The following is a 72,089-nucleotide window of genomic DNA, read 5'->3' on the forward strand; positions in this document are numbered from 1 at the left end:
ATTAAACCGTCACACTTTGAAGAGGTCACTTTCATAATAAGAAACGGCAGCATTTTAAGGAGGACACCATCTCGGCACAGTCATATGACTTGGCATTTCAAAATAGCAAATCGACCTATCGGACCAACCACGCGCCAAGTTTGAGTGTCTTCCATATTTAGAAAACAGATTCTGAGCTGAGGCCTCCAGGCAGGCCTCTCTGTGACCATCACCACCGTCAAGGTGCAGAAATATATATCTCCAGATTCAATAGGGACACGTTGCAGCAATGTGACATGGGTGCACGAGCACTAGGGATGCATCTGTACTTGCAACCCCCAATGCTGATCCGGGTGGGGGTTTGGGGATAGCACATGGGCTCTCATCTAAACTCTTATTGGTCCTGAAAGGTGTGCAGTTGACCCAGCCAACCAGCCCTGGATGCTGCTAACAGGGGCCTCCTCATCATCCTCCTCATCCTCCTCCTCCTCATTCTCATCCTCTTCCACCTCTTCTTCCTCATTTTCATCCTCTTCCTCCTTCTCATCCTCCTCCTCCTCTTCCTCCTTCTCATCCTCCTCCTCCTCCTCTTCTTCCTTCTCATCCTCCTCCTCCTCTTCATCTTCCTCCTTCTCATCCTCCTCCTCTTCCACCTTCTCATCCTCTTCCTCCTCCTCCTCCTCTTCCACCTCCTCCTCTTCCTCCTTCTCATCCTCCTCCTCTTCCTCCTCCTCTTCCTCCTTCTCATCCTCCTCTTCCTCCTCCTCCACCTCCTCTTCCTCCTTCTCATCCTCCTCCTCCTCCTCCTCCACCAATCCCCCATCTCCTTGCCGTTAATTAACCTTTACTGCAGCGCTGCTCGCTCCTCCCCTCTCCCTGTTTTGAGGTTTATTTAAGTGCTGTCATACCCGGGTCCCTGATACCAACAGCTGCTCTTAAAATGGCCACTGTAAATATTTATTCATGTGACCCTTGTGGGAAACAGCTGGGTAATTGTCCTGAAGGAGGAATAGACTGCCAGTCCGTTTTATTAAGGGCGTAGGAGCTCAATGGAGGATAATGCATGTGTGAGTGGGTGTCTCTACAATAGTAATAGAATGAAAAATAACTAATTCTAGTTCTGTGAGTTTAACACCCCTAGATACTTAAAGCTGGAATCCTTAATAGTGAAACAGCCCCCTCCCTCGGACATCATCGCACATGCGATAGAACAGCAGAATATATACTGCAATTTGTTTACCATGTTGGACGAAGCTCCTCACATCCGCTTCGTCAACATAAACAGTAACAACAGCCTTGAGGTGGACAGTGGCACTATTTCCTCTACCGCAGATTCCATCTATTAATTTAGCCAGTCAGTTCACCTGTTGTGTGTGTGCACCCATCACCCTTGTACCTTCTAAGGATGTTTACTGATCTCGGTCTCTCTCTCTCTCCTGTTGATTGCATGTGACCCTTGAGTCTAACCGGCACAAACACACATCACAGCAACACACAGTTAAGCTCCACCATAGTTCCTGCTGTACTGCACTGACTTCTGGGAACTGGGCCCTACTCGGGGACCTCAGCCTGTAATTGTGTGCTTCTGTTTGTTTAATTTTGCCTGTTCTGCTCATCTACCCACCTAGAATCCCAGTTTGTCACTTCACTTTAAGATTATAGGGCTGGTACTTCACTGTTTTCTCAAGCATCAAGCATGATTGTCAGGGTGGTATAGAATAGTTTAGCTATTTACTTGTGGTTCAGCTGCCTGGGCATGCAAGACGGGTAGAGGCCAGGCCTTAGAACTGTATGGCAAATGTTTAGACAGGGAGCTCAGGGGAAAAAGAGAGAGCTGCTGGACAGACGAAGCATCGAAAATCACAGATGGGAAAGTTAGATCACTTTACTCTCATTGTTTATTTGGAGTGCAAATGACCAGCCAAACATGTAATGGATTTTTTTGGTGGAGGACCTGACCCCTTTATTGGCTGTTTTACTGCTCACTCCCAGTGCTCTTTTTAAGGACTCAGGGTGTTTTCCCCTGGGTCCTCATGAAATGTCGGGTCAGCATCTTTCTTCAAGCAACCCAAGTCCTTATTTTTCTTAATCTAGCATAGGCTGTCATATCTCCCTTCTTGAAATTTACTTTACTGGATGTTTATTCATTTATTGGGTCCAAAGAGGCACTTGTAATGTTTCAATAATCTTTCAATAATATCTAATTCACAAAATGTCTGGAATTGATGTGACATTGCCACAGATATTAACCATGCTTGGGAATGTAGAGTCATTCTCCATTCAAAACTTCACTCTCTCATAGGGTTGAAAAGGGTCGTAAACTTTCTGGTGAATTTACGGAATTTTGCCGGATATTTTCCATGGGAAGTTAAACCCTGGAATTTGGGGTATTTTGCTTAAATTCATCAAAAAAGTTAGCTTATAACAGTGAACTTTTTTTGTTGGATACACATAAGGCAATTCTAGGTCTTGTGGCATACTTTGGTTAAACTATCCCCAATTCAATGGAATTGCAACCCTCTGCATGGACAGTGCATTCTTCCATCACATGTACAGCTGATTCTCAAGATCTTGCACACTAATGAGATGCTATTGAGCCCACACTACTGCACTGTCTGAGCCAAGGACTACATGCTTTCTGGTACGTTTTGATTACAATACCGGGTGGGGTGAATATATGTTATATGACATACATGATTTTATGTTAACTAGCAAATGGTAGCTTACGGCAAAGTGTGTTTAAATCATTTCTAACTTGTTAACAATTTCTGCTAGTTAGTTTTTGCTACCATGTGGGTTTTAGCTTGCTTGAGCCTGCTAACTGAGAAGTGTTAATTCACCTGTTTCCATTCATGTTTCGTTTTAAAACATTTATCTTACAAATGAGTTGTTTAATCTAACTGCTTAACAATTTATCTGTACATGGAATTGTATTTGGGGCTTAAAAAAAAAAAAAAATCTAATCTTTACAGGAAAATGCCAAGGGCACTATGTGATGTATGGAGACATTTCACTGCAGCTAATGTAGAAGGAAACGCTGTGTACATTTACAAATACCGTGCCAAATCATATGTGAAGAATGCAACAAAGATGCAGAATCATCTGGCCAAGTGCATAAAGTTCCCTCAGCGCTCACAACAAGCAACCTCTGACAAAAGTCCCTCTAATTCTATTTGAGGTGAAAATTATCAATTGGACACCTTATCGATAGAAACAGCTCATGGTCCTCCTGGAATCAGATGTTTTTTTGACTGAATGGAGGAACGTCATCAGAGAAATGCTGATGAATGTCTTGCTCGAGCTGTGTATTGGAAGAGATTTCTGAATTTTCTTTGCCCAGCATACACGCCTCCAACCAAACATGCTTTATCTACTAATTTGCTGGATGCAGAGTTCAACAGAGTTCAAGTGAAGGTCAAGCAAATCATAGAGAAAGCAGACTGTATTGCAATCATCTCTGATGGGTGGTCCAATGTTTGTGGGCAAGGAATAATTAACTACATCATCTCCACCCCATAACCAGTATTCTACAAGAGCACAGACACAAGGGACAACAGACACACCGTTCTCCACATTGCAGATGAGCTGAAGGCAGTCGTCAATGACCTTGGACCACAGAAGGTATTTGCACTGGTGACAGACAATGCTGCGAACATAAAGGCTGATTGGTCTAAAGTGGAGGAGTCCTACCCTCACATCACACCCATTGGCTGTGCTGCTCATGCATTGAATCTGCTCCTCAAGGACATCATGGCACTGAAAACAATGGATGCACTCTACAAGAGAGTCAAGGAAATGGTTAGGTATGTGAAGGGTCATCAAGTTATAGCAGCAATCTACCTCATCAAGCAAAGTGAGAAGAATAAGAGCACCACATTGAAGCTGCCCAGCAAAACTCGTTGGGGTGGTGTTGTCATCATGTTTGACAGTCTCCTGGAGGGAAAGGAGTCTCTCCAAGAAATGGCCATATCACAGTCTGCCGATATGGACAACCCCATCAAGAGGATCCTCCTGGATTATGCCTAAAACTCCTGAAACCTATAGCAGTAGCCATTGCATGAATTGAGGGAGACAATGCCATCCTGTCTGATGTTTAGACTCTGCTTGCAGAAATCCGTACTGCCCTGCCCACTTAACTGTTGCTCCAAGCAGAGGAAACTGCAGTTCTGAAATACATCAAAAAGCGTGAAGACGTCTGCCATCTCCAAGATGGCGTAGCAGTTGGACGTCTGTTTTGTCTTGTCCCGTCCCATGTATATATCGTTTTCTTCGTATATATTTCGTATATATACAAAATATATACATTTTTAATCTCAATTTCCATCTACGGACTGAACATGCTCTCCTGCAACCCGCCTCACCCAATGTGGTATGGATCTGCTATTTTTATACTTTAGAACCAGAACCCCCATCAGCAGCTAGCCAGCTAACTAGCTAGTGGTCAGTTAGCCACTGCTAGCGGTCATCACCGTTAACTCGGACATCAGCCAGCCTCAGCCCGGTCAATTCCTACCAGTCTGCACAGCGCGATATCAACCCAGAGCATATCAGACTGCTTTTTCTCTACCACATCTCCAGATTCCTACCGCAAGCTCTGAACCTTTACACCGGATCATCACTGCTAGCTAGCTGCTATCAGAGTGGCTACTCTTGGCTAACGTCTCTGTCCCAAAGCAAGCACCAGTTAGCCTGGAGCTAGCCTGGAGCTAGGCCCATCTCCCGGCTAGCCGAAGAGGTCCATCAGCCAATTCTTGGGTTACAATACCTATTTTGCCAATTGGCCTGGACCCCTTTACTGCCGACACAGAGCCCCGCCGATCCATCACGACTGGTCTGCCGACGTACCCGTCCGAGGGGGTTTCAACAGGCTCTTCCGTTCCGATGTCCCCCTGGAGGCCCATCCGCTAGCCTGCTAGCCCCAGCCCGCTAGCTGTCTGAATCGCCGTGTCTCTAGCTCGCCTAGCTAGTCACAGGACCCTATGATCACTCGGCTAAACGTGCCTCTCCCTAATGTCAATATGCCTTGTCTATTGCTGTTTTGGTTAGTGATTATTGTCTTATTTCACTGTAGAGCCTCCAGCCTTGCTCAATATGCCTTTGCTAGCCCTTTTGTTCCACCCCCCACACATGCGGGGACCTCACCTGGCTTAAATGGTGCCTCTAGAGACAAAACCTCTCTCATCGTCACTCAATGCCTAGGTTTACCTCCACTGTACTCACATCCATCCATACCCTTGTCTGTACATTATGCCTTGAATCTATTCTTCTGCGCCCAGAAATCTGCTACTTTTACTCTCTGTTCCGAACGCACTAGACGACCAGCTTTATAGCCTTTAGCCGTACCCTTATCCTACTCCTCCTCTGTTCCTCTGGTGATGTGGAGGTTAATCCAGGTCCTGCAGTGCTTAGCTCCACTCCCATTCCCCAGGTGCTCTCATTTGTTGACTTCTGTAACCGTAAAAGCCTTGGTTTCATGCATGTTAACATTAGAAGCCTCCTCCCTAAGTTTGGTTTATTCACTGCTTTAGCACACTCCGCCAACCCGGATGTCCTAGCCGTGTCTGAATCCTGGCTTAGGAAGGCCACCAAAAATCCTGAAATTTCCATCCCTAACTATAACATTTTCTGACAAGATAGAACTGCCAGAGGGGGCGGAGTTAGCCTGCAGAGTTCTGTCATGCTATCCAAGTCTGTGCCCAAACAATTCGAGCTTCTACTTATAAAAATCCACCTTTCCAGAAACAAGTCTCTAAACGTTGTCACTTGTTATAGACCCCCTTTAGCCGCCAGCTGTGCCCTGGACACCATATGTGAATTGATTGCCCCCCCATCTATCTTCAGAGTACATACAGTGGGGAGAACAAGTATTTGATACACTGCCGATTTTGCAGGTTTTCCTACTTACAAAGCATGTAGAGGTCTGTAATTTTCATCATAGGTACACTTCAACTGTGAGAGACGGAATCTAAAACAAAAATCCAGAAAATCACATTGTATGATTTTTAAGTAATTCATTTGCATTTTATTGCATGACATAAGGTTAAATAAAGGTGAAATAAAAATGAAATAAAAGCCCATACACGCTGCAGCGTACATGTTGGACCCCAAGTATGCTGGCAAGAGCATCCTGTCTGGTGCAGAGTTCAACAAGGCCTATGGTGTCATCACTGCCGTGTCTCGCCACCTTGGCCTGGATGAGGGCAAGGTTCTTGGCAGTCTGGCTAAGTACACTTCCAAGCAAGGGCTTTGGGATGGAGATGCAATATGGCAGTCGTGCCAACATATCTCATCAGCCACCTGGTGGAAGGGACTTTGTGAATCTGAGGCTCTTCCCCCTGTTGCCTCCATCATCCTCCAAATCCCACCAACATCAGCCACCTCAGAGCGCAACTGGTCCTTGTTTGGGAACACACACCAAAGCACACAATAGGCTGACCAATACAAGGGTTGAAAAATTGGTGGCCATCCAGGCAAATTTGAGGCTTTTTGAGCCTGACAACGAGCCATCCTAAACAAGGTTGGAAAGTGACAGTGAAGATGAGGCCTCAGAGTCTGATGTTCAAGAGGTGGTCATTGAGGAGGTCCAGGGAGAAGACATGGAAGCCTGAGATGAAGACAACCAAAGCTTTAGTTTCTAGACTATAATTTTACAGATGTATGTTGAAAACGTTTTTGGGAGATGTGATGGATCATTCAATATTCCCTTTCTTTTGTTGTTCAGTGAAATCATCCCATGTGAAGAGTGAACACATTTAATTCATGTTCAATTCATAACTAAACATTTTTTTTCTTCAATTGGAACGATTTAATCATTTGCAGTTATGTATACTTAAGGTTAATGTTTCTGTCTCCATATGATATGGTAAATATATCCAATGCAAAAAAATCTACATTTAAATTGTATTAATATTAATTTGCATATATTTCCGTTAATTCCCATATATTCCCACGGAGAGTTTCCACCTCTGAATATTCCCCAAAATGTGCAACCCTACTCTCTCATAACCTCTACGAACTCGGGCGACATGAATGCGTCAAGTAGAATAATAAATACAAGATTTAGTAGTGACAGAAAGTTTAAGACATTCTTCACAATGTTGATTTCGTGCTGCAAGTGAGCAACTTTTAGCGGTTTCAGGGAAATACTGAGATGAGAACTGAATAATAAAAATGGGGTGGAATATATAGTTGGGGGTGGCTCTCCCTCCCTCTCGTATGAGGGGTGGCTCTCCCTCCCTCTCGTATGAGTAGAGGAGGCTGTGTCTGATTTGCTGTGATAGGAGTTGCAGACCGACAGAGTGTAGCGGAGTAGGCTACAATGTGCTACGTGCCATAAATCAAGTCTGAACTGTCTCAACCGAGTCTGAGAAAAAGGCATTTTGGTTTCGGCTGTATTCTATTGGGAACAACAGGCTGAATTCCGATCAGGGAGCTGCGTAAGGTAAGCGGCACCGGGAGGGGATAGAGCAACGAGAGAGAGGTAGAGACGGGCGCATAAACTCGTTTGGCCACATAGGTCTCTTCTCTCATTATAATCAGCGTGCGCTTGTTATTCGAGGGTTATGTAGGGTTTATTATCGACCCTGTACAAACTGAACGCTGTTCCGCAAGATAACTGTTTGGTCTGTCTGTGTCGTATTCATTATTCGAGGAGCAGTTGGAAAATTTTGTGGATGTGGACCAGAGACATATTCTAAATATATGGCTATGATGTGGACTAGTATTATGTTTTGTTCACACCGGGAGTTTTAACTCGCAGGAGTGAACAAAGGTGCGCCTTTTTTTGGGGGGGGGGGTGGGGTGTTTGTCGTCTCTTTTTGATTGCACAGATTAACTTTATATCCTCAAAATATAGTTCAATCTGTATAAGTGTGTGTGTCATCAATGCAATGTTCCACAATGCATAGCTGTAGGCTAATAATGTTATTATTGAATCAGGATGGATGTGGGCAATTGTAAAGAATTTTTTTCAAATGTTTTTTTTTTGCACAGAAGAAGTATTGTAGTTGGTAGAGCAGATGATAAAGTCAGTTTTATGTGATATTTTTTAAATAATTGGCATGCTTGTTATTATGTTGATTTCCAGCATATCTAATGTAGCAAATTAGTTAAGGAAATGAAAACAGTGACTGGAGGTGAAATGAATGCCCTTGTTGCTCATTGAAACATTAGACCATTATTTGATGTTGCACATCATCAATCAGTTTATTTACATAGTGCTAGTTGGGGAATGAGAGAAAGCGAGGGAAACATCATTGTGTAATCAGTTCTACAGTCAGGAGGCAGCCAATATCTTGTTTGTCTCAGATTTATCAGGGATAACTCTCTTCTGTCTTTCTTTGCCCCTTCCCCTTTGGCTCCACACAGTTGTACACCCTTGGCGCTGTGCTTTTGATGGCGTTCTTGCAGAAGACTGGAGACTACTGTCACGCTCAACATCCCAGGGCATAGGCTGATCCAGGGGAGGATGCCCACTGCTCTGCCTTCTCCGCCTACTACCCTGCACTGAAGGGCTCCCTGCCTCCCAGGACTCTCCACCCCCTTAGATCTCTCACCATAAGACCCTCTCTCAGGAACTCTAATGGGGTGATTGGACTAACTATTCCACTACTCTTCAGTGAAAGCCCCAAGACCGTGGCTACGCTCTTCCTCATCTAAACCAACCATAGTGACAACCAGAGAATCGACCAACCCGAGGACGGATCTTTTCAAAGGAGGGAAAGGACTGAGAAGAGGATTGAAGAGGAGTTTTCGGAGGAGTTTAGCCCACCAGCTACCGTGGCGTCCGTGGTCCACCAGTTTGTGTCCCCTGTGCGTCCCTGTCCGTGTTGCATTCGCTCCCCCAGCTGGGTAACGGTTGTCAACATGGCCCGTATGAACCGGCCGGCGCCGGCCGAGGTGTGCTACAAGAACATGCGGCTACTCATCACGCACAACCCCACCAACTCCACCCTGAACAGCTTCATCGAGGTGAGGACTGCTCTATCCAGCCCTCTCTTTCTCCATTGTTCTTTTCTCTCCTTTATCTCTCCTTTATCTCTCTCATCCTCCCTCTTTATTCTCTCTCTGTTCTCTCTCTCTCTCTGTTCTCTCTCTCTCTGTTCTCTCTCTCTCCCTGTTCTCTCTCTCTGTCTCTCTCTCTGTTCTCTCTCTCTGTCTCTCTCTCTCTCTGTCTCTCTCTCTCTCTGTCTCTCTCTCTCTCTGTGTGTTCACGCGCGCTTTGGTTGCACTACTACATTATTTCGATCCTGCTCCAAGCCCCTCCTCCCCACACTGTTTCTACACTGATAAAACAGTACAGAGGGATGATAACAACAGTGCGCTCGCAGGCTCCTGATTTCACAAAGCCTCCGTTTCTATGGCGACTTGTCCTGGTGCCACCTTCGGACAACCAGGCGGTGAGAGGAGGCAGACAGACAGAACCCTTCAAAATAACTCGATCAGACTCCTGTTTGTTTGTTTACTCCTGTTCTACCATATGAACATGTGCATGCAGACATATAGGCTATATTTGTAAACATACGCGTACCCCCCCCCCCCCCCCCCTCACACACACACACAGTGTGAGTTACTTTTAACCTAACTTGCCCCCTCCCTCCCCACACACACACACAGTGTGAGTTACTTTTAACCTAACTTGTCCCCTCCCTCCCCCCACACACAGTGTGAGTTACTTTTAACCTAACTTGCCCCCCCCCCTGTAGGACCTTAAGAAGTACGGAGCCACGACGGTGGTGAGAGTGTGTGAGGTCACCTATGACAAGGCTCCGCTGGAGAAGGACGGCATCACCGTGGTGGTGAGTACAGACCACAGGGTCACATGTCCCTCACATTTCCCTGTGAAGAGTAGAGGGGAGTGTCTCAGACAAGACTTCCCTTACTGATTCCCCCGAAAGACACGACGAGGGAGGGAAGGAGGGGGCAGAGTGTTACCAAACAAACTGCGCTGTGTTCAGTGGGGGCTGAGGTAGATGGGGGGGCAAATTCCTGGAGCACACCCGGTCCTTATATGCACGTAAACACAGGCACACATGCATGCATAAATACTGATATACACCCAACATCCTGATAACAGCCAATACCCCTTCGAAGACTCATCTGGGTCACCCCTAAACACACAACTCGGACCAGTATCTGAACTCGAAGACACACTGTTTCTGATTACCCATACGTCAACGTTCCATCGTTGCCATGGCAGCTGCAGAGCCTGGTTACTCCGCACGGCCTCCACATCTCCATTTTTTTCTCTCTCATTACGTAAGCACTAATCTTGTCGCCAGACACTTCCACCCAAATGGGAGAAGAGTCTGGTGTACCAATGTGTCAAACTTGGCCTTTGTTAGTCCAATACAGAAAGATATTGGCTTTATCTCCCACAAAACACAATGATGACAAATACTTTACTCAGTAGGTCACACCCATTGAATTCTATGGTCAATCCCACTAAGGCCAACTTTTAATCGTTGATATCCCAGTCTTATATGCGCCGTGCGCAATAGCCTGGGGACGAGGTTAAGTAAACACAAGACCCTGGATTTTTGTTTATGTGAAGGACATACTTAGCTTTCTGCCTGAGCCCTGGAAAACATTGAGGATCATGGCAATTGGCAATAGCTCTCCAGCATCCAGAAAAACAGAAGTGAATGCCTGGGAGGGGGTAGCCTTTGTCTGGGGGGCGTCATGCACCCGAAAAATCTGAGGGGGCACAAAGTACGTGAGGACGGCTGAGGGGATGTCTGGAGTGGCCCCCAGGCCCTCTGTCCTGAAGTTGGAGAATTTAGAATTTTTCAAACACTCTGCAGCTCTGCAGAGTGGTCACTAGCTGGCACAGCCACAATCTGATTCTAACCTTAACCACACTGCTAACCCTAATGCCTAACCCTAACCTTAAATTAAGATTTTTTTAAATGCACAATTTTGTTGTCATTCATTTTTGTGATAGAGCCAATATTGACTTTGCCGTTGGCCCATCTAACGCCCAGTTCTGCCTCCAGGGCAAGATTCAAATCAAATGTTATTTGTCACATGTGCCGAATACAACAGTGAAATGCTTACTTAGAAGCCCTTAACCAACAATGCTTTAAGAAGTTAAGAAAAAAAATACAAATAAGTGTACTTTTTTTTGTTGGTAAAAGTAACAAATTAATTAAACTGCAGCAGTAAAATAACAAGTGAGGCTATATACAGGCGGTTACCAGTGTGGGGGCACTGGTTAGTCGAGGTAATATGTACATGTAGAGTTAAAGTGACTATGCATAGATGATAGCAGCAGCGTAAAAGAGGGGTCTGGGTAGCCCTTTGATTATCTATTCAGGAGTCTTATGGCTTGGGGGTAGAAGCTGTTAAGAAGCCTTTTGGACCTCGACTTGGTGCTCCGGTACCGCTTGCCGTGCGGTAGCAGAGAGAACAGTCTATGACTAGGGTGGCTGGAGTCTTTGACAATTTTTAGGCCTTCCTCTGACACCGCCTGATATAGAGGTCCTGGTTGACAGGAAGCTTGACCCCAGTGATGTACTGGGCCGTATGTTCTACCCTCTGTAGTGTCTTGCGGTCAAAGGCCGAGCAGTTGCCATACCAGGCAGTGCTGGAACCAGTCAGGATGCTCTCGATGGTGCAGCTGTAGAACTTTTTTGAGGATCTGAGGAACCATGCCAAATCTTTTCAATCTCCTGAGGGGGAATAGGCTTTGTCGTGCCCTCTTCACAACTGTCTTAGTGTGTTTGGACCATGGTAGTTTGTTGGTGATGTGGACACCAAGGAACTTGAAGCTCTCAACCTGTTCCACTACATCCCTGTCGATGAGAATGGGGGTGTGCTCGGTCCTCCTTTTCCTGTAGTCTACAATCATCTCCTTTGTCTTGATCACGTTGAGGGAGAGGTTGTTGTCCTGGCACCACACGACCAGGTCTCTGAACCCCTCCCTATAGGCTGTCTCATCGGTGATCAGGCCTACCACTGTTGTGTCATCGGCAAACTTGTTGTTGGTGTTGGTGGGTCGTGCCTGGCCATGCAGTCATGAGTGAACAGGGAGTACAGGAGGGGACTGAGCACGCACCCCTGAGGGGCCCCCGTGTTGAGGATCAGCGTTGCGGATGTGTTGTTCCCTACCCTGCTAGAAAAACAGTCCTGTAGCTTAACATCTGCTTCATCTGGCCACTTTCTCATTGACCGAGTCACTGGTGCTTCCTGCTTTAGTTTTTTCTTGTAAGGAGGAATCAGGAGGATAGAATTATATTCAGATTTACCAAATGGAGGGCGAGGGAGAGCTTTGTACGCGTCTGTGTGGAGGAAAGGTGGTCTAGTTTTTTCTCCCTCTGGTTGCATATTTAACATGCTGATAGAAATTAGGTAAAACTTATTTGAGTTTCCCTGCATTAAAGTCCCCAGCCACTAGGAGTGCCGCCTCTGGATGAGCATTCTCCTGTTTGCTTATGGCCATATACAGCTCATTGAGTGCGGTCTTAGTGCCAGCATCGGTCTGCGGTGGTATATAGACAGCTATGAAAAATATAGATGTAAATAGATCGCTCCTGCTGTCTCTAGAGAGTTGAAAACAGCAGGTCTGGTACAGGTAGCACGTCCGGTGAACAGGTCAGGGTTCCATAGCCGCAGGCAGAACAGTTGAAACTGGAGCAGCAGCACGGCCAGGTGGACTGGGGACAGCAAGGAGTCATCAGGCCAGGTAGTCCTGAGGCATGGTCCTAGGGCTCAGGTCCTCCGAGAGAGAGAAAGAAAGAAAGAGAGAATTAGAGAGAGCATACATAAATTAACACAGGACACCGGATAAGACAGGAGAAATACTCCAGATATAACAGACTGACCCTAGCTCCCCGAGACACAAACTACTGCAGCATAAATACTGGAGGCTGAGACAGGAGGGGTCGGGAGACACTGTGGCCCCATCCGACGATACCCCGGACAGGGCCAAACAGGAAGGATATAACCCCACCCACTTTGCCAAAGCACAGCCCCCGCACCACTAGAGGGATATCTTCAACCACCAACTTACCATCCTGAGACAAGGCCGAGTATAGCCCACAAAGATCTCCGCCACGGCACAACCCAAGGGGGTGCGCCAACCCAGACAGGAAGATCACGTCAGTGACTTAACCCACTCAAGTGACGCACCCCTCCTAGGGACGGCATGGAAGAGCACCAGTAAGCCAGTGACTCAGCCCCTGTAATAGTGTTAGAGGCAGAGAATCCCAGTGGAGAGAGGGGAACCGGCCAGGCAGAGACAGCAAGGGCGGTTCGTTGCTTTCCATTCACCTTCACACTCCTGGGCCAGACTACACTCAATCATAGGACCTACTGAAGAGATGAGTCTTCAATAAAGATTTAAAGGTTGAGACATAGTCTGCGTCTTTCACATGGGTAGGCAGATCATTCCATAAAAATGGAGTTCTATAGGAGAAAGCCCTGCCACCAGCAGGGTTTGCTTTGAAATTCTAGGGACAGTTAGGAGGCCTGCGTCTTGTGACCGTAGCGTACGTGTAGGTATGTACGGCCGGACCAAATCGGAAAAAGATAGGTAGGAACAAGCCCATGTAATGCTTTGTAGGTTAGCAGTAAAACCTTGAAATCAGCCCTTGCCTTAACAGGAAGCCAGTGTAGAGAGGCTAGCACTGGAGTAATATGATCAAATTGTTTGGTTCTATTCAAGATTTTAGCAGCCGTGTTTAGCACTAACTGAAGTTTATTTAGTGCTTTATCTGGGTAGCCGGAAAGTAGAGCATTGCAGTAGTCTAACCTAGAAGTGACAAAAGCATGGATACATTTTTCTGCATCATTTTTGGACAGAAAGTTTCAGATTTTTGCAATGTTACTTAGATGGAAAAAAGCTGTCCTTGAAACAATCTTGATATGTTCGTCAAAAGAAAGATCAGGGTCCAGAGTAACGCCGAGATCCTTCAGTTTTTTTGAGACGACTGTACAACTATCAAGATTAATTAACAGATAATCTCTTTGTTTCTTGGGACCTACAATAAGCATCTCTGTTTTGTCCGAGTTTAAAAGTAGAACATTCCTTATGTCTGAAACACAGGCTTCCAGCGAGGGCAATTTTGGGGCTTCACCATGTTTCATCGAAATGTACAGCTGTGTGTCATCCGCATAGCAGTGAAAGTTAACATTATGTTTCCGAAGGTAAAATATATAGTGAAATTAATAGTGGTCCTAAAACGGAACCTTGAGGAACACCGAAATTTACAGTTGATTTGTCAGAGGACAAACCATTCACAGAGACAAACTGATATCATTCCGACAGATAAGATCTAAACCAGGCCAGAACTTTTCCGTGTAGACCAATTTGGGTTTCCAATCTCTCCAAAAGAATGTGGTGATCGACGGTATCAAAAGCAGCACCAAGGTCTAGGAGCATGAGGACAGATGCAGAGCATGAGGACAGTGGCAGAGCACAAGGGCAGATGCAGAGCCTCGGTCTGACGCAATTAAAAGGTCATTTGCCATCTTCACAAGTGCAGTCTCAGTGCTTTGATGGGGTCTAAAACCAGACTGAAGCGTTTCGTATACATTGTTTATCTTCAGGAAGGCAGTGAGTTGCTGTGCAACAGCTTTTTAAATTTTTTTTTGAGAGGAATGGGAGATTCGATATAGGCCGATAGTTCTTTATATTTTCTGGGTCAAGGTTTGGCTTTTTCAAGAGAGGCTTTATTACTGCCACTTTTAGTGAGTTTGGTACAAATCTGGTGGATAGAGAGCCGTTTATAATGTTCAACATAGGAGGGCCAAGCACAGGAAGCAGCTCTTTCAGTAGTTTAGTTGGAATAGGGTCCAGTATGCAGCTTGAAGGTTTAGAGGCCATGATTATTTTCATCATTGTGTCAAGAGATATAGTACTAAAACACTAGCCTGTGTTTTAGTAGCCTGAAATGGCTTCTTGGTAGCTAGTTGGCTGGGCTAGCTAAAGCCAACTTCATACAATTGCTAGGTGGCTAGTAGTATTACAGATGCATTTATTTTAAACAGGACAAATCTGAAGATGCACGTGTCCCTGTGCCCCCTATGGGAATGACACCTCTGCTACCTCCCACCCTCTCCTTTATCTCTGTAGGGATATTGGGGAAATCTGGAGAGATCTAGTCAAAGGGCTCGTACTCTATTAACCTCTCTGGGGTAGGTGGGACGCAATTGTCCCACCTGGCCAATAGCCAGGGAAAATACAGAGCGCCATATTCAAATAAAATTATATAAAAATCAAACTTTCATTAAATCACACATGTAAGATACCAAATTAAAGCTACACTCGTTGTGAATCCAGCCAACATGTCAGATTTCAAAAAGGCTTTTCGGCGAAAGCATAAGATGCTATTATCTGATGATAGCACAACAGTAAACAAAGAGTAGCATATTTCAACACTGCAGGCACGACACAAAACGCAGAAATAAAAAATATAATTCATGCCTTACCTTTGACGAACTTCTTTTGTTGGCACTCCAATATGTCCCATAAACATAAATGGTCCTTTTGTTCGATTAATTCCGTCGATATATATCCAAAATGTCAATTTATTTGGCGCGTTTCATCCAGAAAAAACACAGCTTCCAACTTGCGCAACATCACTACAAAATATATCAAAAGTTACATGTAAACTTTACCAAAACATTTCAAACTACTTTTGTAGTACAACGTTAGGTATTTTTAAACGTTAATAATCGATCAAATTGAAGACGGGATGATCTGTGTTCAATACAAAAAGAAAACAAACTGACGCAACTTTTCTGGTAATGTGCCTCTCAAACAATTTACTTCAAGTGACCCTCATTTTAAGATGGCCGTACTTCTTCATTACACAAAGAAAAAACCTCAACCAATTTCCAAAGACTGGTGACATCCAGTGGAAGCGGTAGGAACTGCAAACAAGTCCCTTAGAAATCTGGTGTCCCAATGAAAACCATTGAAAAGACAGTGACCTAAAAAAGAATCTGAATGGTTTGTCCTCTGGGTTTTGCCTGCTACATAAGTTCTGTTATACTCACAGACATGATTCAAACAGTTTTAGAAACTTCAGAGTGTTTTCTATCCAAATCTACTAATAATATGCATATTTTATATTCTGGGGATGAGTAGCATGCAGTTGAATTTGGGCATGCTATTTATCCAAAAGTGAAAATGCTGCCCCCTACCCCGAAGAAGTTTTAAGCAATCAGCTGTCCAGTGCCCCAAAATATTGACAACAACAATGAAGCTAGGGCCAGACAGATGGATAGAGCTGTACTCTGTTATCATAGCTCTATCTGTCTGGCCTGCAGGGTGTTTTGCCTAGAACTCCACTCACATGGACGGAGACCTGGGAGGATGGCTGTTCTTCTTAAAGGCTGCTTCAACTGTTGAATAACTGTTGTAATAGGGAAGAAACAGGTGATGTGAAGTTTTTCAGTTGAAGTGTGAACTCAATTGGGATATCACTGTTAACTAGGAATTGATTATAGTGAATTGTATGTTTATTCAATGTCTCCACTGCGATTTGATGCTCTGGAGGCAGTGAGTTGCCTTGGCTACAGGATTTCACAGCTAGGGTCTCATAATTGGATAGTTAATGTGAACAGTATGTTCTGTGTGTTGAGAGCATGGTATTGCAGGTCATCTTGTATCTATGACATTCTAAAAAGCATTCCGAGGTCACGTTGACCGGAACGGAACCCTGTGTGTGTGTGCGCCAGTATGCGAGGTGCGCATGCGCGTGATCATACCTCGTTTCTGAAGTAGGCCAATGCTGCTGTTGTTCCTGCCCTGTTGAGCCCATATTACCTCAGCCAACATCATGCAGCAGCTTACAACATGTACTACACTGCAAATATTTAGCCTTCAGGAGCTGATGCTAGAAAGCCTAGGAAAACAGTAAGACACGGCCCAAGGCAAATAAATAGCCTAACCTCCAAATGAGAGATGGTCTGTTTTGGTGGTGGCTGCCGCCCCAGCTGCCTGGTAGGATTATGTGTGTGTGCGTGCGTGCGTACACGTGTGTGGGCTTTGTGGGGGTAAGAGACTCTTGGTCTCTGCTTCCTCATCAAAGGCCTACTCCCTCCTCTCTTAGGTGCTACCATGGTAATTCCACACTGTTTAATATAAATGACACACCTACAGTACCAGTCAAAAGTTTGGGCACACCTACTCATTCCAGGGTTTTTCTTTATTTTTACTATTTTTTACATTGTAAAATAATAGTGAAGGAATTTTTTTTATGACATAACACATGGAATCATGTAGTAACCAAAAAAGTTTAAAAAAAATCTAAATAGATTTTGTATTTGAGATTCTTCAAAGTAGCCACCCTTTGCCTAGATGACAGCTTTGCACACTCTTGGCATTCTCTCAACCAGCTTCATGAGGTATTCACCTGGAATGCATTTCAATTAACAGGTGTGCCTTAACCTGTCTAGGATGAGAGTGCCGCTAGCGGCACTCCCCCCCCACCCCCACTGAAAAACCAGTGCCGCGAAATTCAAAAAAAAAATTTTTTTTAAATATTTAACTTTCACACATTAAAGTCCAATACAGCTAATGAAAGACACAGATCTTGTGAATCCAGTCAACATGTCCGATTTTTAAAATGTTTTACAGGGAAGACACAATATGTAAAGATGTACATCTATTACCTAAAAACACATTAGCATAATCCACCATCTTTTATTTGTCCACCAACACCAGTAGCTATCACCAATTCGGCTAAACTAAGATATTTATAGCCCCTAACCAAGAAAAAAACTAATCAGATGACAGTCTGATAACATATTTATGGTATGGGATAGGTTTTGTTAGAAAAAAGTGCATATTTCAGGTAGATGGCATAGGTTACAATTGCACCCACCGTCACAAATGGAATAGAAAAACTACTTAGAGCAACGTGTTTACCTACTTACTAATCATCAAACATTTCGTAAAAATACACAGCATACACGAATCGAAAGACACAGATCCTGTGAATACAGACAATATTTCAGATTTTCTAAGTGTCTTACAGCGAAAACACAATAAATCGTTATATTAGCATAGCACATAGCACATAGCAGCCCAGCATTGATTCTAGCCAAAGTGAGCGATAAAAGTAAACATCGCCAAAATATATTAATTTTTTCACTAACCTTCTCAGAATTCTTCAGATGACACTCCTGTAACATCATATTACACAATCCATATAGAGTTTGATCGAAAATGTTTATATTTAGCCACCAAAATCATGGTTAGACAATGTGAAATGTAGCTCAGCTGGTCAGAAAAAGTCTGTGCGCCACTTAGACAGTGATCTACTCTTATACATAAATACTCATAAACGTGACTAAAAAATATAGGGTGGACAGGGATTGATAGACAATTTAATTCTTAATACAATCGCGGAATTACATTTTTTAAATTATCCTTACTTTTCAATACAGCTTGCGCCAAGCGAAGCTACGTCAAAAAACATGGCGTCCGAAGCCACTAACATTTTTCGACAGAAACACGATTTATCATAATAAAAATGTCCTACTTTGAGCTGTTCTTCCATCGGTATCTTGGGCAAAGGATCCTTTCTTGGGTCCAATCGTCTTTTGGTGGAAAGCTGTCCTCTTGCCATGTGGAAATGCCAACTGCGTTCGGGATGAACTGGAAGCGTGCCCAGCAATTCACAGCGTTTCAGAAATAAATGTCCCAAAATCGCACTAAACGGATATAAATTGCTATAAAACGCTTTAAATTAACTACCTTATGATGTTTTTAACTCCCATAACGAGTAGAAACATGACCAGAGTAATATTACTCCCTCCACTAATGCTTGGAACAGGTGCGGGTCGGTGTCCTCTAGGCGCATGACGCAGCTCCAAAAGAGTGACTAGCCTCAGGGTTTTTTAATTTATAGTGCCTGTGAACGCGCAATCGACCCCATTCAAATCGTCATCACGTAAAGACATCCAGGGGAAGACGTAAGCAGTGTCCGTATAGTCATAGCAATAACAGTGCCCTTTTAACTGACTCCAGAACAGTGGCCAAAATTTCTGAATTCTGACTCCATGTCAGGGAAATTGCTGTAGAATGGGCTCTGTTCCACTTAGAGACAAAATTTCAACTCCTATAGAAACTATAGACTGTTTTCTATCCAATAATAATAATAATATGCATATTGTACGATCAAGAACTTTGTGGGAAGCCGTTTCAAAAAATTACACGATTAGCATAAATAGCCACAACAGCGCCCCCATCCTCAACAGGTTTAAGGTAATTTGTGGAATGTCTTTCCTTCTTAATGTGTTTGAGCCAATCAGTTGTGTTGTGACAAGGTAGGGGTGGTATTCCGAAGATTATTCCTATTGGTAAAATACCATGTCCATATTATGGCAAGAACAGCTCAAATAAGCAAAGAGAAACGACAGTCCATCATTACTTGAAGACATGAAGGTCAGTCAATCCAGAAAATTTCAAGAACTTTTAACGTTTCTTCAAGTGCAGTTGCAAAAACCATCAAGCGCTATGATGAAACTGGCTCTCATGAGGACTGCCACAGGAAAGGAAGACCCAGAGTTACCTCTGCTGCAGAGGATAAGTTCATTAGAGCTACCAACCTCAGAAATTGCAGCCCAAATAAATGCTTCACAGAGTTCAAGTGACAGACACATCTCAACATCAACTGTTCATTGAAGACTGAATCAGGCCTTCATGGTCGAATTGCTGCAAAGAAACCACTACTAAAGGACACCACTACTAAAGGACACCACTAAGAAGAATAGACTTGCTTGGGCCAAGAAACAGGAGCAATGACATTAGACCGGTGGAAGTCTGTTCTTTTGTCTGATCCAACATTTTATATTTTTGGTTCCAATCGTCGTGTCTTTGTGAGACGCAAAGTAGGTGAACAGATGATCTCCGCATGTGTGGTTCCCAACCGTGAGGCATGGAGGAGGAGGTGTGATGGTGTGGGGGTGCTTTGCTGGTGACACTGTCAGTGATTTATTTAGAATTCAAGGCACACTTAACCAGCATGGCTACCACAGCATTCTGCAGCGATACGCCATCCCATCTGGTTAGTGGGACTATAATTTGTTTTTCAACAGGACAAAGACCCAAAACACCTCCAGGCTGTGTAAGGGCTATTTGACCATGAAGAAGAGTGATGGAGTGCTGCATCAGATAACCTGGCCTCCACAATCACCCGACCTCAACCCAATTGAGATGGTTTGGGATGAGTTGGACTGCAGAGGGAAGGAAAAGCAGCCAACAAGTGTTCAGCGTATGTGGGAACTCCTTCAAGACTGTTGGAAAAGCATTCCAGGTGAAGCTGGTTGAGAGAATTCCAAGAATGTGCAATGTTGTCAAGGCAAAGGGTGGCTACTTTGAAGAATGTAAAATATATTTTGATTTGTTTAACACTTTTTTGGTTACTACATGATTCCATATGGGTTTTTTCATAGTTTTGATGTCTTCACTATTATTCTACAATGTAGAAAATAGTAAACATAAAGAAAAACCCTGGAATGAGTAGGTGTGTCCACACTTTTGACTGGTACTGTATGTGGGACTATTGTTGAGAGGTATGAGTTAGTGATGCATTTTAAACGCTCCCCAGACAGCCAGCCAGGTTTGTCCCTCCCTCCCTGGAGATTAACAGGCCCTGGGTACAGACCACTGTGGCTGATACTGTGACTACATCAACAGGCCCTGGGTACAGACCACTGTGGCTGATACTGTGACTAGATCAACACGCCCTGGGTACAGACCACTGTGGCTGATACTGTGACTAGATCAACAGGCCCTGGGTCCAGACTACTGTGACTGTAGATCAACAGGCCCTGAGTCCAAACCACTGTGGCTGATACTGTGCTCTTCACTAAGGCTATTCTACTGCCAATTTTTGTCTATTGAGATTTCATGACTGTGTGCTTGATTGTATACACCTGTCAGCAACGGGCGTGACTGAAATAGCCGAATCCACTAATTTGAAGGGGTGTCCACATACTTTTATTCAGTGCCTTTGGAAAGTAGTCAGACCCCTTTACATTTTCCACATTTTGTTACGTTACAGCCTTATTCTAAAATGTATTAAATACTTTCCCCCCTCAAATCTCCATAAAATACCCTAAAATGACAAAACAAAAACAGGTTTTTAGACATTTTTGCTAATTTTGTGTATATATTTTTTTTAAACATACAGTTGAAGTCGGAAGTTTACATACACCTTAGCCAAATAAGTTTAAACTCCGTTTTTCACAATTCCTGACATTTAATCAGAGTAAAAATTCCCTGTCTTAGGTCAGTTAGGATCACCACTTTATTTTGAGAATGTGAAATGTCAGAATAATAGTACAGAGAATTATTTATTTCAGATTTTATTTTCTTTCATCACATTCCCAGTGGGTCAGAAGTTTACATACACTCAATTAGTATTTGGTAGCATTGCCTTTAAAATGTTTAACTTGGGTCAAACGTTTCGGGTAGCCTTCCACAAGCATCCCACAATAATTTGAGTGAATTTTGGCCCATTCTTCCTGACAGAGCTGGTGTAACTGTGTCAGGTTTATAGGCATCCTTGCTCGCACACACTTTTTCAGTTCAACCCACACATTTTCTATAGGATTGAGGTCAGTGCTTTGTGATGGCAACTCCAATACCTTGACTTTGTTGTCCTTAAGCCATTTTGCCACAACTTTGGAAGTATGCTTTGGGTCATTGTCCATTTAGAAGACCCATTTGCGACCAAGCTTTAACTTCCTGACTGATGTCTTGAGATGTTGCTTCAATATATCCACATAATTTTCCTGCCTCATGGTGCCATCTATTTTGTGAAGTGCACCAGTCCCTCCTACAGCAAAGCACCCCCATAACATGATGCTGCCACCCCCATGCTTCACGGTTGGGATGGTGTTCTTCGGCTTGCAAGCCTCCCCCTTTTTCCTCCAAACATAACGATGGTCATTATGGCCAAACAGTTCTATTTTTGTTTCATTAGACCAGAGGACATTTCTCCAAAAAGTACGATCTTTGTCCCCATGTGCAGTTGCAACCCGTAGTCTGGCTTTTTTATGGCGGTTTTGGAGCAGTGGCTTCTTCCTTGCTGAGCGGCCTTTCAAGTTATGTTGATATAGGACTCGTTTTACTGTGGATATAGATACCTTTGTACCTGTTTCCTCTAGCATCTTCACAAGGTCCTTTGCTGTTGTTCTGGGATTGATTTGCACTTTTCGCAGCAAAGTACGTTCATCTCTAGGAGACAGAACGCTTCTCCTTCCTGAGCGGTATGACGGCTGCATGGTTCCATGGTGTTTATACTTGCATACTATTGTTTGTACAGAATAACGTGGTACCTTCAGGCGTTTGGAAATTGCTCCCATGGATGAACCAGACTTGTAGAGATCTACAATTTTTTTCTGAGGTTTTGGCTGATTTCTATTGATTTTTCTCATGATGTCAAGCAAAGAGGCACTGAGTTTGAAGGTAGGCCATGAAATACATCCACAAGTATACCTCCAATTGACTCAAATTATGTAAATTAGCCTATCAGAAGATTATAAAGCCATGACATCATTTTCTGCAATTTCCCAAGCTGTTTAAAGGCACAGTCAACTTAGTGTATGTAAACTTCTGACCCACTGGAATTGTGATACAGTGAAATAATCTGTCTAAACAATTGTTGGAAAAATTACGTGTCATACACAAAGTAGATGTCCTAACCGACTTGCCAAAACTATAGTTTGTTGACAAGAAATTTGTGGAGTGGTTGAAAAAGACTTTTAATGACTCCAACCTATGTAAACTTCCGACTTCAACTGTACCTGATTTACATAAGTATTCAGACCTTCTTTTGCTATGAGATTCGAAATTGAGCTCAGGTGCATCCTGTTTAAATTGATCATCCTTGATGTTTCTACTACTTGATTGGAGTCCACCTGTGATAAATTAAATTGATTGGACATGATTTGGAAAGGCAAACAACTGTCCAAATAAAGTCCCACAGTTGACAGTGCACGTCAGAGCAAAAACCAAGCCATGAGGTCGAAGGAATTGTCCGTAGAGCTCCGAGACAGGATTGTGGCGAGGCACAGATCTGGGGAAAGGTACCAAAACATTTCAGCAGCATTGAATGTCCCCAAGGACACAGTGGCTTCCATCATTCTTAAATGGAAGAAGTTTGGAACCACCAAGACTCTCTTCCTAGAGCTGGCCGCCTGGCCAAACTCAGCAATCGGGGGAGAAGGGTCAGGGAGGTGACCAAGAACCCGATGGTCACTCTGACAGAGCTCCAGAGTTCCTCCGTGGAGATGGGAGAACCTTCCAGAAGGACAAACAATCTCTGCAGCATTCCACCAATCAGGCCTTTATGGTAGAGTGGTCAAACGGAAGCCACTACTCCGTAAAAAGCACATGACAGCCCGTCTGGAGTTTGCCAAAAGGCAACTAAAGACTTCCAGACCATGAGAAACAAGATTGAACTCTTGGGCCTGAATGCCAGCATCACGTCTGGAGGAAACATGGCACCATCCCTGCGGTGAAGCATGGTGGTGGCAGCATCATGCTGTGGGTATGTTTTTCAGCAGGGGTGTTGTGTTTTAAAAAATTCATCCATTTTAGAATAAGGCTGTAACGTAACAATGTGGAAAATGTGAAGTGGTCTGAATACTTTCCGATTGCACTGTGTGTATATAGTGTATATATAGTGTATCTTGCTGCGATTTGTAAGCACAGATCTAAAATGCTTCTTATTGTAATTTCTGCTCGGCATCAGACTAATTCTGTTCAGATGAGCAGACAGCGCTCTAACTGATTTGTACTGTAGCTACTGTTCTCCGGTGCTTTTCTCTTTGTAGCCAGCCTATTTCTCAGGTAAAATGCAAGATTAACTTTAAGCAAAAAAATTGAAATATAGCTGGCTACATTATTTTTATGATAGGCCTACACATTAGAAATATGATGGACATGCATAGTGTTAGCTTTTTCATTGTAAGCTCATTTACTTGTGGCTGCCAGCCAAATAGCATTGCACTTCTGTTGTCATCTGATGAAAATGAATCTATTTTCTGCTGAATGTGTTGCATTAATGTATTTTCTGTGAAGGAAAACTATAGTTGCACGTCCCTGATCACTCTGTTGAAGCAAAAAAACACGACACCTGTCAATACACAGCCGGACTTACCTGCTCCCGCTTTCACCCGTTGTGCTATTTACAAACAAACACGTGACTGGATAACCTGTTCTGGGGAACTAAGTAAGCTTCATACTGTAAAATAATGTGACAGGTGAAATGAAGAACACAATCTGCTTTATCTCCTAATCTATTACACAAGTTAAATGCAGATATTTACTTTAAAGAATTGCTACAAATATTAAAATGTATTGAAAAACTTCAAATAAATAGTTTCAATGGTATTGAAAAACCATCCCAAATACCCTGGTATACGGTATACTGCCCAATCCTAGTGTGCTTGGCATTGCAGTGGCATGCAAACCAATGTTTTCACCACTGTGGTCAGCTGAACTTTCATTTTAAACAACTTTGTGAAGCTTAGAAAATGACAATAGAGAACACTTCCAGTACAGTCAACACAACATTCCAAAGTGCTATGCATGAGATTCCAAACCATACTATTTCCCAGGAGCATCGTGTCATTAATGCTCGAACACATCGCACCAAAAGTAGATCTAGCGTTAATCTGCCGATCGTTTTCACAAGATTCTACATGTAAAATCGGTGCGCTAATTATGTTCAGAGGTGCTAAGTACTCTCAGCCAGCAAATGCGATTGGTGTGTCTGAGCCCTAAGGCCTCAGTCTCTCTCTCTCTCCCCAGGACTGGCAGTTTGACGACGGCGCGCCCCCTCCCTCTAAGGTGGTGGAGGACTGGCTGAGTCTGCTAAGGTCCCGTTTCCTAGAGGATCCAGGCTGCTGCGTAGCCGTGCACTGTGTGGCTGGACTGGGCAGGTGAGGGGACCAGCTCAGTTGGTAGAGCATGGTGCTCATAACACCATGATAGTGGGTTTGATTCCCGGGACCACCTATATTTAAAATGTATGCACACATGACTGTAAGTCACTTTGGGTATATGCATCTGCTAAATGGCTATTATTATTATTATTGATACTCTGTATTCGGGGACCAGTAGGATGCTCTGTAGTGAATGGACAACAGTGTTTGAGTATTCATACATATCATTGCCTATAATCAGATCAAGGGGACATTTTTGATTTAAGGTTAACAAGGTATCACAGGGAACCGGATCCAAAGAGGTTGTGTTGACTGTCACTGAGCTTTGCACAGTGCTTACCAAGTTTATCTGCCAGTCAGTTGGTTAAACCTGGGTCAAGGGAGGCTCATTCTCACTGTGCCCACACCTCTCCAGGTTCAAGGATAGGATAGGCACCTCTGGTTGCGTCCCAAGTGGCACCATTCCCTGTACACTATATATGGTGCCGTTTGGGACATAACCATTGTTAATCTCTAGGGAAAGGAACAGGGGCCTTCTGAGTAAGACAGATCATGGCGGCGAGTATCCTTCTAGCTCAGCGCTTCAGCGTGAGTTTTCCCAGTACCCACTCTTCCTGTACACAGCCACAATGAGGTAGCCTGGTCCCAGATCTGTGTGTGCTGGTGTGACAATAACCAAAGGAGTTGGCAAGAAATCACAAAAAGATATGGGACCAGGCTAATGCATAGCTGCCCACCCCATCAAACTGAACAACCTCTTCTAGACCTGTCTGTAGACTCAGACCCCCTCCCTGTCTCCCCTTCTCTCTGAGGGCTAGCTAGCTAGCCTAGCACTGGGCCAAAGTCAACACAAACAGTCCCCTTGGTGCTCCCGTGCTGCAGCAATTCAGTAATCCCACAGTATTATTAGAGGCACCGGGGGGTGAAGTCTGAAGACGAAACAGGAAGGAGGCATTTGTTTTTGCGCTCCCCTCTTCACTGTACGTACGCTGGGCTCTTTCCATGACCTTTTAGCTGGGATCAGGCCCGGCCCCAGTCGGAGCAGAGCGGGGGCCAATACCCTATAATTGAATCTGCTGTTCCATCCCATTCCATCGAGTGTTTATATCAGGCCCCAGCCCAGCAACCCAGTAACTAGAGATGACCCTGGATCCACCCCTCTGTCTGCAGCAGGGATAGGCTAACTTTCCCTCCTGTCGTTTTGAAGCTGTGAAGGGAGAAAGTGAGCCATTCTAGCTAGCAATCGCCCCACTGGGACAGTTGGTGTCCCGCCCCACTGGGACAGTTGGTGTCCCGCCCCACTGGGACAGTTGGTGTCCCTCCCCACTGGGACATGTTTTTGAACAATAGGACAGTATTATACTGATCAGACTTTGTAACACAGTGTGGCTGCTGCTCTTCTTCTTATTAGAGAGTGTGGTGCGCACACACACACACAAACAAACAGTCCAACAGAACGTAGTAGGGGTAGAGTCATAAACCGAGTGACATGGTGGGAGGGGGCCCCCGCCCCTGGCAGTCTAGTTTGGGGGCAGTGAAACCCTGGCAGTCTGGGTTTGGGGGCAGTATAACCCTGGCAGTCTGGGTTTGGGGGCAGTATAACCCTGGCTGTCTGGGTTTGGGGGCAGTATAACTCTGGTTGTCTGGGTTTGGGGGCAGTATAACCCTGGCTGTCTGGGTTTGGGGGCAGTATAACCCTGGCAGTCTGGTTTGGGGGCAGTGAAACCCTGGCTGTCTGGGTTTGGGGGCAGTGAAACCCTGGCTGTCTGGGTTTGGGGGCAGTATAACCCTGGCAGTCTGGTTTGGGGGCAGTATAACCCTGGCAGTCTGGTTTGGTGGCAGTATAACCCTGGTTGTCTGGGTTTGGGGGCAGTATAACCCTGGCAGTCTGGTTTGGTGGCAGTATAACCCCATCTCTGACGCACGTCTCCCTTCTCCCCAAGGAGCTAGCCTAAGCTTTTGAAAGGGTGCCAATGTTTTCTTGGCCCAACTTATTTATTTTCATACGTTTCAAATGGGAAAGACTGTTTCAGCACCCTTTTTCTCTGAGCGAAGGCTCACTGAGGGGTTTGCAGGCTTAAGTTTAGGTTAAGTGTTTTGGATTTGTGTGTCTAACAGTTAAAAACCTTAATGGCCCATGATTGATTTGTTTTGACACGTTCACAGAATATTGTATTCCTGGTTATTCTGAGAATTGCCATGTTTTTTTTGGCGACTTACACATCTTTATCCCCGCTCCTCATTAAAAAGACCCAAAACTCTGAGGTTATGGCGGAACGAGCCCCCTTCCCTTAACCCTATTAGTAAGCAGTGTTGAGCTAAAGCTTTTGTGGATTAAACAGGTTAGTGTAAGTTTGTCTGGCTGAAAGCACATAGCTCTGTCTGTGCCTTGTAAGGGATGCTCTGTTTGAGAAGGTTGTGTATGGGAGTGCACACACACACAGCCATTGTCTCACACTTTGCCTTTCTATGTCCCACACACTCTGGGGCGAAGTTTTTATCTGGGTACAGATCTAGCTTCTCCTTCCCCAATGCTAACCATAACCATTAGTGATGGAAATGCTGAACTGATCCCAGATCAGCATCTAGGAGCAACTTCACCCTCCATGTCCCAAGCTTTCACTGTTTCAGTAAAGGGCACCACTCACCAGCTGTACTCTGGCCCTCGTATTCTGAAGGAGTCACTGTCCTATCCAGCCACAGGTTATTCTGTTCTGTACAGTAAGGTATAGCAGTGTGTCCCCTACCATTTGTTGGCCTTGGCCCCCTATCTATCCCCTTCTCTATTGTACCCTGCCTAAAATCATATTGGTTTCAATAGATCATTTTGGTGCCGGAGGGCCTGAATGAAGCTTTGGGACCATTTGCATCCCATCTGGAAAGGAATCTAAGAAAGTCATCTTTCTATATCAGTTAGTGAAGTGATTGTTTCTGACTGGCCTGCTGTGGATGTTCTGTCTTGGCAGAGCCCCGGTGCTGGTGGCGTTGGCTCTGATCGAGAGTGGTATGAAGTATGAGGACGCCATCCAGTTCATCAGACAGTGAGTATCCCTCCTCTCTTTCCGTTCTTCTGTTCTGGATTCTGCCAAACTCTCTTGATCTACTGCGGTCATGTTATGAAACTTGTTGCTCTTGCGTTCATTGTCATGGCTGTCAGACACACCTTTTTTGACTGATTTAAATGCATCTGTCTGTTTTGAACAAGTGGCCCTATTATTAGAGAGGATATGAACCTCTTCAGATGAGGTCTGTTGAGCTCAGTTCTCTTACTGTAGTTCGTTCTTCAATATCCATGTTTTTTTGTTTTCCAGGAAGCGCCGAGGGGCGATCAACAGCAAGCAGCTGACCTACCTGGAGAAGTACCGACCCAAACAGAGACTGCGCTACAAAGACCCACACATCTTCAAGAACAAGTGCTGCATCATGTGACCCCCCCCACCCCTCTCCTGCTCAGCCAATCAACTGCCTGCCACCGACTGATCTGACCCGAATGGATACCGACGACGACGGACGAGTCCACAGCCAATGCACTTTGTGACTGAACTTTTGAGAACTATTGGATTTATAAATCATTAACTGAGCAGCTCCACCAAAGGAAGGGTGTGATGTCTCCCTGGTGCCTAATGACAGTGCTTACTGGGGGGGGGGGTCGATGGATCCAGCCAAGACCTCCTTGAATCTGACTTTTTATCCAAGAGCCAGGTGAAGGTAGCTTGGAATGGATGGTGGACGTCGCCACATTGAACTCCATCATAACCATTGGGTGGTGCCTCGCCGCAAATGACTTGACTTGGTAATTGTACCTCCAACACCCCTTACTACCAAACGGTGGTAGCGCCTCAACTCATGGTCTGAAAGACAGACAGCTTTAGCTGTATGAATATAAAACCAATGTGAATCATGGGGGGGAAAAAAGAAAAAAAAATTGTGCCTGGTTGCCCTTTTTCGCCCTGCCTAGAGTAGGTACTGGGCTGTTCTGTTCACTCCTTGTTCCAATGACCTGATGTTTACTGTAATATATTTTTGTCATGATGCCCCTTTTCTAGCTTGAATATTCAGTGGGCTTGCAGATGAGAACAGAGGGGTTGGGATGGTTACAGGAAAAGGGTGGGGTGCACTTGGATGATAACCAACAGGTTTATTTGTACTGTACCTCAATTTTGTAACTGATGTTAGCCTAGGTAGGACGGTTATTCACTTACACTGGCTCACGTGTGTATGGGAGGAAGTAGGGTTAAATTGCCCCTAGACTCTGATCTTGGGTCAGTTTTGCAGTTTCCCCACTAATGTTTAAGGTTAGGATTTGGGGAGGGTAAGCTGATCCTAGATCTGTACCTAAGGGACATAGTAGAGCACTTTGTGGCGCTAAGTCTATGGTCATATCCTGTACTGAATACGTGTTCCTCTCTCTACCATACTTTGTTACACGGCAGCTGTGCGTTGAGTCTACTCGCAGGGAGTTAAAAGCTGTTGCTGAATTCAAGGGTCACGTCGAAGCACTTTGATTTGGTTTACCCCACCCGCCCCCATTGGCATAGTTGGTTAGGCCAACCAGAATGAATGCACGTTCTGTGTTGTTTTCTTGCCCAGTTTCTCTATCAGGTCAACTCTTGTACAGGTGTAGTCAGTTTACACCTCACCAGACACACAGCCTTGTCTCTGTTCTCCGCATTGTAGTCGCCTTCTGTCTGCCTTTTGAAGAAACCACCTTCAGCTGTATAGAAATAAAGTGTTTCAGTCATGGAACTGCTCATTCCTGGTGCTGTCTGGTGTGATGAGCTGAGTGGGAGTAGTGTGAGACATTGGATTATGTAAGAGGAGCGTGAAAATTTGACACAGCAGTAGCAGTCATCCACTTTGTTTTGATTGACTCACTACTTTAATTACTCCAAGAAATGCTTCCACCTGCTGGACGTAATGAGTAACTACAGGGTGTGGATTTAACTTCGATGGACTCGATCCAAAATATGGTATAATTAGCTGTATTAATAATAAACAATTTTGTTAGAGTATGACAAAGTAAAAATACCTGTTTTGCCAAGTAGATGGTGCCTTTGAGTTATGGGTTGACCTCAAGACTTAAAGGGGGATTGACCTGAGGAAAGGGCTTTCAAGAGCCCTGTTTATACCTGGTGTTAACATGTCCCCTGAAGGTTGGCCACATGTTTAGGTGTAGACGAGTAAAATAACTGATTGGATGAAAGAATCCCTTTCTCAAATTTGGTAGTCTCTACTGTGTGTAGGGGCCCATGCTCATATTCCATTCTTCCACTTCAGCAGGACCAGGGCCCTGTTTCCCTTCCCCAGATGGGAGAGAATCCAAACGGTTTGGTTTCGATTCCCAGGCTGTATCCCAAATGGCACCCTGTCGAAAGTAGGACACTATATAGGGAATAGGGTGCTATTTAGAACAGACCCAGTGAGATCTGTGAGTGTTCTCATCCAGTAAAGGAGATCTGTATCAGAAGACTTACTTACAATATCCTCCTTGTGACTCCCATCACTGCATGGAAATCCCTGCTGAACGCCCCCCCAACTAACGCCATGTCTAGACTTGACAGTTTATGCAGCTTATGGAAATCCGAACACGTCATGCTTCTACACCTATATTTAAATGCATCCAGTGTCTAGATGCCCTTTTCCCACGCTGTAAGCTAAATCTGACAACTCAACACTAACCGCTAAACAAAAACAGTTTTTCTAAATAAGCTTGCTGGCTAGCATTTATGAAGCCACAAAACACATTCCTCAAAAGCTAGGCATGAAAAAAGGTCCCTCTTGCTCCGACAACACACCTTTACTGCAGACTTGTGGGCGGAGTATTGATGTTGCCACTGTATGTGGTTTCAGTAACCTGATCGCAGACTGAGGAGAAATCAGCAATGTGTCCCTGACCACCACCTGGTGTTCAGCCAGCTCTGAACACAATCCAACTTTTGTGCATCTAGACATGTCTTTTCAATGTGATTATTCTTATTCAAGTGTGCCAGGGCTTTTCCACTTAAAGCTGCAATATGTCACTTTTTGGGCTACCCGACCAAATTCATATAGAAATGTGAATTATAGATCTGTTTCTATGCTTCCTGTTAAGTGGCATTTTTGCTTTGTACACCAGGTTCAAAACAGCTGAAAATATTTCACAGCGGTTGAGATGGGACAATTATTCTCTACACTATACTTGTTTTATCGCAACCGGTTAATGGCTGAGCGATTTCTGCATAGTGCATAACCACATCTACTGGGCCTGCTGGGTAATGATTCAGTAGGGTACACCAAAGCACAAGGTTTTGCTAAAAAAAACTAAAATCGTATTGGATAAGTTCAGGTTGTAGCTCCCAGTAAAAAATAAATCCCTTAATTTCCCCGACAGATACTCAACCCTAGTCCTACATTTGAGTCATTTAGCAGACACTTATCCAGAGAGACTTACAGTAGTGAGTGCAAACTCTTCTTCACCCACTGTTTGAGCTGCAGCCTCTCACAACATCACTTACATGAATCCATTTAATCTCAGAATTGGAACTCGTGATAACCCTTTACCTACGGAGTGAAAGATTCCATTCCTGGGCTCATTGATATATACTTACATGGTTGTTTAATTATGCAAATTGTACCAAAAAAAAAGGAGATTCAATAATTAATCTTGGTGCTTTTCCAGAAGGTAAGAAACTAGCAGACTAAGGTTATGATCATTTATCCAACTGGCCTGTCTCCATTTTCCATCTCAGCTTCAAAAAACTAATTTAGTAAAACTGGGAGAGTGAGGCCTCGTAAAACTACACATCGCATGTAGTAAAAAAATGAGCCAGTGAAGTCTCAACTAGCCAGTAAACTACACTGGATAGTAAAAAACAACAACATGGGCTTATTGAATACATTTTATAAACACAATGTCATATGTCACCTTAACTCTTGTACAAAATGGTTGTTCAATGAGCCTTGAATAGCCACAACTAAATAACAAGCATAATCATTGTGAAAATGCCTCGTGATAAAAACATGACATAACATTGAAAATAACTACCGGGGGGTGTCGTTCTATAGAGAGAAATTCAATGTTGAAACTATATGACCAACAGAAGAAATGTATTTAACAAACAAAAAGTGTTACATGCATCCCATGAGTCATTTCATGTGACCACTAACGGTTGATTAGAAAATGATAACCTCTGGCCCATAGAAAACCACCTCAAACAAAAGTACTTTAGGGACATATAAAATACATTTTATTATCCATTTTGCTTCATTTCTACATTGTAGTTGCATTTCTAGACACTCATTATGAAAGAACGCAGCTACTGTTTTTATCCGGACACAGGCGCAAGTAATGTTTGTTTTATCTTCTTTTTTCTGTCTCTCGTTGTGCGCCCGGATCTCAATATATAATTATTGTATGGAAAAAGAAAAGGGGAACCTAATATCTTTTTTTTCTCTCTCTCTTTGTTATACTCAACATAAAAATGATTGTTGCCTGGACCTTCTGAGGGCTTGGTAGGCCGTCCCAGACAGGGGCAGTGGGTCCATCCCGGGCCCCAGGCTGAGAGCACCGTTCAGGGCTGGGCCCCAGCGGCTGGGACCTGCGTGGCTAGAGCACTGGGGGAAGAGATCACAGGAGAGCCCGCCACGTTAGCCAGGGGCTGCGACGAGGACATGGAAGTGATGCCTGGAGAAGAGGAGGAAAACAGAGTCAGAGGAAGAAGAAAATGATCACATAAGAACTGATACTATTTCCTATAACTAACAGTCCTCCTTGGCCAGCTGTAGAATCATCTCCTCAGAACAGCAACATACTGACCCCTGCAGACACCTCATATCATCAGACCCCGTGTTTGTTACCTGTCATCATACTGGAGGAGCTGACTGGGGTAGAACCAGTCGACAGCCCTGATATAGAGCCCATCCTTGCCTGGTCTTTCACAATGGGGTCTGACAGACAGAGAATGATAGAAAAGCCCATGAATGATAAGCAAAACAAGGCCACAGAGATGCAGCAGATATTTCAGACACAAAAAGTTCAATACATTCCTGTGAACAATGGGAAGAAATGTATATATAGTAAGGTAGGAATGCCTCGCAGCTCACAGAAGTAGGAGGAATCAATGGCCTCCACTCTGACCATGCATGTTAAGTATGTATGTTATTTAAGAGGTGGAGCTCACAGAAGTAGGGGTGTTCCATGGCCTCCCGGGCGGTGAGGCGGGCGTGGTGGTCGTAACGCAGCAGCTTGTCCAGGAAGTCCAGTGCCTCAGTGCTGACCAGGTGCTGGTTCTCACTGTGGACAAACCTCTCCCACCGCTTACGGGAATGCCTGGGAAACATACTAAACGTCATAGACAGAACACAACATGGACACAGCCTCTCCTCACGGTCAGACAGAATGCGCAGAATCTCTGAACTAGATTGACTATCGCAGTCGGAATACGCAGAGTCTCTGAACTAGATTGACTATCGCAGTCGGAATGCGCAGAGTCTCTGAACTAGATTGACTATCGCAGTCGGAATGTGCAGAATCTCTGAACTAGATTGACTATCGCAGTCGGAATGCACAGAATCTCTGAACTAGATTGACTATCGCAGTCGGAATGCACAGAATCTCTGAACTAGATTGACTATCGCAGTCGGAATGCGCAGAATCGCTGATCTACAAATCACACTGCATCCAAAATAACTAGTCATTGTGATTCTACGCCTTCTCATGCTCAAACTGACAGACAGACGCAACACTAACAACTTCTGCGATTTGAGACCAACCTACCTGCCCAGAATGTCATTGAACCTTGGGTCTAGCTCGATGTTGTATTTGTCGATGTAGTCATACAGATCTTCTGTGCCCAGGACTTTTGCGATCCGTACAAGCTGCAAAACAAACGGGACATGACATGCATTAAACAATGGAGGGCAGCCCCAGCTGTCTGAACATCACTAGAACCACTACTACTAGTTGTCTATCAGAGGGGATAAAGCAGCAGACATGCCATTGGACAATAAAGTAACGTTATAATCAAATCAAATTTTGTTACATGCGCTGAATACAACAGGTGTACCTTACCGTGAAATACTTACAAGCCCTTAACAACAATGAAGAGTTAAGAAAATATTTACTAAATAAACTAAAGTATCTATAAACAAATACAATTGATTGATGTATAGTTTGGTTGATTTGATAGGATGGCTGAGCTCTCACCTGGTCGTAGTTGTCGTGTCCGTGGAAGAAAGGCTCCTTCCTGAAGATCATACTGGCCAGCATGCAGCCCAAGCTCCACATGTCTAAACTGTAGTCGTACATCTATACAGGGACAGTCAACAGGGAATGGTATCAAAACATCGGACCACAGAATAAGTCAAGGAAAAGGAGACAGTAGAATTAAATTAGGATGTAGGTTATTGAGGTGAATTTTTAATAGAACAAAAAAAAAGTATCCCTTTTATATTTTGAGTGGGGTTTTTTCAGGACGGTGTTCTGGGCAGATGTGAAATGACATCTGCTCTGACTGCATGATTTATTTCCTGGATAAAATGTGGCATAAACCTACATTGTACAGAACAGATGCATCTAATTCAATCTTCTGAGGACAAAAGTAAACCAAGAAGAACCATAGCTATACGACTGAGTCGATTGTTTCCCAGATCATGCAGTAGGAATACAGTATATCGTCTTTAGAAGAAAGCTGAGAAAACAGGGCCCTGTTCAATGGGGCACGACGCCTGACTGACCTGGTAGTCGACCAGCAGCTCTGGACCCTTGAAGTATCGGGAAGCCACTCGTACGTTGTACTCCTGAGCAGGGTGGTAGAACTCTGCCAAACCCCAGTCTATAAGGCGAAGCTAGGAGACAGAAGATGAAATCCAGTTAGTTTGAAAACATTACTAGAATCCAACGGCCAGGACTAATATTCATATAGAATGGATTAAATCAACACACTCAGGACTTTGCCAAAACATTCTGCAGATGTGTGTGTGTGGGGAGTGCATGAATTGTCATTTGTGTATACAGAATCAGATATATTAGCAATTCATTTATGAGATTTCTATGTTTACTAGTCACAATGGGGGACCGAACCTTAGTAAAAGAATATGATTAATGTTTCATATCATATTAGAAAAATAAACCAAAGACTATCTCTGAAATTTGTCTTACCTCAGGAGGCAACATGAATTATCCTACCAAGTGAATGAAAAGGTCCCATTAGACCCCTCAGAGGGGTTGTGCTGAGTAGTTCTCTATTGGGGAAAGATTAATGTTGAGCTTTCTACTGTGGTGGTTAAACACTCACACGCTAGTCAACGATTGGCTAAATTTCTTGTATGCCACAATTGGACCAATCACAGATGAGAGAGTGCTTTGTGAACCAACTAAACCCAACAGCAGCAAACTGTCAGGCAATACTCCGCCCATAAGTTGGTCTCTGTGACCACACGTACATTAGCCAATCAGAGCAGAGAAAGGAGGGAGGGAAAAGGGAGAGATAGGCCAGTACCTTTCTGTGTTCGTGGTCGATCATGACGTTGTGTGGCTTGACGTCTCTGTGCATGATTCCCATACTGTGACAGTAGTCCAGAGCCTGAGGGTGGGAACAGAGAGGAGAAACAGCTGACAACTGGCTCACGTTCACTACGGCACACTGTGGAGAAACGTTTTGCAACGGAAAACAAAAAAACAAGCATTTCTCAACGGCCAAGTTCAGATAGTACCTCCCCGTTTGTGAGCGTTTCCTTCCGTTTTGTGCGTACTGAACACAGCCCAGAACATAGCCACGGTGCTCACTGGTGGATAACAGGTCCCTCTAACGTATTCCAGCCAATTAAGTGGGGAGAAAGACCTTGCCAGTCATCTTTATGGCTGCTTTAAGTCCTAGTGACCAAAACATAATGGAAAACACTTGGGCTAACACACCTATTGGGTATTATCATCAGTGGTGTAATGATTTTCCCACCGGCAGCATGTGACCCTACACACACTATACATCACTAAAACAGACTTTTATTAATAAAGTAATAAAGTATAGTTTTACATAGAATAATCCTACTGAAAGGCAGATGAAACGGGAACATTATAGGCCAGTGATTCTCATCAACCCTGCTCCTGGAGATCTGCAGGTAGCAGTACTACAGCTTTCTGTCCCATGATTGGCAGGAGGAATCAACAAGGCTGCTACCACTATTCTGAGACAGAGCTGTTGTAGAGCAGCAAACCTAAGTGAAAACTGTCCATAGTACTGCCATTTTTTTTTTAACATCAGGTGTCTTCACAAGAAAGATGCTGAGGACAAACAAAAGTCCAGTATATTCCCATTGTCCTCAGGGATCAAGTCAACGGGGAAATGTTTAAAAATGCTATTAAAATAATTATAAAACCCGCAGGTTTTTATCCATCCATACAGGCTACAGTGTAAACTGAATAATAATAAACTCAAAGTCTCAGGCATAGTGGGTTTCCTGTAGCTAGTTGAAAAGCAGCCACGTGAGGAACAGCTGTGGTATAAATACTCCTGGCTGAGCACGGGCTGGAGATGGGTTGTGCTGAGCACGGGCTGGAGATGGGTTGTGCTGAGCACGGGCTGGAGATGGGTTGTGCTGAGCACGGGCTGGAGATGGGTTGTGCTGAGCACGGGCTGGAGATGGGTTGTGCTGAGGACGGGCTGGAGATGGGTTGGGCTGAGGACGGGCTGGAGATGGGTTGGGCTGAGCACGGGCTGGAGATGGGTTGGGCTGAGCACGGGCTGGAGATGGGTTGGGCTGAGCACGGGCTGGAGATGGGTTGGGCTGAGCACGGGCTGGAGATGGGTTGGGCTGAGCACGGGCTGGAGATGGGTTGTGCTGAGCACGGGCTAGGAGATGGGTTGTGCTGAGCACGGGCTAGGAGATGGGTTGTGCTGAGCACGGGCTAGGAGATGGGTTGTGCTGAGCACGGGCTAGGAGATGGGTTGTGCTGAGCACGGGCTAGGAGATGGGTTGTGCTGAGCACGGGCTAGGAGATGGGTTGTGCTGAGCACGGGCTAGGAGATGGGTTGTGCTGAGCACGGGCTAGGAGATGGGTTGTGCTGAGCACGGGCTAGGAGATGGGTTGTGCTGAGCACGGGCTAGGAGATGGGTTGTGCTGAGCACGGGCTAGAGATGGGTTGGGCTGAGCACGTGGTGGAGATGGGTTGGGCTGAGCACGGGCTGGGTTGTGCTGAGCACAGGCTAGGAGATGGGTTGTGCTGAGCATGGGCTAGGAGATGGGTTGTGCTGAGCACGGGCTGGGTTGTGCTGAGCACGGGCTAGGAGATGGGTTGTGCTGAGCACGGGGTGGAGATGGGTTGGGCTGAGCACGTGGTGGAGATGGGTTGGGCTGAGCACGGGCTGGGTTGTGCTGAGCACGGGCTAGGAGATGGGTTGTGCTGAGCACGGGCTAGGAGATGGGTTGTGCTGAGCATGGGCTGGAGATGGGTTGTGCTGAGCACAGGCGTGGAGATGGGTTGTGCTGAGCACGGGCTAGGAGATGGGTTGTGCTGAGCATGGGCTGGAGATGGGTTGTGCTGAGCTGGGGTTGTGGCTGGCAGCACAGAGAGGCGCGACGTGTCAGGCCTGTCCACAGATAAATCCTCGTCTTTAACACGTCTCCTCCATATGAGTCGCCTCTCCCTCGCCTGCCCTGATTGCCACGGTGAAGAGTGAGAGGCCATCAGCAACAGCAGGGGTAGGGAGGGATTAGGCTTTAGACAAAATTCAGCTTTTAAAATAATTAGACACAGGACTGACCGCAAAAAAAAAAAAATCTTAGCTCCGTTTACATCGTTCTCTTGCATTCTGTAAATGGCTAAATATCATCTGTCACATCACGATGACGTCGCCATCGACAATTTCCGCCAATCATCTTCGGTATCTGATACTATCCTAATAAATCGCCCAACTCTATAGTGCTGCGACTTAAAGCTGAAGTCCTGAACAACATAACGCTATTTTAATCAGGGGGGATTGCAGAAGCTCCAGTCTCAATCACCCAGACGGTGTCCCTAATTGCACCATATTCCATTATAGTTCACTATATAGAGAACAGGGTGCCATTTGGGAGGCACAACCTGTTATAGGTTACAACAATGGGGTCTTACCTTCAAGATCTCATACATGTAGAACCGTATGTCGTAGTCGGATAGCGTTTGATACAATTGCTGCAAAAAGAGAAGAAAAACTGAAGACATTTCAGCAGAATGCCACCATGAGGGAAGTCATAGAGGCATGTGGTCAAAGCGTCGGCTTCCATTTTGACTGGATAAAAATTAACTGCGATTCTTCTTACCTTGAAGTCTGTGTTGTTGACGTGTTCAAAGACCAGAGCTGGAGTCCGAGACTGCAATAAAAAAAAATATAATAATCATACAATTTCTTTTGAAAAAGAGACCAAATATGATCAGTATAAACTACCATTAAATAGCGGATTCATACCAGATTCAGCTGGATTTTCAGCGAGAGTGGTAGCCAAAATGTCATATGATATGTACCGAGCAGCATGATGGCATGTATTATTGGTAGGTTGATGAAACTGACCACTGGATCCTTGACGATGTCTAGAAGTGAGATGATGTTGGGTCCGCCTCGCAGGTTTTCTAGAATCTTGATTTCTCGCTTGATTTTCTTCTTTTTTACTGGCTGTTGAGCACGAAAGAAGAACAGACCGAGAGATTGGTGCAAAGAGAATGTTTGACAGAGCTTCTGTGAAATACTATGCTGTGAGCGGTACAGGGCTGGGGTCCCAGATTATATTCAGCCGCGGGCAAAAAAAAAATCTTGAGTCGGGAGGACGGAACACTACAAATTGACAACACAGATATAGTAGGCCTATTTGACAAAAACAATAATTTCAAACCTGGATTACATTGGGATACGATCACATATGCCTCTATTTATGCGTGGCAATACTTGGGATCACTTTGAGCTGATTTCCTGGAGAATTTACAGTCGTTAATGTCCAACAATTAAAATAGGCCGCCTATTGGGGAACCCTGCTATATGGCCCATACATACTCATCAGTCATAGGCCAAATAACAGGTAAAAGACTAGCTGTCAATCTCTTAGTGAAGCCTATCCACAGCTTCAGTAACTTTGGGTCTGAGTTGCAGAGCCTGTGGGCTAGAGGTAGTATGTATGTATGTATGTCTCTCCCCAACAGAGACACGCTCCACCCCCAACAGAGACACGCTCCACCCCCAACAGAGACACGCTCCACCCCCAACAGAGACACGCTCCACCCCTGACTCCAGCCTTCCCAATGTTACTCCCACAAGCTCGTCTCCCCCTCTGTTTCCAACAGTCTTTAATAATAAAGGGTAAAAAAAATCATTCAAAACATATATTTGAAAGAAACAAACGGTCTCAATAGGGTGACGTCCAGCGCCAGTACCTTGAGTATTTTGACGACTACTTTCTCGTTGTTTGTGATGTTGATAGCTTCAAAGACTTCGCTGTATTTGCCCCGGCCGAGCTTTCGCACCAGCTGGTAGTCATCTTGATTCCTGAGGGAGAGACAGACAAAGATAACAATGAGTAATATTCACAACAATGTTAACACAGATAAGCCCTGATTCCCCCAACTGATAGTTAACACTGATACCTGATGATAAAGCTGGCACATTCCACGTTTTAGATTAGACCTGCAACGCACCACGGGCATTTTCAGTAGGCAAACGTTGTGGAATGTTGCAGATATAAATGTCACGAATAAAGCCCACATGACACCTTGTTCTACATTTCAGAGATTGTTCTACTTCATATATTTCTATCTGAACATTCCAATTCCACACAGTTGTGCCCAGCTCTGCTGAACCTGACCCCGATAAGTCTCTGTTGTAGTGATTTCTCACAAATGATGGTCAATTATGCTTTTATATACACATGACAAATATATGTCAACAACCCTTCCTCCAAAGGTCCATTCTATGCATTACATTTTGTGAACCCCCCCCCCAAAAATAAAGGTATTTTTTGGTCCTGCTGCTGTGTCTAACACCGAATGGGGTAAAGGTGTGGTGCTGCCGCCACCGACCAATCAGATGGCTTGACGACTAGCTCAGCTCACCCCCACTCTACAACGTGTGACTCGTAGTCCCAGTACTCCCGGGGTCTTTGTGTGTTCACATCGGGGTAAACCCGGGATCGGCTGGTGACCGGGCCAGACATCTTCAGGTGGATGCAAAGGCTCTCTCCTCAGGACCTGCGGGTCGGGCGGGGGAGAAAAGAAGACCATAGAAATTCATTAAAAAGACAGAGAAGCACACACACACACACGCTTTAACATGGATGGACCAATGTGGCGAAGCCGCCAAACTCCCACGATGCACTTCACTGGCTGCATCGACATGGCTAAAGGCATAATGAATCCTATGACCTACATTGAGTCCAGACTCCAGATAATATCAATTATAGGTTGAGCGATATGAAACCAGGGTGTTTTTGTCATCACAGCCTATCCTAGAGCCTCAGCCTCTTATTCCAAATGGTCACCATGTGGGCAGTTACTCTGGAAACATTTTTATTTTGCAGGAAATTTGACTGGGCCTACTCTGAGGCAATTGGATTTCAGCTTCTGAATCAATAAACGGGGAAAAACATGGCCTCTAGCCTAAATATAGGCAAAATAAAAAACATACTACAAGTTTTGTTAACGCAACATTTAACCTAGCAACAGAATGAATGCATTGTGTTCCCCAGGCAACTAGACACAACAGCTGTTTACGAGGTGTTGACACTATGGTAACTGGGAGGCTACCAATGTCATTTTAAAAAGGTGGGAGGAGGGGAGTAGCACAGTCTTGAGCTTAGCTTCCCAGTCAAAACATTGTGAAATTTCTTTTCATTTTGGTCTATGGCAGGTTTCCCCCCCCAGCTGTTCATACACACCAAAAAATTGAAGAATTACGGTAGCCGAAGTCTACACACCGTCGTCAGTGATTGCTCAATAGTACTACTCCCAGGAGTAGGAACTATGGACGGTATTCTTCAATTAAGTGTTTGCTGTCATTCAACGACTAGATTTCATGCAATCTTTTTCACTTCAGAAATACTGCACCGAACATCTTAGATGTAAAATTGCACGACTAAGATCTCCCTGGCAAAATATATATATATTTATTTATTTTCTTCAGATTTCTTGATTAATTCTGCCCATTTTGAGGAAGTGTTACTGGGTATGTTGTTGCTACGGTGGCTCAAGAGGGACAAACTGCGCTTTTTTCAAGCTAATTTTCAAGCTAATTTTTCAAGTTAAGGTCTTTGTTTCGCCTAGCTGAGTTCTGATTGAAGCAAACTGAACTGATGTATGCTGCAGGGTATCCGTTAGGAACATGTGGCACCGGACAACGTGACCGTGAAGATTTTAAGTTACCGGCCATTTGAGACATTTACTGGACCCATATGTATTGGGTGCAGAATCCATGAGGTCGTCCACCCACGGTATGCTCCAAAATCACATTTACATTATGGTAATGCATCTTAACAGAAAAATTAGCGTAATGAAGCAGCCAATAAAAAGACATTCAAACATTTGCCAAAATGCAATTCATGGGAAAATTCCATTCTAAAACAGTGTTCCATATGTGACAGATGAAAATCTCTGTTAGAAACTTTGAAAGAATCTAAAGATGAATGGGTTGCTAACATGACTAGGATTGTGACTTTGGCTTCAGGACAACGAAAGAAAGTTGATATGAAAACCAATAGAACAGGAGAGAAATGGCATATTCCAATAGGAATATTATATAGTTACTCCTGTCTAAAATATGTGAAGATAATTTCTCAAGTATAATTTAAAATGTTGAGACAAGGGGAGGGGTGTGTTGCTAAGATACAGGCGAGTCTCTCTCCAGAACGGCTGAGCTGTCTCCCGCCAATTCTTGAACATTCATCGTTTCATTGTGAGAATTATTTGCCCTTTGATTCTTTAAAAAAAATGTATTCCCCATTTCATATGTCACCAATACTACATGTAATGTTAATCCCTGTAATTTGGTTCCGTTCATTTCTGTTAATTCATTTACCGTTCTCCATCTCGGAGGGGAAACGGTTGTTTGCAGAGTTCACAACCACTTGTGAGAAAGAAGTCTTGGTTTATTTCATAGACATAATTTAATTTTTTCCATTGTCTTTTGTTTGGAGTGCTTCATGTGAGCAATGAGCATGTGTCTGGTTTCTCTGTCCTGATGTCGTTGGAGCGCGTATAGAAGTACCTGGACTGCTGCGCGGTAATGTAGACTTTTGTATGTTTTTTATTTATTTATTATTTTAAATCATGCATTGCGAATTATAATATATTAAAGAACATCAACTAGATTCAGCCGCAGCCTGGTTGTTTTCTTGAGCAGATGGTCGGGGCGCCGGAACATACTTATAAATCATTTGAAGACTGCAAATTGACCGCAAGAAACCCAAACAGATATATTTGACAAAAACATAATTTCAAACCTTGCTTACATTTGTCCATTATGCGTGGAAATACTTGGGAAAAGATTTTCAAAATAAAAATCACTTGGAGCTGAATTTTTTTTATTTTGATGTTTAGGTTTGTTTAGCTCAGAAAACTTGGGGGGGGTCAAATAAAACTACCCGCGGTGTCACGTTCCTGACCTTATTTCCTTTGTTAAGTCTTTGTTTAGTTGGTCAGGACGTGAGCTGGGTGGGCATTCTATGTTTTGTGTTTCTATGTTGGGTTTGTTGTTTGGCCTAATATGGTTCTCAATCAGAGCCAGGTGTTTGTCATTGTCTCTGATTGGGAACCATATTATGGTAGCCTGTTTTCACTGTTTGTTTGTGGGTGATTGTTCCTGTTCGTGTGTTCATCTGTTCTGTGTTCCCATGTTCAGGACTGTAGCGTTCTCGGTTCCTTCTGTCAGTTTGTTGTTTTTGTTCGTCGTTTAAATATCCTAATTAAAATATGGATTATCATCACGCTGCATTTTGGTCCTCCTCTCTTTCACCCGAAGACAGCCGTTACACGCGGACCAAATTCGACATGGAAAGATTTTTGAAATGGCTTACTAACAATCTCCCCCTCGATAATCACCAAACCTTGGCGTGAAAGAGCAATACTGCTGCATTTGCCTGCATATAGGCTATGAGTTCCATGCGCTCATTTCTTTAGCCACCAATGGATCACAGTGTATCAATGTGTCCATATGGCAGAAGCTGGTGAACTCGCATTAGTTGACTTTTCGATTTTTTCATTTTAATTCAGCTTTTTATGATTAACCATGTGACAATGATTTTGAGAAACAAAATCGTTATTGAAATGAAACTGTTCCACGGAAACGCGCATATGAAAATCACTGGCACGCAGAACGGTAGAAATGGTAGGATAAATTGTAAGCTTCCCCAAACTTGAAACGCAAGTGGTCGGATTTTGCCTATAGGCTACTTTGAAGCAAGGCAAGGCCTCATAATATGAAATAAAACATTCAGGTTTCAAACAATTAAGCATGTTTTCAAAATGCATACTGCATTCAGCTCACATTGTAAAGTGGTGGGTGACTTGCTGGGAGGTGCGCTTCAATTACCAGTTGAGAAATAAAAATAGTAGCTCTTTTTAAGCGGGCACCAAGTTTCTAACCCTCGATTGCATTTAGAATTGTTGTGCAATGAAAGCACATGTATTACTCCAGCAGCAACCAGCTGAGGAGGTACAGGAGAAATCCCACTCAAAATAGGCACTGTATGCTGTGCGCGTGTGATAGTTGTGTTGGATAAATAAGATGCATGATGATCAATGTTCCCTCAACGACAACAAAAAAATCGCCACTGGGCAAATTTCAGGTCTACTGAGCACAAACTTAAATGCTGTGAAAATTCTGTGCAACTTCAGGAGAGTTTTAACTCACAGCTAAAAAATGTAAAGAAAGCAATCCAATGTTATTTGTTGAATAGACTTAACTGCAAATGACTCAAGTCTTGAGAAAAAAACAATACACAAATATTGCAGTTAGCCATGACAGCCTTTATAATAGAACGCTTGTGACCACACACATCTAAATATCACACTTGAGAAAACAACATCTTAAAGTAGAAATAGAATGAAACAAACAGGGATTCTATTTTTGCCCTATTATAGTGGCCACTATAGTAGACATCGATCAAGTGCGATCAAGGCTAAATGTGTGCAAAAATAACATTCACATATACAGTTTAAGTCGGAAGTTTAAATACGCTTAAGTTCGAGTCATTAAATCTTGTTTTTCAACCACTCCACAAATGTCTTGTTATCAAACTATAGTTTTGGCAAGTTGGTTAGGACATCTACTTTGTCCATGACAAGGAATTTTTCCAACAATTGTTTACAGACAGATTATTTCACTTATAATTCACTGTATCACAATACCAGTGGGTCAGAAGTTTACATACACTAAGTTGACTGTGCTTTTAAACAGTAAATCATGAAGGGCCTGGCTGCAGAGACAACTCTGCTGTCCCCAGAACTGGATAATTATTCAATGATTCGCATTTAGCCTAATCTTCCTCTCTTATGAGGCCTAGGCTCCTATAGGTTGTAGGCAGGTTCTATACATTGCTAATAATAGGAAATAGGCCTAACATACAGTTTATTTTATAAGCTCTTTATAAGCTCGACTTCTCATTCGATTTTTACACCTTGATATTGTTTGCTCAATTTGACTTGTTGCATGTCATACTTGTCATTCAAAATAAAGCAGTGATACAGAATAACCCGTAGACTGACCTTCACAATTGTTCCCATTTGAAAGCTGCAAATTTAGGACATTAAACATTTGACTAGAATAACCTATTTAGAAAATACTCTTCATAACTTTAACTTGTCTTAATGCTCTTGATACACTATTTTAAATCAGTAAGATTTGTCTTTTGGCCATTTGGGTCACAACGGCAAGTAGACGCATGTATAATTGAATTTATAATACACTAATCTTTGCTCAACTGTAAGGTTTGTTCAAACTACTCGTTAGATTTTTCTATCTTGCTAATTGTTTTTTCTACCGCTCATTATTACCTTGGTCCTATTATGTTTCTAGGTCCTTCAAAAACAACTGAACTTTGAGAACATCGTTAGATAAATGCATTGTTTGATCATGAAGTAGCGAGTGGGATGAGGTGGGAGAAAGCCTACTGTATGAAAACTGAGGTCATATTCATATCAAATGTAGACAAAAGACAACATTTAAAAAAATTATTAGACACCGGAGTGTCCGCTATAGCTATACGGCCTAGAACATCCGACATTGAGAAAAAAAAATTTAAATAAATGACTGGACATTTTGCGCCACTTTAGTGAAAATCTTAGCTTCGCTTACATTCTTCTCTTGCATTCTGTAAATTGTTTCTACCATATTTTTTTTAAATAGGTTATGCGGGCTATAGCAAAGGAATAGGCCACTTGGCATGGCCCCGCTGTGGGCTGCCCAGTCAGCTCTTTACTGCGTGGTGCCAGTCAAGTTGAAATAGGCTAAACATCGTTCGTCACATCACGATGATGTCACCATCAACAATGGCCATCAATAATCTTCGATATCTGAAACTATCCTAATAAACATCGCCCAACCCTAACTGGCATTCAACCTGTCGTTACTGCAACAAAGGGAAACACTAACAACCCCACGTTGTCTCAGAATATATCAATATCACACAATCTCACAATGGCTTCAAATACAAAACTTGAAACAAGTAGATACATTCCACTCATACCAAAACACCAAAGCCGCCTCAAAATAGAAAAATTGAACAGAGACTTGTGCATTGTAACTGCTCGGCCTCCGACCGCAAGGCACTACAGAGGTAGTGTGTGCAGCCCAGTACATCACTGGGGCCAAGCTTCCTGCCATCCAGGACCTCCATACCAAGCGGTGTCAGGGAAAGGCCCTAAAAATTGTCAAAGACTCCAGCCAACCAAGTCTGCTACCGCATGGCAAGCGGTAACGGAGCGCCAAATCTAGGTCCAAGAGACTTCTAAACAGCTTCTAGCCCCAAGCCATAAGACTTTAGAACATCTCATCTACCCTAACCAGAAACCATGGATAGATGGCAGCATTTGTGAAAAACTGGAAGCGCAATCCACCGCATTTAACCATGGAAAGAGGTCTGGCGATATGGCTGAACATAAACAGTGTAGTTATTCCCGCTGCAAGGCAATCAAACAAGCGAAATGCCAGTACAGGGACAGACTGGAGTCGCAATTCAATGGCTCAGACACGAGACGTATGTGGCAGAGTCTATAGGAAATTCACGCACTACAAAAACAGCCACGTCACAGATACCGACATCCCGCTTCCAGACAAACTAAACACCTTCTTTGCCCGCTTTGAAGATAATACACGCGTGCTTGAGCCACCGTCGCGGCTCGCTAACAAAGTCTGCGCGCCCCCCCCCCCCTTCTCAGTGGCTGACGTGAGTAAAACATTTAAACATGTTAACCATCGCAACGCGTCCTCAGAGCAAGCGCTGACTGCCTCAACAGGTCCACAGACGATGCAATCGCCATCACACTGCCCTATCCCATCTGGACAAAAAGAATAGCTTAGTAAGAATGCTGTTCATTGACTAGAGCTCAGCATTCAACACCATAGTACCCTACAAGCTCATCATTAAGCTGGAGGCCCTGGGTCTAAACCTCTCCCCATGCAACTGGGTCCTGGACTTTTTGACGGGCCGCCCCCAGGAGGTGAAGGTAAGAAACAACATCTCCACTTCACTGACCCTCAACACTTCCAAGAATGGCGTAGCAGTCGGATGTGTCTTTGTCCTGTCTTGTCCCGTGTAAATAGTATTCGTATTTTTCGTATACATTTCGTATTTATTTTAATTTCACTTTCCATCTAGGAACTGAATATACATTCCTACATTCCGCCTCACCCAATGTGGTACGGACCTGCTATTTTTTATATACTTTTGAACCGTAACCCCAATCAGAAGCTAGCCAGATAACTAGCTACTAGCTAGTAGTCAGTTAGCCACTGCTGCGGTCTTCGCCCTTAACTCGGACACAGCCAGCTTCAATACCGGGCCGATACCTGCCAGTCTGCAAGCGCGATATCAACCCAGAGCATATAGGACTGCTTTTTCTCTACCACATCACCGGATTCCTGACGCAAGCTCTGGACAATTACACCGTATTATCACAACTAGCTAGCTGCAACCGAGTGGCTACTACTGGCTAACACCTCTGTCCCGAAGCAAGCACCAGTTAGCCTTGAGCTAGCCTCGAGCTAGGCCCATCTGCCGGCTAGCTGCAGCGCGATATCAACCCAGAGCATATAGGACTGCTTTTTCTCTACCACATCACCGGATTCCTGACGCAAGCTCTGGACAATTACACCGTATCATCACAGCTAGCTAGCTGCAACCGAGTGGCTACTACTGGCTAACACCTCTGTCCCGAAGCAAGCACCAGTTAGCCTTGAGCTAGCCTCGAGCTAGGCCCATCTGCCGGCTAGCTGCAAGCGCGATATCAACCCAGAGCATATAGGACTGCTTTTTCTCTACCACATCACCGGATTCCTGACGCAAGCTCTGGACAATTACACCGTATCATCACAGCTAGCTAGCTGCAACCGAGTGGCTACTACTGGATAACACCTCTGTCCCGAAGCAAGCACCAGTTAGCCTTGAGCTAGCCTCGAGCTAGGCCCATCTGCCGGCTAGCTGAAGAGCTAGTGCCACTGCCACTGCCACGAAGCTAGCACCAGTTAGCAAACACTATTCTACAATTCACAACCTCTCTTTCGCCATCGCCATCTGGCTTGGATTCTCTGTCGACACAACCACGTCTGAGCAGACCCCCTCCGTCTGAGCAGACCACCCCCCGGGCTACTAACTTTACACGCCGCGTGCTAGCTTAGTGGAGGCCTCCTCTGCTCCATCTACGGCTGCCCCCTGGACACTATGATCACTTGGCTACATAGCTGATGCATGCTTGACTGTCCATTAATTCACGGTACTCCATTCTGTTTATTTGTGTCTTATCTGTCGGCTCTGTGCTTTAACTCAGGATCTGTGTGTAGTTAATCCGACCCTCTCTGCCTAGTCATCGCCATTTTTTACCTGTTGTTTTAGCTAGCTCTCCCAATCAAGACCTGCAATCACTTTATGCCTTATTGTATGTCTCTCTCAAATATCAATATGCCTTGCATACTGTTGTTCAGGCTAGTTTTCATTGTCATTGTTTTGGTTTGCAATGGACCCTGTAGTTCCACTCTCCGTACCTCTGATACCCCCTTTGTCCCACCCCCCACACATGCGGTGACCTCACCCATTGAGACCAGCATGTCCAGAGATACAACCTCTCTTATCATCACCCAGTGCCTGGGCTTGCCTCCGCTGTACCCGCGCCCCTCCATACCCCTGTCTGCACATTATGCCCAGACTCTATTCTACCACGCCCATAAATCTGCTCCTTTTATTCTTTGTCCCCAACGCTCTAGGCGACCAGTTTTGATAGCCTTTAGCCGCACCCTCATCCTACTACTCCTCTGTTCCTCGGGTGATGTGGAGGTAAACCCAGGCCCTGCATGTCCCCAGTCACCCTCATTTGTTGACTTCTGCGATCGAAAAAGCCTTGGCCTCATGCATGTCAACATCAGAAGCCTCCTCCCTAAGTTTGCCTTACTCACCGCTTTAGCACACTCTGCCAATCCTGATGTCCTTGCCGTGTCCGAATCCTGGCTTAGGAAGGCCACCAAAAATTCTGAGATTTCCATACCCAACTATAACACTTTCCGTCAAGATAGAACTGCCAAAGGGGGAGGAGTTGCAATCTACTGCAGAGATAGCCTGCAAAGTTCTGTCATACTTTCCAGGTCTATGCCCAAACAGTTCGAACTTCTAATTTTAAAAATGAATCTCTCCAGAAATAAGTCTCTCACTGTTGCCGCCTGCTACCGACCCCCCTCAGCTCCCAGCTGTGCCCTGGACACCATCTGTGAATTGATCGCTCCCCATCTAGCTTCAGAGTTTGTTCTGTTAGGTGACCTAAACTGGGATATGCTTAACACCCCGGCAGTCCTACAATCCAAGCTTGATGCCCTCAATCTCACACAAATCATCAAGGAACCCACCAGGTACAACCCTAAATCCGTAAACATGGGCACCCTAATAGACATTATCCTGACCAACCTGCCCTCCAAATACACCTCTGCTGTCTTCAATCAAGATCTCAGCGATCACTGCCTCATTGCCTGTATCCGCCACGGGTCTGCGGTCAAACGACCACCCCTCATCACTGTCAAACGCTCCCTAAAACACTTCTGCGAGCAGGCCTTTCTAATCGACCTGGCCCGGGTACCCTGGAAGGATATTGACCTCATCCCGTCAGTTGAGGATGCCTGGTCATTCTTTAAATGTTACTTCCTCACCATATTAGACAAGCATGCTCCGTTCAAAAAATGCAGAACCAAGAACAGATATAGCCCTTGGTTCACTCCAGACCTGACTGCCCTCGACCAGCACAAAAACATCCTGTGGCGAACTGCAATAGCATCGAAGAGCCCCCGCGATATGCAACTGTTCAGGGAAGTCAGGAACCAATACACGCAGTCAGTCAGGAAAGCAAAGGCCAGCTTTTTCAAGCAGAAATTCACATCCTGTAGCTCTAACTCCAAAAAGTTCTGGGATACTGTAAAGTCCATGGAGAACAAGAGCACCTCCTCCCAGCTGCCCACTGCACTGAGGCTAGGTAACACGGTCACCACCGATAAATCCGTGATAATCGAAGACTTCAACAAGCATTTCTCAATGGCTGGCCATGCCTTCTTCCTGGCGACTCCAACCTTGGCCAACAGCCCCGCCCCCCCCGCTGCTACTCGCCCAAGCCTCCCCAGCTTCTCCTTTACCCAAATCCAGATAGCAGATGTTCTGAAAGAGCTGGAAAACCTGGACCCATACAAATCAGCTGGGCTTGACAATCTGGACCCCCTATTTCTGAAACTGTCCGCCGCCATTGTCGCACCCCCTATTACCAGCCTGTTCAACCTCTCCTTCGTATCATCTGAGATCCCCAAGGATTGGAAAGCTGCCGCGGTCATCCCCCTCTTCAAAGGGGGAGACACCCTGGACCCAAACTGTTACAGACCTATATCCATCCTGCCCTGCCTATCTAAGGTCTTCGAAAGCCAAGTCAACAAACAGATCACTGACCATCTCGAATCCCACCGTACCTTCTCCGCTGTGCAATCCGGTTTCCGAGCCGGTCACGGATGCACCTCAGCCACGCTCAAGGTACTAAACGACATCATAACCGCCATCGATAAAAGACATTACTGTGCAGCCGTCTTCATCGACCTGGCCAAGGCTTTCGACTCTGTCAATCACCATATTCTTATCGGCAGACTCAGTAGCCTCGGTTTTTCTAATGACTGCCTTGCCTGGTTCACCAACTACTTTGCAGACAGAGTTCAGTGTGTCAAATCGGAGGGCATGTTGTCCGGTCCTCTGGCAGTCTCTATGGGGGTACCACAGGGTTCAATTCTCGGGCCGACTCTTTTCTCTGTATACATCAATGATGTTGCTCTTGCTGCGGGCGATTCCCTGATCCACCTCTACGCAGACGACACCATTCTATATACTTCCGGCCCTTCCTTGGACACTGTGCTATCTAACCTCCAAACGAGCTTCAATGCCATACAACACTCCTTCCGTGGCCTCCAACTGCTCTTAAACGCTAGTAAAACCAAATGCATGCTTTTCAACCGTTCGCTGCCTGCACCCGCACGCCCGACTAGCATCACCACCCTGGACGGTTCCGACCTAGAATATGTGGACATCTATAAGTACCTAGGTGTCTGGCTAGACTGCAAACTCTCCTTCCAGACTCATATCAAACATCTCCAATCCAAAATCAAAGCAAGAATCGGCTTTCTATTCCGCAACAAAGCCTCCTTCACTCACGCCGCCAAACTTACCCTAGTAAAACTGACTATCCTGCCGATCCTCGACTTCGGCGATGTCATCTACAAAATAGCTTCCAACACTCTACTCAGCAAACTGGATGCAGTTTATCACAGTGCCATTCGTTTTGTTACTAAAGCACCTTATACGACCCACCACTGCGACCTGTATGCCCTAGTCGGCTGGCCCTCGCTACATGTTCGTCGTCAGACCCACTGGCTCCAGGTCATCTACAAGGCTATGCTAGGTAAAGTGCCGCCTTATCTCAGTTCACTGGTCACGATGGCTACACCCACCCGCAGCACGCGCTCCAGCAGGTGTATCTCACTGATCATCCCTAAAGCTAAAACCTCATTTGGACGCCTTTCCTTCCAGTTCTCTGCTGCCTGCGACTGGAACGAATTGCAAAAATCTCTGAAGTTGGAGACTTTTATCTCCCTCAACAACTTTAAAAATCTGCTATCCGAGCAGCTAACCGATCGCTGCAGCTGTACATAGTCCATCTGTAAACTACCCACCCAATTTACCTACCTCACCCCCCATACTGCTTTTATTTATTTACTTTTCAGCTCTTTTGCACACCAGTACCAATATCTCTTCTTGCACATGATTATCTGATGATTTATCACTCCAGTGTTAATCTGCTAAATTGTAATTATTCGATTTATTGCCTACCTCATGCCTTTTGCACACATTGTATATAGATTCTCTTTTTTCTACCATGTTATTGACTTGTTTATTGTTTACTCCATGTGTAACTCTGTGTTGTCTGTTCACACTGCTATGCTTTATCTTGGCCAGTTCGCAGTTGCAAATGAGAACTTGTTCTCAACTAGCCTACCTGGTTAAATAAAGGTGAAATAAAAAAAATAAATAGGGCCCACAAGGGTGTGTGCTATGCCCTCTCCTAGACTCTTGTTAGATATTACTGCACTGTTGGAACTAGAAGCACAAGCATTTCACTACACTTGCATTAACATCTGCTAACCATGTGTATGTAGCCAATAAAATTTGATTTGATCAAATGGCTACCCAGACTATTTGCATTGCCCCCTCCCTCTTCTACACTGCTGCTACTCTCTGTTACTATCTATGCATAGTCACTTTAGTAACTCTACCTCCATGTACATATTACCTCAATTACCTCAACTAACCGGTGCCCCAGCACATTGACTTTATACCGGTACCCCCTGTATATTGCCTCACTATTGTTATTTTACTACTGCTCTTTAATTATTTATTACTTTTATTTCTTACTTTTTTGTATTTTCTTAAAACTGCATTATTGGTTAAGGGCTTGTAAGTAAGCATTTCACTGTAAGGTCTACTACACCTGTTGTATTTGGCGCATGTGACATCAAATTTGATTTGTACGAGGTGAAGCAGAAACAACAGCTACTGTGTTTTGCAGCATAACTTTTTGGAATGAATACCATTCCAGAGATTCCAAAGCCCCCCTTCCAACAATCACCCATGCCTCCACACTACCTTAAAGTCAGCAGTCTTGCTCAACAGTAAGTACCATGGTTAAACTAACTTCAGGTCACATGCCTCTATCAAAATGAGAGCTAGTCACAAGACATGTGTCAGCCACTCAATGGCAGATCTTTGTTGACCTCGTAGATTAAAAAGGGAAAATATAAAGCTAGGGAGTCAAAATCTAAAATATCCAAGAAATTCAAAGGAAAAACCAATGCAAAGGGATCTCAGTATTTTAGACTGTACCGTATGAGACTTAGACAAGATCAAAACATTGGCTACATTCAATTTTCTTTCAAAGTTTGAAACCGACTGTCTCAATTAAATATCAAACTATTGAATAGGCATAGTCCTAAATAGCATGGTAAAACAACTGGGTTTCATCAATAGAAAGACAGAGGGGCATTAGCCTAATGATCATGGCAGACATGATCCGTGAGAGTACGCCTAGCCTACACAGCAGCTGACAAATATCGCCGCCCAGGTAGAGAGGAGAGGAGCTACTCAGGGCGAGAAAGGTATATTGGCAGGAGAGGTTTGGTATCAAATCAAATGTCTTTCCAGTTGAAGGTTGAACTGTAAAGGCCGTCTGGATTCATAGAAGCTGGATTTGGTGGGGGCAATACAGAAAATGTAGGCTAGTCCTAGCTACCATTACAGCTACCATTGCAAACCAAGAAGTGAATCCCAAAAATGTGATTGAGTCTGGAACATAGCCCAATTCAAGAAGGTCTACATGAGTAATAACTAACATATTAGCTACATTTGTGGACCTTGGTTCCATTTCCTTAAGTTTCCTATCAGAAGTTACTCTGTCTGTATGAACACAGAAAGAGATCAATTGCAAAAGATGGGGCGGCAGGTATCCCAGCGTTTAAGAGCGTTGGGCAAGTAACGAAAAGGTGCTGGTTCGAATCCCAGAACCGACTAGGTGAAAAATATGTCGATGTGCCCTTGAGCAAGGCACGTAACCCTAATTGCTCCTGTAATTCGCTCTGTGTAAGAGCGTCTGCTAAACGACAAAAAAAAGACATGTTAAAATGTGATATCTAACCTTAGCTAGTTACCTTGCTATAATTCCCCTGTAATACAATTAGCTACAAGATGTAGCCAGAGCTTGCGCCAAGCTTGTGGTCATTCAATAAATTAATGAGTTGTTACTCATATGATTTAATGGCTTCTAGAAGCAAACATTTGTATTACTGTAATTGAACAGTATTAAGTAGTAAGACAAGAGACATTGCATAAATTAGCTAGCTACAGTAGCTATCGAACAAAATGTCCTCTTTACTTTAGCTTCAGACTGACTCAACATTTATCAGAATGTCAGCTGTGAAAATGTAAACCCAACTAGCTAGCTAGATGAGATGGTCATTCACCTGTACAAGGCACTAAATGATTACAACAATACACAATAAAGTTCATCAATAGATCCCTAAATATATATTTATATTCAATATTAGTTGATACTAGTAGCTAGCTACCTACTTGATAGCAGCATCAACTAGTTAGCCGGATAGCTAGATATTCACCAATGCTTTGTTAGTTCCTGGTAGTAGCTATAGCTTAAAAATAGTAACATCTTTAAAAGGCACATTTAAGGCCATCATTGCCCATCACAGTGGTCTTCTTGTTACCGTTACCAAAAAGCACATTTCATTGATTGATAACCGCACGGTCACAAGGCCGCACAGGCCTGAGGTTTTCCTAGCTCAAGTCTGGGTCTGGGATTAGTCGATGAGCCTAGCATAGCCAGCATAGCTCGAACTAGTGCTTCCCTACAGTAAAATGTCAACATTTAGTGATTTTAAAGCTAGTATGTGTTATATTCTAACTACGTGAGTAGGAGATTTCATAGCCATTTCTATCCTGATGCCTTAGTTTACGCCTTGCCACAACGATAAGAAATAGCTTGCTAACTGGCTAAAGTTAGCCGCTCACTAGCAAGTCGTGGCCGGGAAAAAACTCACTTCACAGTAAGTTAGCTAGCAAGTTATCACATCCATTCCACGAGACGATAATGACTCTAACCATTCATATGTTTTCTAGGTGAAAAAGGACAATTAAACGCTGGTAAAATCGATTAAAATATACAGTATATTACCTCTCAGAGCTTCGGGATGACAATATGGCGACACTGGACTCCAGCAACCAGTTTTCGATAAAGGAGGGCAGTTACTCAAGACCTCCACTCCTCGGGGTGGCGCATGTCAGCACTCATTTGATGGGTACTACATAGACAAGAAGGCTAGTAGTAGCGAAGCAGATCAGAGCCAGGGGCAATGCAACAACATGACAAGATGTTAGTAAACCCCACACTGAAATTGGAGGCAGTGAACAAAATTGAACTATATTACCACAAGACTGTGTTAGCTCGCCAAGCTAAAGCATTCACTCACAGAGCTAATGCAAATCTTCAGATATCAGGCAAGGACATACTGTATCACATCATTCAAGCATGGTTCACTGAACCACCTGCAACTTCACCCTCCTTTGACCCCCTCTTCTTCGCTTAGAACAATCCAAGTCAAGGTACCAACCAGCGGGGAATCGAACCTGTATCTTAGGGGCCACAAGACCAAACCAAACACCACCATTACATATAGTAGTTTATACGATTAAATCCTGAAATGAATGAAGTTTTTGCCTATGTAGGCCTACATTCAGCTGTTAGAAGTGTTCAGTCTGTCCATTGGTCAGGACAATATAGGACTCTATCTGATGAGACAGTTGACAGACTGTAGTAGTCTGGAATGTGGTTGCATTGCACGATGTTCTTGTTACATTGACCTTGATATATATAAAAAGTTTAATCCAGTGCTGTTGTGCAACACAATTTCCCCCAAAACAAAGTGGTCTCTGTCTGTACCATAAAGGCAACATGAGTACTTTTTAGATAATCTATAGGCCTATTGATATAAAATCTTGACTTGTCTGCATATATCATACGTTATAGGTGTTCCCTTCATAAACGGTGTTGAACATGTCACTCACCACAACCCAAAAGATAGGTAGGCCTAAGTATCTATACTGTTCATTACAGTTGGTGAGTCCATAAATTATACAGTCCATAGATATTCCTCTGCACAATAAAGACGATACATCATGATTCAGGTTCATTCTAGGCCTATGTGGGACACTATATATTAAAAAGACATTCAATACCCTCCCCACTTGAATAAATCCTGTCTGGTATGTGCTAGTCATAGGGTCTGATTCTTCATGGTGATGGAGAGCTCTGGAAATTGCAGCTGATAGGCAATTTACAATGTGGGCACCAAACGATCATATTCAATAGTATCTGAGAGGACACTGGAGACCTGAGTGTGTTTGCTCTTATGTCATCACATCGTATTCAAAACAGATTATTACAGTGAAAGTCGAGATGTATCAGGAGTAAATCACTATGTCTTGTATTGAAAAATAAAACTGTGATTTTTAATTCGTATCAAGAATAACTCAAGGATTTGTATGTTGTTTAATAAACAGTAAATAAAAATAGTGATGTCAATGAGTTCGGTATAATGTGTTTACAGTCTCATGGACTTTCCCCAAGAGGGTTCACTGCCACTGTCGTTGATATACAGTGCAGTAATCTTCCTTTTTTTTTTTTTACTGTACGAGGTTCCCTACTGTACAGTGAAGTGAGGACAGTCCTTTCAGTCCTTGGGTTGGAACCCTAGTAGTCCAGTGCAACCAATGGGCTTCCTCCCTATGCACATGTAAATCAGACATTACCAGCTTTCAAAGGCTGTCCAGGCCAATGTTCGCCTTGAAAAGATCTCTCCAAACGGCCTGATCAGCCGCTCCATAATGAAAGAGAGAGAGAAACGTCTAATTATCTTTTAACATTTAAAGAGAGAAATCCTTTTAGTGAGAGCAGACAGAGGACTCCTTTGATACCTGGGCCGGAGAAGGCTTAAATACCAACGCAAGAGGACGTGTGAGATGTAACTGTACTACAGGGGGACTACTTTCTCCCTTTATCAGCACTCTAACCTCTGTTCTGCTCTAGAGAGGAGCCTTCCTTTTTGCGTCGGCTCCCCATAGAAAGCCAGGAAAGGTAAAACCCAGATGGTTAGACTTCGTGTCTTGTCTAAGGAAGGCCAATTCATTTCCATTAGCATTTGTTCCTTCTGATAAAAAGCAAATAACCCGGCAGATCGGATGACGACGGTGGGATGAGAATGGGAGGGGGGATTTACAAGGGCATTAGTCTTAGCGGCATGAGCTTGTGAAATCGACCATGTCTGGTAGTGCGGGTGTTCTTTCTCCTCTTTTCCAGGTTATTTTGGATGCACATGAGACAAAATTTACCGCAGTCTGGGGCTCAAAGTTGCCTTTCATTCTCCAGAGAGCAATGCCCGTGTTGCCATTGTATTCAGACTGGGGCAATGAGTTCACATAGCTACTGCACTCTAATGACTATTACTCTATACTTTACTTATTCACTGAAATTGCTATCTGTATTGTGCTGGAGAAGGTTTTCATTCATTAAAAGCTGGTTTTGTTGAAAAAGTGCTATCTCATTTTCACACATCAGACATGCAATTGGATTTGTTACTAAGTTATATTGCTAACTGTACTTTATGATTGTATCTGCTGCTGAAAATGGAACCTGTTATTTTATTTTGTGTGTAATGTATTTTGTGTGTGACTCTCTTTATAATTGTTATAAAAAAAGAACAAAAAAAAACAGACTTGCAATTGGATTTGGCATCTGTGAATCAAAAGCCTGCATATACTATCCTTAGGTCAGTAAGTGCCTGGGGCCCTTCTCCATAACTCTCGTGACTATATAAGCTACCCTGAGGCTACAAAGTCTGCATTGCAAGGCGAGATCCTACTTCCATGTTCACTGCACTTAAAAACTAGTATAAGCTATGTAGAGAGTTTGAAGAAGAATACCAAATGATGAATAAAATCTGCCTGTGCCAAGCTAAGCCTGTTGTTAAGTTTGATAGAATCATGGTTCAGCCTATCAAGCCCATCTATGGAAACTAGCTCCTTAGGAGCTAGAATGAAACAGACCCTTGTAACCTTATTTCACCAACTGTTTGGACCAAAATCAGACCATTTGTCCTGACCTTCCCCTAGTCTGGGTTTGCCTTACTTGTTAAATTGGGTTAACATTTCAATCCAGGATCCCTATTTGGGACCAGGGAATTCCCCCTACCAAGATGCTGCCGTCCACTAGCCTCAAGTGCAGGAAAGTACACACATTTCTCAGGAGAAGTAGTGAGTGTAATCCTGGCCAGGTGGTCTGGTCTGGACAGAGGCTGTTCAAAGCTTCCCATCATCAGGGTTGCGTCCCAAATGGTACTCTATTCCTTATTTAGTTCACTACTTTATTTGCTCTGGTCAAAAGTAGCGCACTAAATAGGGAATAGAGTGCTATTTGGAATGCAGATCTAGCAATTGTTCCACTATGCTTTCCACTATGACCTCACTACTTGGCACAGGTTCCCAACACCCCCTCAGAGAGTAACTGTAGCGTAGAGGATGAACTTTAAAGGGACTGTAGTGTAGAGGCTGAACTTTAAAGGGACTGTAGTGTAGAGGCTGAACTTTAAAGGGACTGTAGCGTAGAGGATGAACTTTAAAGGGACTGTAGTGTAGAGGCTGAACTTTAAAGGGACTGTAGTGTAGAGGCTGAACTTTAAAGGGACTGTAGCGTAGAGGATGAACTTTAAAGGGACTGTAGCGTAGAGGCTGAACTTTAAAGGGACTGTAGTGTAGAGGATGAACTTTAAAGGGACTGTAGCGTAGAGGCTGAACTTTAAAGGGACTGTAGCGTAGAGGCTGAACTTTAAAGGGACTGTAGTGTAGAGGCTGAACTTTAAAGGGACTGTAGTGTAGAGGCTGAACTTTAAAGGGACTGTAGCGTAGAGGATGAACTTTAAAGGGACTGTAGCGTAGAGGCTGAACTTTAAAGGGACTGTAGCGTAGAGGCTGAACTTTAAAGGGACTGTAGAGGCTGAACTTTAAAGGGACTGTAGTGTAGAGGCTGAACTTTAAAGGGACTGTAGCGTAGAGGCTGAACTTTAAAGGGACTGTAGTGTAGAGGCTGAACTTTAAAGGGACTGTAGCGTAGAGGCTTAACTTTAAAGGGACTGTAGCGTAGAGGCTGAACTTTAAAGGGACTGTAGTGTAGAGGCTGAACTTTAAAGGGACTGTAGTGTAGAGGCTGAACTTTAAAGGGACTGTAGCGTAGAGGATGAACTTTAAAGGGACTGTAGCGTAGAGGCTGAACTTTAAAGGGACTGTAGCGTAGAGGCTGAACTTTAAAGGGACTGTAGTGTAATGTTTCCTTCAGATAAAAAAACACACATAGGAAAGAGAGGGGATTAGGAAGTTCGAGATACTCCCATGTAACAATAGGGTTTCTGTGATATTTAGGTGTGCCTTTTGGGGGAATGAGATTCCTTTGAGAGAATGTATGTAGGTAGGAGACATACAAATTCTTACATTAAACCACGCAATGAAATCCAATAGGTATGTCACCGTTTTTTCCTCTTTCACAGGTTGTACACAATAAGCAGGCCACTCCTCCTTCCATCTCCAATGGGCTTGGGGATAGGTATAAAAACACCACCACCCCCTTCTGCATCAGGACCAGTTGAAGTGCAATATTGACATCTTTACGGTACAATTCAGGATCCAGACTCTAACCTCAAGGCATGTTGACCAGGTAAGTCTATTATCATTACTATGAGCATGTTTGAGGGTTATTAAATGTATGATGGAGAATGTGCCATGTCTTAATGGACGCTACGTGATTTATTGAGGTTTACATCTTTAATTTGAATGTTTTTTTTTACGCATTTTATTTATTTTTGATGCCACTATACCTTTGCAATGAAACATAAAATAGAAAATGTAGGTGGTGGTGGCGCCAAGAGTGTGCAAAGCTGTCATCAAGGCAAAGGGTGGCTATTTGAAGAATCTCAAATATAAAATATATTTCGATTTGCTTAACATTTTTTGGGTTACTACATGATTCCATATGTGTTATTTCATAGTTCTGATGTCTTGACTATTATTCTACAATGTAGAAAATAGTAAAAAAATAAAGAAAAATCCTTGAATGAGTAGGTGTTGTAAAACTTTGGACCGGTAGTGTAGGGAATTTCAATAGAACGTTGATTTAAAATGCACCATTAAGATGCTACATTGATTAAATAACCGGGTATGCTCTCAGGTCAATGGGAAAAGGTTGTGGACAATTTCAGAAGTCCTTCAGCTGGCACTTCAACTGAAATATTCCTCAAACAGCCAGTTGATTAGAAGGATTTGGTGTCTGATTGGAAATTGGAATTCAGAATAACAGATGATCTTAAAATAACAGAGACAGGCATGCAGTACCAAAATGAAAGAGTCTGAAATAGAGAAGCTGTCAAGGCCAGTGATCACCACTTGGCACCCTAATCTGCTCCAGGGGCGCTGTGCTACTATGGCTGACTCTGTAAAACAACACATTTCACTGCACCTATCGGGTGTATGTAATAATACAAATTATAAATACATACATACATACTATCTAGTCTGCAATTTGCAGAGCACATTGGTTTTAAATTCCTCTTTTGAATTTCTGTTTCCAGGAATTTTCTCATCCTCTGCTCTCTGGCAATTGTGCTAGTACAAGCTGACCTCGATACTAATAGCAGTAAGTGTTGGCATAATGACTGAATACAGTAACACAGCTGCTGAATCAAACAGTATGTACAGTAACATTAGCAGAAAGTAATTAATTGTTATTAATTAGTAATTTACAGTATCTTGTGTGTCTCGTGTGATACTTTCAGATCATGCTGCCCAAGCCATGTCCACAGGTATTCACAAAAGTCTGAGCGACGTTCTTCTTTTGCTGAACTTCTATGCTGACTTTTGTGCAACTTTAAAATCATTCCAATTAATAGCCCATGTAAAGAAAGACCCATTGCTGTCTTATTCTGAACCATACTGCCTTTTCTTACAAACAGATAAGGACTCAACCTCGGATGAAGCACCAACTGGTAAGAGTATCATCACCTCATTGGCTGACTCTTTACAACCAATGCTCAGTAAGCCTAGTCTTATCTATAATCCGTGGTCAATATATCCATTCATAATGGTAATCTCTGCTTCTTCCACAGAGAACATGAACGCCATCTCCTCGGACAAGTCTAACCGTGAGCACAGTAGAGGGGAGGGGTGTGTTGTCTGACCTATGGGAGAGGGGAAGCTTTGGCCTGGTTCTGACTCTGGCAGGGAGTGTGCAAGTGCACACTTTGAGAAGAGAGTGGATGACCTATCGTCATCAGTAAATATGGGTGGGTCTTGTAGTCTTGACTAGCCCAGGTCAGATGGTTGTTTGTCAGCTGAGTCACGTACCAGGTAAGCATTTCACTGTAAGGTCTACACCTGTTGTATTCGGCGCATGTGACAAATAACATTTGATTTGATTTGAGTCACAAACCCCACCCCTTGTGACACGAGACTGGGCACACTTGCTTGTAAACTCAGGCAGGTTGAGACTGGTTACTCGAAAGTCAAATAAATCAATTTTCTCAAGAGAGTGGAAGTACATCAGCGGTGTAACTATGGCGACTGTGTGTAAGGCATAAACAGGTAAACCATGCACTTTGAAAGTTAAGTTTTTCATTATTTGTTGTTGTTAGAATGAGCTGAATTAACATGTTTTATCTACAAATCTATGTCAAAGAAGTGATGTTAAATGACTAGTTCTAGAACATGCTGCCTGTCTCCTTTGTGATAGCCTGCTCTTGGGATAAAGTGAGGTTTTGTTTTGTGCATGGATGTTCCGGAGTGTTCCTGAGAAGACCAGAGAGATATCACTGCCTCTCAGTGTAGATTGGAGTCAAAATCACAGACACAAATATAAGTGACCTATGGTAAGGGCTATACAGACCAACTAGCCAAAATCAAAAACTCATCCTTAACCCCTAACCAACCCCTTAACCCTGTCCCTAACCCTAAACCAATTGTAACAAATTCTGAAATTACATATCGGTTTGCATGTCAGAAAAGTCTGTGTATCCCTTTCAATGACTCAGAACCAAACAAAACAGAGAAATGCTGGAACTTTTTGTCCTACACCTCCATCTAGTGGTAATTATTATATCTTGCAACATTTCCTTAGTATAGGGAAGCTTGCTGGCAGACAGTAACATTTGTTACATAAATGTTGAAGCAAGGCAATATAGTGATACTGTTTTTTAATTTTGATTATGCCCTTTTTGTGCAATTTGTTAATAGATAAGCCACAGTATTACAATGGAGGGACTGCTGGTAGAGACGTTCTAATTCTCTGGTGTAGTATAATAGCAGATTAGCAAATACCACAGCATTAAACACAATGACATGTGATGTCTTTGAAATGAACTAAACATTATTTAGACAAAAAATGTATGCCTCGCTCTGTAACATGTCAACATGTCTCATCTTAGATGTCAGCCGCACAAGTGTAGAAGTTGGACAAGATGGTGAGTTTACATCGTTCTGTATTAACAATAAAACTACTGAATGAATATTGGTAAACAAAAATTAAGAATGAAGGAATAAACCTAATTGTGTGGATATCTAAAGTATCTGTTTATAATTTGTTTCTCGACAGCTTCTAAACCTAACGGGGTGACTGGACCTGGTAGGTGTCTTTTTGATATGTGTAGGTATATAACACGTATATCGGATTCATTTAGTAAACATGTACGGCTATGAGAAGAAACAAATAAAATATGAATGTGATTAAATTCCTTGATGTGATTGCTTCTTTTTCCAATAGGTGGCATGGCAAACAGTGTTGAGGACCGTGAAGGTAAAAGACTAAAATCAAAAACACACACGCACACATGCACACACCGTGTCAATACAAAGCACAAATATCTCAGTCGTATCATTCTAGATATTAAAAAACGGTGCATGACAAACCAGTCAAATGTGTGTAAAGTTCCACAATTAAGTTTCACATGACCTATTTTTCAGAGGATGAGAGCTCCGATGAAGGTGTGAGAATCGTTCCTCCTCCTCCTCCTCCTGCTGCTCCACAACAAAAGTCACGGAAGTTAGTTGGGCCAGCAGGTGGTAACCGAAGAAAGACAGCAGCACCAAAACAGAAGAGGAGATCACGGCCCTCTCGTCGTCAATCCTGAAACGCCACAAAGACACACAAAAGCAAACATTTCATTTGAGTGATTACGTATAAAAAACCCATGTTGTATCTTATTACTGTGTATGCCATAACATGGACGTGTACAGAACCGTACGCACATGATGAGGCTGTTTTGCTGTATCTTGGGCTGTAAAACAAAGTCAGCATGACATGGCATATTGTTTACTTTAACACCTGTGGAACAACTCAGTGATAGATTCAACACAAACTCATGGGCCTTTCTCTGTGAATAAAATGTACCCTTGCATTTACCATTTAATGTGATGACATGACAACAGGCCCAAAAACACCCGTCTGAGACCAGTTCACGCATCCATTAAAGTCCAGGACGAGGCATGCTTTTTGCAGTATCATGACCTTCAGAGCCAATGAGACTGCTCTAAATTCACCAACCTGTTTCAAAATAGAAAGGACCTCACTCACATGAAAATAAACTCAGCAAAAACAAAAGGTCCTCTCACTGTCAACTGCGTTTATTTTCAGCAAACTTAACATGTGTAAATATTTGTATGATCATAACAAGATTCAACAACTGAGACATAAACTGAACAAGTTCCACAGACATGTGACTAACAGAAATGGAATAATGTGTCCCTGAACAAAGGGGGGGTCAAAATCAAAAGTAACAGTCAGTATCTGGTGTGGCCACCAGCTGCATTAAGTACTGCAGTGCATCTCCTCCTTATGGACTGCACCAGATTTGCCAGTTCTTGCTGTGAGATGTTACCCCAGTTTTCCACAAAGGCACCTGCAAGTTCCCAGACATTTCTGGGGGGAAGGGCCCTAGCCCTTACCCTCCGATCCAACAGGTCCCAGATGTGCTCAATGGGATTGAGATCTTTGCTCTTCGCTGGCCTTGGCAGAACACTGACATTCCTGTCTTGCAGGAAATCACTCACAGAACGAGCAGTATGGCTGGTGGCATTGTCATGCTGGAGGGTCATGTCAGGATGAGCCTGCAGGAAGGGTACGACATGAGGGAGGAGGATGTTTTCCCTGTAACACACAGTGTGGAGATTGCCTGCAATGACAACAAGCTCAGTCCAATGATGCTGTGACACACAGCCCCAGACCATGACGGACCCTCCACCTCCAAATCGGTCCCGCTCCAGAGTACAGGCCTCGGTGTAACGCTCATTCCTTCGATGATAAACGCGAATCCGACCATCACCCCTAAAACCGCAACTCGTCAGTGAAGAGCACTTTTTGCCAGTCCTGTCTGGTCCAGCGACGGTGGGTTTGAGCCCATAGGTGACATTGTTGCCGGTGATGTCTGGTCAGGACCTGCCTTACAACAGGCCTACAAGCCCTCAGTCCAGCCTCTCTCAGCCTATTGCGGACAGTCTAAGCACTGATGGAGGGATTGTGCGTTCCTGGTGTAACTCAGGCAGTTGTTGCCATCCTGTATCTGTCCCGCAGGTGTGATGTTCGGATGTATCGATCCTGTGCAGGTGTTGTTACGCGTAGTCTGCCACTGCGAGTACGATCAGCTGTCCGTCCTGTCTCCCTGTAGCGCTGTCTTAGACGTCTCACAGTACGGACATTGCAATTTATTCCCCTGGCCACATCTGCAGTCCTCATGCCTCCTTGCAGCATGCCTAAGGCACATTCACGCAGATGAGCAGGGACCCTGGGCATCTTTCTTTTGGTGTTTTTCAGAGTCAGTAGAAAGGCCTTTTTAGTGTCCTAAGTTTTCATACCTGTGACCTTAATTGCCTACCGTCTGTAAGCTGTTCGTATATTAACGACCGTTCCACGGGTGCATGTTCATTGAACAAGCATGGGAAACAGTGTTTAAACCCTCTACAATGAAGCTCTGTGAAGTTATTTGGATTTTTACGAATTATCTTTGAAAGACAGGGTCCTGAAAAAGGGACGTTTCTTTTTTTGCTGAGTTTACCTCAATTTCTAAGGGAGCGCACACACTGCACTGAATGTCGATGTGCCGTTCATCTGCTGTTCCTTTACCGCTCATTCACCGCGCGTTTGACTGCCAACATTTCTACATGTAGAATTGGTTTGCACTCAGTTAGCAAATTACGGCTGGTGGTCAGAGGTGCTAAGTACTCTTGGTGGTCAAACGCTACCGGTCTGTCCATAGGAGACTCTTGCTATTTTGATTATTAGCCAGTTGGTGGAAATATGGAGTTACGAACTAAGACAAATAACTGTCCTTAGCTAAGGTGAAAAGACTAGATATACTATATCAACTATATTTTTCATCATACTTTACAGAAACTTGTTAAAGAAATCACAGAATCTCTCTCAGAGTTGAGGACAATACAGTACATTTGACTGATGCTGCCTACCAGAAGGCTGTTAAACTGTACTCAGTCTTGGCATAGATTTAGTGGATAGCATAAAAATAACCCTGCTCTCGAACACAAAGCCAGTGTTTCAATCCAAAGTGTTTCTTAGTTTTTTCTAATCCGCACTTTTATACACACAGTATTTAACACATCATGTATGAAACATGTTTGATGAATACACATACCAAAACATGTTTAAGTGTAAACCTCTATCGCTTACATCTCTAAATAAACTTCTTTGAGCAAAGTGATATTTCTACTTGACTGATTTCCATACTTGAACCATGTCTGATTGTTAAAAATGAATCAAATTGAGATTGTTGTCCTACATAACAAACGGGATTTTAAAAAATGGTGCTTTATTTACAGTAAATGGCCTTGATTAGCTGGCATTTCAGAATGCTATTCTTGATAGATTATAGATATAGATAGACCCGCATGTTCTACTTTAAATAATTTCTAACTGTTTCAAGGCAGGGTATCTGGAAATGGAAATTAGACATGCAAATATGAGGATGAAAGAAGACCCAAGTACAATGCTAATAATATTTCATTAATTTTATTACCATTTTCCATCTTATTATATACTGTAAGTGGTATTTTTGGTACAGTCCATACAATTAAGTGCAACCATATTTTGTGTTTACAATGGGGGTGTGCACACTGCTCTCTGTTTCTGACCTGACGCTTCCTGTGTTCTGAATACCAATCCTGGAGTCACTGCTCTCTGTTTCTGACCTGACGCTTCCTGTGTTCTGAATACCAATCCTGGAGTCACTGCTCTCTGTTTCTGACCTGACGCTTCCTGTGTTCTGAATACCAATCCTGGAGTCACTGCTTTCTGTTTCTGACCTGACGCTTCCTGTGTTCTGAATACCAATCCTGGAGTCACTGCTCTCTGTTTCTGACCTGACGCTTCCTGTGTTCTGAATACCAATCCTGGAGTCACTGCTCTCTGTTTCTGACCTGACGCTTCCTGTGTTCTGAATACCAATCCTGGAGTCACTGCTTTCTGTTTCTGACCTGACGCTTCCTGTGTTCTGAATACCAATCCTGGAGTCACTGCTCTCTGTTTCTGACCTGACGCTTCCTGTGTTCTGAATACCAATCCTGGAGTCACTGCTCTCTGTTTCTGACCTGACGCTTCCTGTGTTCTGAATACCAATCCTGGAGTCACTGCTTTCTGTTTCTGACCTGACGCTTCCTGTGTTCTGAATACCAATCCTGGAGTCACTGCTCTCTGTTTCTGACCTGAAGCTTCCTGTGTTCTGAATACCAATCCTGGAGTCACTGCTCTCTGTTTCTGACCTGAAGCTTCCTGTGTTCTGAATACCAATCCTGGAGTCACTGCTCTCTGTTTCTGACCTGACGCTTCCTGTGTTCTGAATACCAATCCTGGAGTCACTGCTCTCTGTTTCTGACCTGAAGCTTCCTGTGTTCTGAATACCAATCCTGGAGTCTGCCAATATGAGTCTTGTGCTTTTCTCCAGCGTAGTATTACTCTGGCATGCACTGTTTTAACATTTCCAAACTACCTAGTGTATATATTTGACATTAGTGACCCCATTACCTGTGTGACTGCACAGAACGTGGGTAACCCTACTCGAGGTTGCTTCTAGTGTAATGGGATTTATCAGCAACCTGAAATATAGTCCGACTTTTAATCCCCACACTGAGCCATCAGAGTTATGAACCACCAATACAACAACAGCATTACCTGTTCTATTCCCTCCATAAAGGTCAAGCCATTCTCAGTCACACACTGAAGCGGATACTCACCCGCTACTGGACACCCCTGACTGTTTCCCTGTGACGTCTGCAGTCCGATACGTTCAATTTCTGGGGCCGGCATGAGCCCTTTTCGGATGGATAAGCCCCTGGATCCGGCCCCCAGCAGCACTTCTCAGAGAGGGGCAACCAGGGTATACTTTATCAGCCGAATCCCACACCACCATGCAAGAAGGTTTAAGAGGTCAAGCCTTCAAGCCTATCTTATGAGACATTAAGTCTCCCTCCACTCCCCATCCTTCACTCCATCCTCCCAGATCTTATATTTTCTTTGAGGGGTTTGACTTCTAAAGTGACACACAAACACACACCGGCAGGACAAAACAACACTCAGCCTGGTTCCTCCAGATTCTGTCGACCTTTTATGGGTCACTGGTCTCCGGTGTCACCTTCCTTTGCTGGGTTTCCCCCCGCTTCGCTGCGACCACAAAACGGCCTGTGATGCAGGTATAACTCAGTGAGGAGAAGGCTCTATGTTTATCTCTCTGTACCACCTCAGTGTGTTTCTTGGCTGTCTTAGAATGTTTCATGAACGGTTGTAAAGGTTTGCAAAATTTGAAAGATGTTAATGACAAACCTATTCTGCCTTATACAGTGCATTTGGAAAATATTCAGACCCCTTGATCTTTTAAACGTTTTGTTATGTTACAGCCTTATTCTAAAATGGATCAAAATAAAAATTGTTCATCATCAATCTAAACACAATACCCCACAATGGCACAGCGAAAACAGTGTTTTGGAAATTCTTGCAAATGTATTAAAATTTTTAAACAGAAATACCTAATTTACATGAGAATTCAGAGCCTTTGCTATGAGACTCAAAATTGAGCTCAGGTGCATCCTGTTTCCATTGATCGTCCTTGATGTGTTTCTACAACTTGATTGGAGTCCACCTGTGGTAAATTCAATTGATTGGACATGATTTGGAAAGGCACACATCTGTCTATATAAGGTTCCACAGTTGACAGTGCATGTCAGAGCAAAAACCAAGCCATGAGGTCGAAGGAATTGTCCGTAGAGTGAGACAGGACTGTGTTGAAGCACAGGTCTGGGGAAGGGTACCAAAACATTTCTGCAGCATTGAATGTCCCCAAAAACACAGTGGCCTCCATCATTCTTAAATGGCAGAAGTTTGGAACCACCAAGACTCTTCCTAGAGCTGGCCACACTGCCAAACGAAGCAATCGGGGGAGAAGGGCCTTGGTCAGGGAGGTGACCAAGAAGCCCATGGTCACTCTGACAGAGCTCCAGAGTTCCTCTGTGGAGATGGGAGAACCTTCCAGAAGGACAACCATCTCTGCAGCCCCCCACAATCAGGCCTTTATGGTAAAGTGGCCGGAAGCCACTCCTCGGTAAAAGGCAGATGACAGTCCGCTTGGAGTTTTCCAAAAGGCACCTAAAGGACTCAGACTATGAGAAACAAGATTCTCTGGTCGAATGAAACCAAGATCGAACTCTTTGGCCTGAATGCCAAGTGTCACATTTAGAGGAAACCTGGCACCATCTCTACGGTGAAGCATGGTGGTGGCAGCATCATGCTGTGGGGATGTTTTTCAGCGGCAGGAACTAGTCAGGATCAAAAGAGACTAGTCAGGATCAAAAGAAAGATGAAATTAATAAAGTACAGAGAGATCCTTGATGAAAACCTGCTCCAGAGTGCTCGGGACTTCAGACTGGGGCGAAGATTCACCTTCCAACAGGACAAAGACCCTAAGCACACAGCCAAGAAAAAGCAGGAATGGCTTCGGGACAAGTCTCTGAATGTCCTTGAGTGGCCCAATCGGAGCCCAGACTTGAAACCGATCGAACATCTCTGGAGAGACCTGAAAATAGCTGTGCAGCGACGTTCCCAATCCAACCTTACATAGCTTGATAGGATCTGCAGAGAAGAATAGGAGAAACTCCCCAAATACAGGTGTGCCAAGCTTGTAGCATCATACCAAAGAAGACTCAAGGCTGTAATTTCTGCCAAAGGTGCATCAACAAAGTACTGAATTAAGGGTCTGAATACTTACAGTTGAAGTCGGAAGTTTACATACACCATAGCCAAATACATTTAAACTCAGTTTTTCACAACTCCTGACATTTTATCCTTGTAAAAATTCCTTGTCTTAGGTCAGTTTGGATCACCACTTTATTTTGTGAATGTGAAATGTCAGAATAATAGTAGAGAGAATTATTTATTTCAGCTTTTATTTCTTTCATCACATTCCCAGTGGGTCAGAAGTTTACATATACATACAATTAGTATAATGGTAGCATTGCCTTTAAATTGTTTAACTTGGGTCAAACATTTGGGGTAGCCTTCCACAAGCTTCCCACAATAAGTTGAGTGATTTTTGGCCTATTCCTCCTGACAGAGCTGGTGTAACTGAGTCAGGTTTGTAGGCCTCCTTGCTCTCACACGCTTTTTCAGTTCTGCCCACAAATTGTCTATGGGATTGAGGTCAGAGCTTTGTGATGGCCACTCCAATACCTTGACTTTGTTGTCCTTAAGCCATTTTGCCACAACTTTGGAAGTATGCTTGGGGTCATTATCCATTTGTAAGAGCCCATTTGTGACCAAGCTTTAACTTCCTGACTGATGTCTTGAGATGTTGCTTCAATATATCCACATATTTTTCCTGCCTCATGATGCCATCTATTTTGTGAAGTGCACCAGTCCCTCCTGCAGGAAAGCACCCCCACAACCTGATGCTGCCACCCCCGTGCTTCGCGGTTGGGATGGTGTTCTTCGGCTTGCAAGCATCCCCCTTTTTCCTCCAAACGTAACGATGGTCATTATGGCAAAACAATTATATTTTTGTTTCATCAGACCAGAGGACATTTCTCCAAAAAGTACCATCTTTGTCCCCATGCGCAGTTGCAAACCGTAGTCTGGCTTTTTTATGGCGGTTTTGGAGCAGTGGCTTCTTCCTTGCTGAGTGGCTTTTCAGGTTATGTCGATACAGGACTCTTTTTACTGTTGAAAACGAGTCTACAGGACTCGTTTTACTGTGGATATAGATACTTTTGTACATGTTTCCTCCAGCATCTTCAAAAGGTCCTTTGCTGTTGTTCTGGGATTGATTTGCACTTTTCGCACCAAAGTACATTCACCTCTAGGAGACAGAACGCGTCTCCTTCCTGAGTGGTATGACGGCTGCGTGGTCCCATGGCGTTTATACTTGCGTACTATTGTTTGTACAGATGAACGTGGTACCTTCAGGTGTTTGGAAATTGCTCCCAAGGATGAACCAGACTTGTGGGGGTCTACAATTTTTTTCTGAGGTCTTGGCTGATTTCTTTTGATTTTCCCATGATGTCAAGCAAAGAGGCACTGAGTTTGAAGGTAGGCCTTGAAATACATCCACAGGTACACCTCCAATTGACTCAAATGATGTAAATTAGCCTATCAGAAGCTTCTAAAGCCATGACATCATTTTCTGGAATTTTCCAAGATATTTAAAGGCACAGTCAACTTAGTGTATGTAAACTTATGACCCTCTGGAATTGTGATACAGTGAATGATAAAGTTAAATAATCGCTTAACAATTGATCGAATAATTAATTCGCAAGAAAATCCAAAAAACTGATTTTGCTTTATCATTATGGGTTATTGTGTATAGATTGATGAGGAAAAACAACATTTTAATCAATTTTTGAATACGGCTGTAAAGTAAGAAAATGTGGAAAAAGTCAAGGGGTCTGAATACTTTCAGAATGCACTGTACACTCGCTTAGAGATGAGTAGAGTTGTGCAAAGGAGCTCTATCCCAACAGCAGCCTGTGTGGAATGGTGTTGTGGTAAAAAAAAATGGTGGGTAAACTCTAATCGCGGGTCTCTGTGAAAAAAATAACGCTTCCTCTACTTTCAATGCATTTTTCCGGCAAAAGGTGGGTAAGCTGTTGGGCAGAACAAAAAGTGGGTAAACTGTGTTTACTTGCATTTACGCTCCACTACACCCCTGCCTGTTTTCCTTTTGTGCCCATTGACAAACTCCCCACATCGGCCGTTTAGATTGGCGGTCCTTCAAAGAATCCCTTCCTCTGTACATACAGTATATGTGACGAAGGAAATCTGAGAAGAGCTCCCAAGTCAATATAACAATTCAACTTTCTATCTTTGCTATGACTTGGATTAATAGGTTACATCCTAAAACAGCTTTAAAGGTGAACTGACTAGCTAAAGTTACAGCAACATCAATTAAACTCAGCACAGACTCTGAACACAACAACTTTAAAGCGGTTTAAAGCTCCATCTCTCTTCTCTCTGATGTGCTGTCATTCAAAAACCTTTCTAACATGCACTAGGTGGCAGAAAAACAAAGATGCTCTGTTGCTCTAAGGAACAGTCTTTCACTTCACCCACATGAAAAAGGATCAAGTGAAAAAGTATACGTTAAACATGAACATGCTCCCTGAAGTATCACATGTCAAACTGACACAGGATCATAGAAATATCTCCTGCATGTAGCTACTATAAAGTTCAGCTAGTTATGTCCCATATGAAGTTTGAGTAAGCCCATCCGTGCACAGTTCATCAGGTGGTGGCATCACTGCTGCCCCCTGCTGCTCTTGGGAAGTATTGCTGACAAGTAAGATAATGTATTACCATTTATTCTTTCCTCTGAATTTAGTAAGACGGCATTTGTTGCCCTAAGGATGAAGAACTAATATCATAATCACACACATAATACATCAAATGAAGAACTATTGTTTTTATATTTGTATTAGGCCTTCTTAGAGATCAGGCCAAACATAAACTTCAGAAAAGTCTATTGCTCACTGAGGGCTGTAAAATATAAAAAGGCAAACCAGTTGCTCTCTGCGTGACTTCACCATCATTAAACACAGACACTGAGGTAGTTACGATTAGTGCCTGGGAGGGGGGCATTAGTCAGAACTAACTGGTAACTTATTTTATCTCAGGCTGGAGGCATACTTCAACCACCCAACGCGGTTGCTATGGACACCCAACAACAAGGACAGGGGTAAGGTGTAGTATAGTAGTGGGATTTCGACCATGTCCCAGTCAGTTAGGCCTATAGAGAAAGAGGTGGGACTCTTGTTAACCAATACCACATATTATGTTAACTCTTCTGCGGGATCTGGGGTTTCCAAGTCCTGAGTAATCTCTCTTTCTCACATTAAGAGCCGTTTGCATGCATACCACTGACTTCCAACTGTGAAGAAAACAGTTGAGGAAACAGAGCAATGAAAAGAGTTTGGCTGGCTAGCTTGTGCTTTCACTGAATGTTCCCCATCTTCTAACAGAGGTATCTGTCTTCAAGATTTACCCTTCTATTTTTTTGTGGATCCCTCATTTAACCTCACTTTGTTGTTGTCTATTTTCTGGGTTTTCTGTCCGGGCTTTATAGGGCATGGCGTGCAAGCAGTCAGCTAAAGGAACAAGCCTTTCCTTATGACGCTGCACATTCACAGGCAAGGAGTCTGTTTCCAAAGAGGGATTAGCTATACAGGACTGGTTTTCAAAAGAGGGATTTCTACAGCTCAAGTATATGCACATTTATCATTTGTTCCTGGTCTCAGCCATGATCACAGAGAGAACCATGACAATACATAATGAATTCCATAAAAA

General features: G+C 43.7%; 2 protein-coding genes across 2 annotated transcripts; one reads left to right on the plus strand and one right to left on the minus strand.

Annotated features, from left to right (window-relative positions):
- The first annotated feature begins 7,192 nt into the window (after window positions 1-7,192).
- LOC139555220 (protein tyrosine phosphatase type IVA 3) lies at window positions 7,193-29,641 on the plus strand. The gene is made up of 6 exons (XM_071368834.1): window positions 7,193-7,420; window positions 8,347-8,949; window positions 9,684-9,776; window positions 24,755-24,885; window positions 27,855-27,929; window positions 28,200-29,641. The coding sequence occupies exons 2-6, from the start codon at window positions 8,845-8,847 to the stop codon at window positions 28,315-28,317; spliced, it is 522 nt and encodes a 173-aa protein (XP_071224935.1). The 5' UTR covers window positions 7,193-7,420; window positions 8,347-8,844; the 3' UTR covers window positions 28,318-29,641.
- A 2,111-nt stretch (window positions 29,642-31,752) lies between these two features.
- LOC139555219 (casein kinase II subunit alpha-like) lies at window positions 31,753-54,566 on the minus strand. The gene is made up of 13 exons (XM_071368833.1): window positions 54,345-54,566; window positions 39,945-40,079; window positions 39,270-39,381; window positions 38,416-38,517; window positions 38,168-38,218; window positions 37,980-38,039; window positions 35,367-35,450; window positions 34,603-34,713; window positions 34,073-34,174; window positions 33,644-33,744; window positions 33,048-33,196; window positions 32,725-32,814; window positions 31,753-32,551 (listed from the first exon to the last, which is right to left on the minus strand). The coding sequence occupies exons 2-13, from the start codon at window positions 40,043-40,045 to the stop codon at window positions 32,439-32,441; spliced, it is 1,176 nt and encodes a 391-aa protein (XP_071224934.1). The 5' UTR covers window positions 40,046-40,079; window positions 54,345-54,566; the 3' UTR covers window positions 31,753-32,438.
- Window positions 54,567-72,089: the final 17,523 nt, after the last annotated feature.

This window comes from Salvelinus alpinus, chromosome 26 (assembly GCF_045679555.1).
Source record: "Salvelinus alpinus chromosome 26, SLU_Salpinus.1, whole genome shotgun sequence".
NCBI lineage: Eukaryota > Metazoa > Chordata > Actinopteri > Salmoniformes > Salmonidae > Salvelinus > Salvelinus alpinus.

What these genes read in the sequence shown, in the direction of transcription:
- LOC139555220 (XM_071368834.1), top strand. Translation starts at nt 8,845, where the DNA reads ATGGCCCGTATGAACCGGCCGGCGCCGGCCGAGGTGTGCTACAAGAAC. An exon ending in CCCTGAACAGCTTCATCGAG is followed by an intron (nt 8,950 to 9,683) that starts GTGAGGACTGCT and finishes CCCCCCCTGTAG; the next exon opens with GACCTTAAGAAGTACGGAGC. An exon ending in TGTGTGGCTGGACTGGGCAG is followed by an intron (nt 24,886 to 27,854) that starts GTGAGGGGACCA and finishes CTGTCTTGGCAG; the next exon opens with AGCCCCGGTGCTGGTGGCGT.
- LOC139555219 (XM_071368833.1), bottom strand. Translation starts at nt 40,045, where the DNA reads ATGTCTGGCCCGGTCACCAGCCGATCCCGGGTTTACCCCGATGTGAAC. An exon ending in GACACGACAACTACGACCAG is followed by an intron (nt 33,745 to 34,072) that starts GTGAGAGCTCAG and finishes TTTGTTTTGCAG; the next exon opens with CTTGTACGGATCGCAAAAGT. An exon ending in TTCAATGACATTCTGGGCAG is followed by an intron (nt 33,197 to 33,643) that starts GTAGGTTGGTCT and finishes TATGTTTCCCAG; the next exon opens with GCATTCCCGTAAGCGGTGGG.